This window comes from Epinephelus lanceolatus, chromosome 6, assembly GCF_041903045.1.
Source record: "Epinephelus lanceolatus isolate andai-2023 chromosome 6, ASM4190304v1, whole genome shotgun sequence".
NCBI lineage: Eukaryota > Metazoa > Chordata > Actinopteri > Perciformes > Serranidae > Epinephelus > Epinephelus lanceolatus.
The window spans coordinates 17,354,493-17,426,581 of NC_135739.1; the positions used below are offsets into that span (position 1 = coordinate 17,354,493).

Here is a 72,089-nt window from a genome sequence, read left to right on the forward strand (position 1 = left end):
TACATGCATTATCTTCTTTCAAAATGCACTTCTGTTTTCACAGGAAATTTACTGTTTATGTACAGTCTCTGTCAAAATAAATGCACTACGTCAGTACAACAACGTGAACTGACTTTTTTCCTACCTCCTCACAACTGATGCAAGTGGTTGGGTTTAGGCAACAAAAACATGTGGTCCGGTTTAGGAAAAAAGAACAGGGTTTTGGCTTTATAACCTTATGAACACCACTCTCCTGGGTGAAAGTCAGTGTTTATTGGACTCATCCACGCCCCCTTCCATCCACCCTACTCGGACTTTGCCGCCTTAACCTTCATTCTTGTCCTGCTGTGTTTCACCCTGATGCCGCCAAGCCCTGTTGAACTATAACAGCAACCAGCTGCGTATCATGCCAGCATTAAAGAACAGCTTTTTCGTCAGTGTCTGACACCACAAGTCCCTGCCAGCTTTCAGCAACCTTGGAGTAAGACCGGGTTGGCCCTCAAGAAGGCAAACCCATCTCCGTTAATCTTTCTTTTATCTTTTCATTTTGTGACATTGTCAGTAGCCATCTATTGCAAAATTATATTTTCATTTTACAAAAACGATAAATTAATTATTTTTAAAAAATTAATTTAATAAATGATAAAAAAGGAGTTACTCTCCAGCACTGATATTTCAATGAAGTGCCAGCCTATGTAACAAAAAAAAAAAAGCAACAGCGTGCTCTAATTTGTAGGAAGTGTTACCTCACTTCCGGCGCAGCTGCGGTTCTTTGCCGCACTCTTGCCGCGGCGTCGCCCAGAGCGCATTCCTGTTCCAGAGCGTCTCCAGCGGACACACAGGCTGCACATTCCTCTGTAGGCGCGGTGGACTTTCCCGAGCTGCAGGTTGTTTCGCGTGGGCTGGAAAAAGAGTAGTTTTACCTCCGTGTCAGTGGGCTAATGACGCTTCTACTGCTGCGCCTCAGCGACGGGAGCTGGTAGCTGGAGTGGACGGAGGGGACACGGTGGGACATGGACCGTGAGACGCAGTCAGAGTGTGTACCTGCGCGTTTTCAGAGAGTGTGACGGACTGATTTGGAGGTAAAGAGCGCTACTGCTTTGTGTCTAACTTCTAAACTTGATTTAAAACCAACCAGGTATCTCAGAGATGACTTGTGCTGACACCTGGCACAGCTCCTGTCACACTGTTGAACAGTGAAACACAATTTAAAGTTAATCTGTGACGTGTTTACACGGGCACTGATTACATTTTCACCGTCATTGTCAAAGTCAGATTTCCGGGGGGGGGGTGTGTTGGAATAAATCCTGACTGGTTGCCCAGAGTCAAACACTCAGGGACATCAGATGGACAGCTCGACAGTGTGTTTATTAGCCAGTCCTTACCTGCTCATTACAGACAGCTGATTATTCATTAACAGTCTCATTTCAGTGCTTTTGGCCATGGCGGGCTGCTGGCATTGGTGCCACCGCACGTGCATGTGCTGTCTGTCCGAGGAGGAAAAGAAGACCATTGCAGTGGACAAAGAGATCCAGAGGATCCTCAAGCAGCAGAAGAAGAAGGAGAGAAGGGAGATTAAAATCCTCCTGCTGGGTCAGTGACACACACACACAGCACCTCTGTTCATCCTCTACATTATAATAACAGTGTGAGGCCTGTGAGAGAAAATTAAAATCAGTGATGGCAAATTTATTAAGCAAATAAATTAAAAATCCACCTGACTCAGTCATCCAGGAGGACACTATAAAGGAACGCCCTGTATGCACATTAAAATCTGCCTGGCCTGTTTGGTAGCCCGCAGCCTTGTAGAGAAAACTATGTAAAGCATGTGTCACCATGTGAGTATGTGAAGTATGGTCCAGATTGGGATTGGTTGGACCTGAAAACCACAGAAACCTACAGGCCTACTCTACATCAGGTTGGATGACTTTTTTGATGACCTGAATGGCAGCAGAGGCTTAGCAGCTTTTGTTTTGGTGCTTTAAAGGAGTCAGATAAAGCCAGCTGACAGGTCCAGGGTGTTAATAGGTGGATTAAAGGGGACGTTGAGGCTGGGCGGTGCGGAGGAAATCAAATATTTCAATTTCTTTTTGTTGTTGCTAATTGTTGTATTGGGTTTGGCAGTTTTTACAGAACATAGCACAGGAACACTTAAGATCATAATTGTCATACGATGATACAGACATGCAAGCACTCTGCAGTTACACCTCCAAAACACTTGTCGGTGGCGGGTGTCTGTGAAGTGCTGTAAAGTTAAGTTGATTAAAAACACACATTAAACATGGCTTAGTAGAGACAATTTCAAACACAAGTACACAAATCGGTTTCACTGTAACTCACAGCATTCAAAGACAAACAACTGTATTATACTGAACACGTTTTCCAAACAAATATGACATGCTAACATTATTAGCACAAGCCTATGGCATTTTACATAGTATAAATTAGCCTAGCGACGAGCGAGAATTCCTCTACTCATATGAAGCCAGGATAAATCACACACAAGACTTGAAATGCTGTTTTTGTGAAGGTTTTACTGTCTTCACAATTTATTGTTTATCTGTGAAATTAAAGTAAATAAAAGTTTGTTTCCACTGAGCGAAATGGTTTCAGCTTACAGAAACAGACAGGAGGTCTGCATTGCCGCGATGTGTAGTTACATTTCTGGAGAGCTGCACGTCAGGCTACGGCTCAGGGTTTGGCGTAGGCTCTATCTCAACGCAGAAGTATAAAATTTGCCTTACAGTTGCACTTTGTGGTTCCTCTCGGCCATTTCAAAGCACGGCTGCAGGATTTCTCTACACAATCTTTGAAATGCCAATGTAAGGCTGTGTCATAGCTGGTCTTTGGAAACAACGCTTTTATTTACTTCAGTTTAGCAGATAAGAAACAATAAATTATGAAGACAATAAAGCCTCCACAAGATGGCATTTTAAGTCCTATGTGTGATTTCAGGATTTATCCTGGCTTCATATGAGGAGAAGGAAATCTCCGCTCATCGCTAGGCTAACTTATACAATGTCAAATGCCATGGGCTTGTGCTAAAAATGTTAGCATGTTACATTTGTTTGGAAAATGTGTTTAGTATAAGACAGTTGTTTTGTCAGTGAACCTTGTGAGTTGTAATGGAGCCAAGTAGCGTTACTTTTGTTAAATGTTGCTGTTGTCCCTGGTTTTATATGAGTAGAGAGAAGGTTCGCTAGCTGCTAGGCTAATTTATACAATGTAAAATGCCATATGCTTGTGCTAATAACGTTAGCATGTTGTATTTGTGGGGAAAATGTGTCCAGATAAAGACAAGTGCTTTGTCTGTGAATACTGTGAGTTACAGTGAAGATGATTTGTGTACTTGTGTTTGAAATTGTCTCTATTAAGCCATGTTTAATGTGTGTTTAATGTGTGTTTTGAATCAACTAAACTTTACAGAACTTCACAGAAACCCCGCCGCCAACCAGTGTTTTGGAGGTGTAGCTGCAGAGTGACACAGACACACCCCTGCACAAGTATAAATGCTCACAACAGTGTAGGCTATGGCGTAGGGTCTGACGCACAAGTATAAATCCCGCTTAAATCCTTCTGCAGAAGATTCCACATATAAGGAGCTGCATACAGAAATGCTCGCTTACCAAACTCCATACGTACCCTTTGTACAGATAGTGAAAACATGTTCATTATCAGACGTTAATAGACCAAAATATTAATTGATACATTGAAATACTAATTGGCAGAATAACTACTGAGGAAAATAAATGATAGTTGCAGCCTTCACTCAAAAAGATTATTCGTGGGGTTAGTGGATAATGCTTAAAATAAATAAGTCTTTCAGTATTAAAAAATTACGTTTGTTTCATTAATGTGTTTTCTTTGGTTGACAACTTATTTTAAGAAGCTGGTCAAAATCTGAAACATTTTTGACATTTTTGAGTAGGATAGAATTCAAATAAATAATTTGGGATATTTTAAATAAAACAGTTTGACCACTAAAGATCAACTTTTGGATAAATGTTAATTTGGTTCAACTTAATTATGTTTTTCAAGGTCAAAACAAATCATGTTGGTTGAACTAAACTAATTGAGGTTATCAGATAGTAAAAAACTTAAAACGATGCATGCAAATTTTTAACCTTAATTTTCTAAAGTTGAATCAGTGTGTTATTTCTTAGAGTGTAACTGAAACTTTTCTGCTAAATATGAACCTGCGATTTCATTTTAGTTTTTAATTTTAAGTCATCACATAATGCAATTTCTACTGATTTGCATCGGCTGATATTATGAAGTAAATATGTCCATGTGGTGTCATTTTTAATTTATATCCTAATTATCATCAAGGCATCTTCCCAGTATTGATATGGCACTAAAGTATTCAAACTCACTTGTTAAAAAGTTAGACTAATGCGTATAAAATTGAATAAAATGCTTTTTTTGGTGTTATAATGGAACAAAATCCCATATTTCTTTTTAAAAAGAACAGCGAGGCAGGGCTTCAACTTATGATTATTTTCATTATTGATTATTCTGCTGCTTATTTTTACTTTAAGTTGTTTATTTCAACCCGAAAGTCCAAAAATATTCAATTTACAATGAAATAAAACACAAAAAGTGGCACGTTTCCACATTTTAAAGCTGAAACTACTGAGTATTTGTCGTTTTTTTTACTAATAATTTTAAATAATTCAGATGTTTTGGTTTATTTTCTTTTGATTGACATTTTTTTTAACAGCACTTTAAACCACATCCTCCTGATATGACAAGTGTGCAGCTGCTTCCCTGCAGACTTTTATTGTTTTATTGTGAATGTGAGCGACCTCGCTTAAAATAAAGACCACCGTACCGTAAACCACATCGTAAAAACTCACAGCCAGTATTTCAAATGGTAAATACCTCGTGTTTAAGTGCGTCTTTTGTCCAGTGTGTTATCAGCAAACTAAGCGGATACCGAGGCGAGATGCATCAGGACCTCAGGGGTGTTTAACACCTCCGGTAAATTTCCTGGGGGAAACCCTGCAGTGATACAGAGAAACAGTAAACAATAATATTGAATTATTGCCCGCTCTTATTTCCTGTATCACTGTGTGGAGCGACAGAAAACAAATGTTTGTGTTCGGGAACAGGACTGTCAATAAAACGGTGTTGAAAGCATTTTCTATCAGCACAGGTTTGTTTGAGGATCATTCCTCGAAAGCAGTGTTGAGAAATCACAGGAAAGTGTGTGGCGGAATAATCAGTGTTTGAGTTCCTTCTTGCAGACAACTGATTGAGTAACACACACATCCAAAGAGCAGCAGACAGCGCTCTAAAACAGGAACTACATCATGACTCGAGGGGGTGTTGCTCTGCAGCCTGTCGACCTCTTCAAACGTGTGGAGACAAACGTGCAACTTGTTTTTCATTTTATCTCCAATCACTATTTGGCTTTAATCTGCAAGGCTGAAAATAAAGAGCGAAGAGAAAATGTGCATCTGTTAAAGTAACGTCCGGTCCATCAGCGTCACCTTGTCCCTCTGTTGTGGTTTCCTTGCTTTCCTTCAAGGACGGTAATGTTTTCATCCTTCAACTGTAGAAGCTAAGAATCTAAAACATTAGAGCTTTATTTTGTATTCTCAGAGCACATCAGTAGAAATAGACTTGCTTTGACATATCATTATGTAGTAAATGTTGACTGCACAGTGTAAGGGCTGCAGTATAATGACACTATTGGCATCAGGGGTGAATTATCACACAATGTGCCCTTAGGCCCAGACATGCAAAAGGCCCACCCCACTTCTCCTATAGAGGTGCTTTATAGTTGTTTCACTTCTCCTTGGTTTGCATCTCTTCGTAGTCGTAACGCATTGTGTCTCTTTAAGGTAATTCAGTGTCTTTTTTTGGTCATTTTGTGTCTCTTTGTAGTCATTTTGCATCTCTTTAAGATAATTCAGTGTCCTTTTTTTTTGGTCATTTTGTTTCTCTTTGACATCATTTTGTGTCTCTGAGGTCATTTTGCATTTCTTAGAGGTAGTTCAGTGTCCTTTTTGATCACTTCATGTCTCTTTGAGGTAATTTTGTGTCTTTTTGGTCATTTTGTTTCTCTTTGTTGTATTTTGCCTCCTTTTGTTGTTTTGTGTCTCTTCCCGGTAGGTGTTAATTTGATTGACATTTTGTAGGTGAGGGCCAAGGGGGCTCCAGGTCTGTGCCCGGTAGGCCTGTTCAGTAATCCTTCCATGACTGGCATTTAGGTTCGCTATAAGACTCGCTTTCTCTATGCAATTCTGTCTACCATTAGGTGTGATCTCCCAGATTAATTAAGCCTTGATTTATGACACAAAGAAAGTGCGTCAACTATTGTGCAATCAAAACTGTTTGGACTGTGGGAAGATGCTGGCACAACTGTCGCTGGGTGCAGAAAGCTCTGTGTAGATTCACAGCTAAAACTGTGGTTATACACAAAAACAGAAATGTACATACGCAGTCTTTTCGTCAGATCTATAAAGCGGAACCTGATTCTGTTTGATAAATCTCACTGATTGTGGAACTGGTTGCACGTGCACAAGTCTGATTTCCACATCCACGGTTTGCCATAAATGGATGTAAAGACGCCTGTAAAACATCGGTTATCGTATCGATACTTTTGCCCCCACACTCAGATCTGTCATCGAGAAATACAAATAAGAATGTGCATTTGCAGTGACTGTGTTGCATTGGCGAGGTTCAACGACAAAGCAGCTGTCATTACACACAGGACTGTGCCGATTTGTAACATCTGTATCACTAAGTCATCACGGGCCGTATTCACAAAGCTTCCTGGTGCTAAGAGTTGCTTCTGGTGACGAAAATTCAAAGAAAATTCTTAGAGTTGTGACGTTTTGTTTGAAATTTCCTCTTAAAGTTAAGACTGGAACCTTGTAAAGATAAAAGTAATTCACAGAACATCTTAGACCTTAAGAAAGCTCTTAAGGTGAAAAACTGTAAAGAGCAGAGAGGAGGACTTTTCAGAGGCTTAAGAGTTTGAGTTTGGAGATGAGAAAATGGTCGAAACAAAAAGGTAGTAGATATATTCTCCAAACACTGGATGACATCGAGGAAATGAAATGCAACAGATTAGATTGTGCAGGGATAATTTTTGCGGTCGATGTAATTTGGGATATGCACATTTTTCCCACCTAACGTTGTAACACCAGAAATAAAATCATCACAACACTAAGATATTTGAAAGACTGGAAAAATACAACAATGCAGCAGTGATGTGTTGAGTCTGTCTTAGTCTGAGTGGGCGGAAGTTCGCTGCATAGATCAGCCTCTCATTGGGCGGAACGAGCCACCCGCTGAAGTCCCGCCCTACCACCTCCAGTTGTCATAGTCGACAAACGTCCTTTACTAACTTTTGCGGTGTTTGATCTTGCGGGATGTAGCCATTTCTCTGCCATGGTTTGTGTCCTGTAGGCGATATTTTTGTGGCCGTGTTACACCAAAACCTGTTTCCCCCCGGCAATATTTTTGCAAGCGCACCATTGCTGTGGCACTGCCAAGAACGATTGTGATTGGTTGAAAGAAATACAAGCAGCCGGGGCGTTTTTTTCTCCAATCTTAAAGTGAGAGTCGGCGCAGCCAGACCTTTCTTTTCTTGAGAAAGGTCTGGTGAGCGAGACTAAGTCTGTCTCAACCTTCCATCAGCAGAGTGATCACACTAACAATGACAACACTTTCTCAGTCAGCAGTTATTTCATTTCCACTGGGTGTCCACATCTTGTAGGCTCACAAATGGGTGTGCCTGTGACAACCAATCACATCTGTTAAAAGAATGTGTCAAAGTTTCTGTCCCTTCGTTGCTCAGAGTTGCTCAGAACTTTTCTAAATTGCTCCTAAGCCTGGACTCTCTAAGAGTATTCTCAGAATGTTTGGGAATACGGCCCCACACGTTATAGAAAACATCATCCTGATAATATGTCAATCATCATCATTATTCAACGTCAGAAAGATGATTGATGATTGATTCATAGCACTCATGTAGACAGGGACTTTACAAAGTGTTGTACAACAAAAAAATAAATAGTCATTGACAGGGAGATAAATGTAAATAGAAAAAAGATTAACTTCTCTCATAAATAATTTCCTCCACCAAATTGCATTTTTTTCTATATCGTAGATTCGCAAATGTACACGGTATGATAACCATAAACTGTTATGTTACGATATACCTTGAAACTGGTGTATCGCTGCAACCCTATTGAGCATACACATCGTTTAAACATCTGGCCTCTTGAGTACACTCATAAAGACAAAGGTGGGGCACATTGAGTCAAGGGTGCTAACCTCTGCGCTACTCTGTTGATAGAATCACACTTTTAGTTATAACTGGTCATCGTTTCATCTCCCATTTGTTGCCTCAGGTACCGGGGAGAGCGGAAAAACCACCTTCATCCGACAGATGAGGATCATCCATGGACGAGGCTTCTCAGAGGAGGAGAGGAGGACCTTTGCCAAATGCATCTACCAGAACATTTTCTCAGCCATGAAGGCGATGACGGGAGCCATGACCACATTGAAAATCCCCTATTTCAACCCTGAGAATGAGGTAGACACACAACACAGACCCTTAACACACACAGATGTCAACACAGGTGTGTGAGCATCAGGGCATGTGCACTCACCTGAGCCATGAAACGATGCCCATATTAAACAAGGCATCAAACACAACGGCTTAGAAACACACACTCAGCATGTTGTCGTCTATAAATAGAAGCTGGCAGTTTCACCATAAACACACACAGCACCTGTCACATACGTGGTACAGAGCAAAACCTAATACACTGAGTCTCTCACTATCTTTCAGATCTACGCCAGATGGGTGCAGGACATAAACACGGTGCAGATCTCCCAGATGGATCGAGGCTACGCTGACGCAATCCGCCGACTCTGGGCAGATTCTGGAATTCGGGTCTGTTACAGCCGGCGCTGCGAGTACCAGCTGCTGGACTCCACAGAGTAGTGAGTAACTGTCTCACAGTGGGAGCCAGAGCTGTCTGCAGTGTACCACACCCTGAGTCATGACTAGTAGTCACAGAGTATCACATGAACAAACGCTGTCACAGCAAGCTGCCAAAATGATATCACAATATAGGAATCTGTGATACATGATGTTTTTCCAAGTCAGGAAATGAAATCAAGAAACACACCTCTAAAATATCAAGATAATCTAATACTGTATTTACTGCAAAGTTTACTTTAGAGAAATCTGAGACATTAGTCTTATTGTTTCAAAGGTGTATTATGTGATTATGACTACAGATGCAAACATTCATTTACGTCATGAATTAATCTCATAAATATTTTTTCCAGTCCAACGATTAATTGTTCAATTTATGAAATGTGCTAATCATATTTTCACGTTTTCCAAATGAGTTCACAAAAACAGGTGACCTATATAATGTGATTGATACACTGTAATGAAATTCATACATGGAAAAAATACTGTTTTCCCTGGGAAATATTCCCTTCAATAGACAAGTAATGTGTTTATGTAAACATACAAATGTGAATGTATGGTATTATGTAAATACTTGGTCAACAGTTATGGAGCGTCATCAGGTAATGAGGGGAAAAATTTAACCCCAAACTTGCTGCTACTTAACAAATGAAAAAATGAAAAAGCATACATCTTAATTATTGTATTGCCAGGAGATGTTTTGTTTTTGTCAGTGTTTTAGTCTAGTCCTGTTATTTTGTTAAGTGCTATATGTGAGTTGTTTTGTGCACTGTCACAAATGTAAAGTTGTTGTGGACCTCGATAAGAATAGCTGCTGAGATTCAGTAGCTAATGGGGAGCCTACTAAACTAAACTAAGCTAAGCTAAGCTAAACTAAACTATAGGAAGCTCAACTAAACTAAACTAAGCTAAACTAAAGTAAGCTAAGCTAAACTCAACTAAACTAGGCTAAGATAAGCTAAACTAAACTAAACTAAACTAAAGGAAGCTAAACTAAACTAAGCTAAGCTAAGCTAAAGTAAGCTAAGCTAAACTCAACTAAACTAGGCTAAGCCTAGCTAAACTAAACTAAAGTTAGCTAAACTAAGCTAAACTAAACTAAAGTAAGCTAAGCTAAACTCAACTAAAGTAAGCTAAACTAAAGTTAACTAAAGTAAGCTAAACCTAACTCAATTCAACTAAGCTAAACTAAACTAAACTAAACTAAAGGAAGCTAAAGGAACTGGGGAACATAGAACCTTTTTTGCAGGGTTAAATGGGGAACATAGAACCCGGGAAACATAGATACGTTCCCCTAAACGAAACTAAAGGAAGCTAAGCTAAACTCAACTACAGTAAGCTAAACTAAAGTTAACTCAACTAAGCTAAACTAAACTAAAGGAAGCTAAACTAAACTAAACTAAACTAAACTAAAGGAAGCTAAACTAAACTAAACTAAACTAAAGGAAACTAAACTAAACTAAAGGAGGCTAACTAAACTAAACTAAAGGAGGCTAAACTAAACTAAACTAAAGGAAGCTAAACTAAACTAAACTAAAGGAAACTAAACTAAACTAAAGGAGGCTAATTAAACTAAACTAAAGGAAGCTAAACTAAAATAAACTAAACTAAACTAAACTAAAGGAGACTGAACTAAAGGGGGCTAAAGTAAACTAAACTAAAGGAAGCTAAACTAAACTAAGCTAAACTAAAGGAAGCTAAACTAAACTAAACTAAAGGAGACTAAACTAAAGGGGGCTAAACTAAACTATACTAAACTATAGGGGGCTAAAGTAAACTAAAGGAAGCTAAACTAAACTAAACTAAACTAAAGGAAGCTAAACTAAACCAACAAAAACTTCTAATTCACGTTGACATAAGACAGAGAAAAGCAGCAAACTCACAGAATCTTGCTTCACATTTCATCAGTGCTGCCTAGTTTGACAGTTTGACCTCAGTTCACAAGCAGTGATTGACATGATCAACAGCTGAGAGAGACTTCTTGGCTCTGATTGGTTGTTTTCATTCACATGCAGTGAGACCATTAGAAGCGCTACAAGGCAATAGTGTAGGCAGAGAAATATAATTTTTTCACCGATTATTTGTCTAATTTAGCTCTATGTGGATACTGTGAGAGTTCAGAGAATATTAAGCTTTTTTGTTTCATAAAAGTTACCAACTGCACTTAGCAAGCATTTTTCCCTTGAAAAGACTTTTAAAAAACGAAACGGTCACCGGTGAAAAGAGGCTCAGAAATGGTTCAAAAGTAAAAGTTCTGTGACCGACTATTTGAAGACGTTGATCGAACGCTCACATTTAGACCATATTTCACCAGGATTTGCAATAGTGATATTTATCATCCTCTACAGTGTGTAAATACTAACCTATCATCATTTTGGAGCCTTACTCGGTAACCATAACCACATTTCTCAGTTAAAAGTCGATAGCTTTAAATACCATATATCTGTAAGCAAGGACACAGCTGCTGTAATAATGTCACAGGAGACTGTGTGGTGACAGATTGTTGTATTGTTTGTTTATGCCACATCTGACCTTTGTACCAAAACTCACAGAGGACACACAGCGGGGAAAAAAGGCTATTTAAATGAGATGTATTGAGCTTGTACTGTCGAATTTTTTTAATGGAAAGGGTAATGAGACCTGAGGAGGTTTCGTGTACTTATTGGTTCCCATTTTGTGTGTTTGATAAATCAGTTTTATTTTATTAATTTGTTTATTTTTTTGTTTGATCTCAAGAAGACACATTTTTCGGACATTATCTTAAAATAAGTGATACTTTTTTTTTTGATACTGCTTTGTTTTGTTTCAGCCCCACATATCTGTCATTGTGGTACCAAGTATAAGACTTTGTACTTTGTCCTGAGACCACTGGAGGGGGCTAGTTCTTTACAGACTGTAGTTAGTCCAGCTGTTTTTCAGCCACTCTGAAACCACCAGTTGATCAAAGAGTATTTAAAGAAGCACACTCACACATGAATCATCTTTCAAACTGATAAGAAAAACCTAAATCAGTCACAGAGTGTCACAGAGCTACTCCTACACTGTCCTTTTAATCAACATGAAAGGATTTAACACACAGTAGGTGTGAGCTTCATGCTCTAAAGTATCACAGAACAAAGGGCTCAGCCTGCCTCCGTTTTCTCTCCTTTCTATTGCTGTTATATCCCGTGTTTACCCGGCGGCTCAATCATCATGGTGTGTGCATGATAAGAGACAGGCAGTAGCTAATGACAGCTTGTATCAACAGCAGCCATAAAGCCTTGGTCTGTACACAGGGTGATATGAACTCACTCCGCTCCCTTCTTGTACTTTTAATCACTGTTTTTTTTTTTTTCATCATATATCTTGTGTCGCTTCAGTTTATTTTAGCTGTAGAGGCTGTAAACAGACGCAATATGTTTTACTAGACGTCTCCTGTTGTGCCACTCTTTCACTCACTTTCTTCTTCTCTCCTTCAGCTACATGAGTAACCTGGACCGCATCTCTGCCCCAGACTACATTCCCACAGAGCAGGACGTGTTGCGAGTTCGATTCCCCACCACGGGCATCCATGATTACTCCTTCACCATCAAGACCATCACGCTAAGGTGGCCAGTACTTAGATTACCAGCCTGTCTGAGAGTTTAAAATCTAATACCAACACTATTCACAGCACTGTGAGAAAAACTACCACTGACTCCTGCAGAAGCTTTTGGTGTTTGGCTCACATTTCTGACTGAGTCTGCACAAAGCTCCTGCCGGGAAGTGAGGTGTCGCTCTCTGGGTTTATTTTTAATGTGTTGGTATTGTTTCTTTCTGAAACCAGAGGGGATCTGACGACAGCTCAGCAGACAAAGATCAGAGTTTACTTTAGAGGAACACCTTGTTCCCAAATGAAATGACACCTGCTCTTAAATTATCAGGCATAATTCAGAATTAAACCAACCTGAACTGAAGAAAAGGTTTGTCTTGACTCTGAACCCCAGCAAAGAATATCCGTGTACATGCGGACTAGGCGATTACCTCATAGTTGTAGCTTTATTACCGTTCTGGATCACACAGCCTTTAAAATTGTTCCTCAAACAGTTTTTCTTGCCCTCTTTAACTCTTCCTCCCTCTGCTCTGGTACCTGACAGGATCGTGGATGTGGGTGGTCAGAAGTCGGAGCGTCGGAAGTGGATTCACTGTTTTGAAAACGTCACCTCCCTCATCTTCCTGGCCTCCCTCAGCGAGTACGACCAGGTCCTGGAGGAGAGAGAGACCATCGTAAGGGCACTGAGAAGTTTGTCTGTGTGTCTCACTCTTGGTCTATCACAGCAGAGGGTGGACAGCATAGTAGAAACAACCTCATCTATCTGAACTTAGATACTTGATTAATATTTTTAGTAATTTTCAAGCAAAAACTACCAAATATTCTCTGTTTTCAGTTTCTCCAAAGTTTGGGTTTGCTCCTTTTTCTTGTTTTACAGCATTGCAAAATGAATATCTTTTGAGTTTTGACTGTTGGTCAGACAAAAGAAGTAATTTGCAGACCTTAGACTCTGTGATGGACATTTTACACTATTTTACGATAATACAGACACTAAACAGTAACTGTAGCTGTCAGATAAACATAGTGGAGTAAAAAGTTAAATATTCATCTCTGGAATTTGGTGTAGTTTTACAAATAAATCATAAATACCAAAGTATAAAACAGATTGTAATTTGCAAATTGTCACTGCGCTCACTGCAGTCATTTCATCCGTCCACCAGCAGGTTTCACTCTTGCACAAGGCAACCTCCCCCCTCTGCCCCTTCCTTCTATCTCCCCCTTCTCCTCAGCCTCTCCAGCCCTCTGTCGCATTCTGTCCGTTCCTCCCTCCCATGCTGTCACTAAGCCGTTTATCTCTCTCTGCCACTTTTTAGTCAGCCAACACATTCATTAACCTCCACAGTGGCCCCGTGTGCTCCAGACCCCCCATAAACTCCCTCCCTCCTCTCTTTAAAGGCCCACTTCCCTCTCTGCTTCATCCTCAGCCACCCACGTCCACCTCGCCATCTCCGAAAACTGTTTTTCTGTCCTCAAGTCGTCTCAAAAACTTTTGGTTTAATCCTTTTATCTACAACCCCCCTGACTGCAGCCTCCAGCATGATATCTGTCTCTGTCTTCAGAACCGTATGCATGAGAGTCTGGCTCTGTTCTACACCACCATCCATTCTCCGTGGTTCTTCAACACCTCCATAATCCTCTTCCTCAACAAGACTGACATCCTGGCTGACAAAATCCAGACCTCTGACTTGCAGAAATATTTCCCCAGCTTCACAGGTGAGCTGTGGATGCATGTTTTTCATCTATAGTGAAGTTATATCATATACTGATCGCCATTACTTCCCCGACTGATATTTCTCAACAACAGCCTTGAAAGTTTGGGCAAGCATTCACAGTCCCCAGTGGATGAATCCGAGTGATTTCTTGATCCCTTAACTTTTCCTCTAGCGCTATCATGAGGTTGACATTTTGCTTTTTTTTTTTTTTTTTGAAATACCTCAACAACCATTGGTTCGATTGCCATGAAATTTAGTTTAAACACTGAAGATGAACTGCAACATCTTTGGTGATCCATTAAAGCATTTCCTAGTAGTATTATTGTTGGCGCCACTGTTGCAAAGATTGCTTTTGGAGCCTAGCAACTACCAACAGCGCAGCACACACTTTTGTTTTCCACATTTACTTTGGTTGTTCCACTGTCCACTATTTCCTCTGATACTCTTTGATAACAGGGGGTAACACCGATAGCTACCAGGGAAAACATAAGCGCTATCCTCTTCCTGTTTTGGTTGTACAATGGTTGATGCATGTATTTTGTGCTGTATATCGAGCCTTCATTGATTGTACTTGAGCAGAGAGAGAGCAGGGGACAACGATAGACAGACAGGGAGAGTAACGGAGCAATGGAGCAACAGAGTGGAAAACCAGGGTAGAGAGATGGAGTGTGTGAAAGAGAGAGACAGAGAGAGAAGGGGGGCCATATGGTGACTTGGTCGGCAGTGTTTGCTTCTGCCTCCCCTGCAGTGGGAGAGATGTGTGTAACAAGCAGCAGAGATCATCATCTGTGTGCTGCATCAGTATGGATGGCCAGGTGCACTTGAAGACAGAGGTGCACCAAGGGATTCCGGCCCATACTGCCAAACCTGTTGTGCACAAGACGCAAAGCTGACGATAGATTCATGACAGAACAGAAGGAAGAGAAGAGGAAGTGGTGCGAGCAAACATGTCAGCCTGAAGCTTGTCATGAAATGTTAAAAGACTAAAAACAATATTTTCTTTCACAGTAAAAAATTAATCAGAGTCGGGCCTAACACTGCTGTCGTGGTTCAGGCTTGGGTCAGGCAGTACCTGTGTTGATTCATGTAGGGTCGAGCCTGATTTTTTAGGCCAGATAAAAGCTCTAGCTTACAAGGAACCAATCTTAATGCTGATGGTGTCATTCTTCTGTAGCCATAACATTCGGCAATCAGTATATGCTTCATAATAATAAAAGAATGCAAAAAACTTGTCTGTTACCACTTTGGGTTTCCTCTTAGGCCTTGTTCAGACTCCCAGCCAAAATCCGATTTTTAGCCAATCTAGATTGGAACCAGATGGCTCTTATGAAGTCTGAACAGTCATAAATGACATGAAATCCGGTTTTTGCAAACCAGATCGAAACCACCTTTGGGAGGTAGTTTCAGATCGCATTTGGACAGATGTGTCTGAGTCTGAATAGCTCCTTATACGACATCACACAGTAAATGCTGGATGACGCCTCCGCTCCGACGTCATTGCCACAGCAACCTGTCAGATTGGTCAATAACGTGGCCCAGTCTGAACAGAGCCAAATCCGATTTGTCCACTTGCTAAAAACAGTGTGGACAGTCAGCAGTCAAAAATCGGATTTGAGAAGGAAACAGATTTGAATCAGATTCGCCTGCAGTCTGAACGCAGCCTTAGCTCCAAAGGCAGGTAAATTATCAGTCTGTCCAAAACTATTCATTAAGTTTCAGCCTCAGCATTTAGCTTAAGTACAGCCTCAGAGAACCTCCAGTGACACTGCAGACTCCTTGACATTTTATAGACTGAACAATCAATCTATTATGGCTGTACCCAACTAGGATTATATCAGTTGAATCAGATTCTGCCAGCTAATATGAATATTCGACCATTCTGGTTTCTTTTCCATAGTAAGTCTTAAAGTTTGAACCCGGCTCAGCGGGACGTTAAGCGTGACAGCAGCATTCACGTAACATCACTAGCAATGATTAGAAATGTTCATTTTCTGCTGACACTAGATACAATCAAAAGCCAGAGACTATATCGTATTAAGTTGCTGTGAGCTATAAATTCAAGTTAATGTTATCTCAGAGTCTTACAGTGGAAATTTTCTCCTCCTCTGTGCAGCTGCATCATGGCCGCAGCTGACTGTACCAAGGAGTAGCGTTAAAGTTAAGACAACACACTGACTAGCAAAAAATAAAAGACTGCTAGACTTAAAGCAATCTCAGTTGACTGAGGGGTCTGAGGATTCGAATCTCCAACTTTCAAGGGTGCAGTGTAAAACTAAAGGCGAAGGCTTTAACTCTGAACTTTCTGAGCTGTCCTAACATGAACAGTCTCTGCTATGTGTTCTTGATAATGTGATCTGTGTTGATGGTCCATTTGAGTGTGTTGCTGATGTGTATTCCAAGAAATGTGAATGACTCAGTGATGTTTATGGGTTCTCCATGGGGCTTTTGGGGAGGGGGTTGTGCCTGGAAACTATAATGAGTTTGTGTGTTTTAGATGTGTTGAGCTGGAGGTTGTTATCAAGGCAACAATCAGAATCAGAATCAGAACCAGAAATACTTTATTGATCCCCGAGGGGAAATTATTTATGTTACAGGTGCTCCTTGCAAGAGAGGAAAGATACGTGAAAATATAAGAAATTTAAACAATAGTATTAACAAATATATAGTTAAATAAACAGGAATTATTAACAAACATAAACGTAAATAAATATATATATATATACATATATATATTGTAAACTGAACAAGTGGCTGCTTGGGTGACCTGCTCCCACTCTTGGTCGTTGTTGTTGGGTTATAAGTCCCGTTATGGTTGTGTCATCTGCGTATTTAAGAATGGTAACTGAGCTGTGGTGTGATGTGACATGGTTTGTACAGAGGGAGAAGTGCCAGGTTTGGCTTTTAAAACCAAATCCAACACTTTGGTGAAGCTCAAAGTCGAAATTCAAACATTCAAACAAGAAATTACAGCAGTATGTGAGAGGGCGGAGCCTAGTCAGCGGCAGATTACATTGTGTGCATGTTTCTCATCACAGCCTGGCCAGAATCATGTGTGAGAGAGCTGCGATGTTGTTTTCCTCCTCCGGCCAGCCTTGCTTTGGGCCATTTCATTGCATCCTGCTGCACCCGCTGATGTTTCATCTCAAAAATAATAATCTGTAGGGTGATTTCAGCCTCAGTGCGTCCCTGACTCTGAACCCTCCATCGCTGTCCTGGTGTCAGCAAAACCAACAATCATTATATATTTTTAAGCTAACACACACACACACACACACACACACACACAGACACACACACACACACAGTTGCAAATGAGTCACTTCCAGGTACTTGGTGTGCTTAATGATGTGGCTGCAGCCTGTAACTCTGCTGGTGTGAGAGGCTGTAGAGCGCTGCCCTAAGAGTCCCCACCTCCCCCCAACACCCCATCACCTCCACCTCCACCTCTCTCCCTCTGTTACCCATGGCAACCACAGACTGTGCTTCCCACAAGCCATGCACCCCCCACAAACTCCCACTTATACGTGTATAAGGTGTGTGTGTGTGCAAAGATGGAATAAATGACTGCAAATGATTATTTGTGTGTGTGTGTGTGTGTGTGTGTGTGTGTGTGTATCTGCAGTACGCCCACTGCGTTTTACCATCAGCGTTAGCAGAGTAAAATAATGACTCATACAGGGTCAAGCCCCTTCATGTCAATTTAACCTTAACGACGACTCAGAGCAGCTCCTACCTCTGGCTGCTGTTTGCTGTCGTGTTCCTGTGCGGCCCTTCTTACTGCGGCTGCTGCAATCTACACTTGAAGGTTACTGTTGTCACGCAGCCCTGCTGTCCTACACAGTGTTGACACAGTGGTGAACTGGACCAGAGCGGAAATTACTATTCAATTAAATGATTAGTTTGTTGACACAAAACTAATGGATTCATTTTTCCAAGCTAAAATTGCAGTCAATCACTGCTTCCAGCTTTTTAATGTTTCATTTATGGCTGCAACCAACAATTATTTAAATTAATCTGTCTGTTTACTTGAGTAATTATCAATTAATCATAATCAATTATTCATTTTGTTTATTATAGAGCAGAAAATTACTAGAGTTTTTCCAGGAATCACAAATGCCTCCGATGCTACCTAAAATGCTGGATCAGGTATTTCCGAATACACAGTCTAGTCTTTCGAAGAATTAGAGGCTGTTTTGCTGTGTGCGTAACAGCACTAGTCCCAGAGGCCACGCTCAATGAAATAACTTGACATTCACTCCATTCTGTTTTCAGTAGATTGGTCCTGTTTGGGCAGCAACAGAACTTTTTATTTTTATTGATTTAACCAGGAAAGTCCCACTGAGATCAACAATCTCTTTTACAAGGGAGACCTGGCCAAGACAGCAGCACACCAAAAGGTACAGCCAAACAACCACACAATAAAGAACATAAAAGATAGACAGTGTTAAATGTTGACAATGACAATGTTAAAATTTTTGAGCACCTACACACAATGACAAGACCCAACCAACTCATTCATCCTTGTACTTATGAGAGCTTTAAAGTCAGGCAGAGAGACCAGTTCATGTAGTTTCATCTTTTTGAAGGTTATTTTAAGTGAGAGGAGCTGAGCACATGAAAGCTTTCTTTCCCAGCTCAGTCTGTGCACTAGGAACAGACAGCAAAACCAAATCTTGAGATCTCAGACTATAGCTACAGTCAGATCTCTGTTCAATCAAAGTATAAATGTACAAAGGGAGACCAAATACCAGTGACTGAGCGAGGGCTTTACAATGTCTAACAAATCTCAGCGCACTATGATATGCAGTATCTAACATGTGCAAACAGTGTGCAGGTGCATTCATGTACAACAAATCACCATGATCCAGAACCAGATAGAAACATAGCAGCAACCAGTCTTTTCCTAGCCTCAAAGTAGAAACAGGACTTGTTTCTGAAATAAAACCCAAACTTCAGCTTCAGCTTTTTAAGAAGGTTATCAACCTGAGGTGTAAAAGAAGGGGAGTCATCAAGCCAAATATCGAGATATTTATTAACAAGTGACAACGTCTAAATTCTTTCCCTGAGCAGTAAGAACATCAGGGGTGTTCACAGACTTCCTCCTAGCATTTTTGTCAGCATTTAAAATAGGGATGCACCGAATATTTGGTAACCGAATATATTCGGCCGAATATTGCAAAAAAACACACATTCGGTATTCGGTGGAATAAGTGAAAAGCAAGGCCGAATAATAGTGGCGTGTTTTGATAACGCAATCAAACAGCGTGCCGTGACAGGTGGAGTTAAATGTCAGCAGTGTGGCGATCCGTCCGTCACCGCACTCACATTTGCGACTAAAAATAGCTTTGGCGAATCCCACCGATTGTGGGTTGAACGGGGGTCACAGACACAGACAGTAATGTATTCCTGTCAAATACGGCGGCCATCAGCTTACCAGCGACGGAGAAGTCGCCTCCAATAATATCCTCTTCTTGGCGTGTGGACTGCCCAAAAGTACCTGAACACCTGAGCCAGCCAAACACAGGTATGTGATGTGTCAGAGGAGAAACGAGCCGTTCACATTTCTCTCTTTTAGTCTTTCAGTGGCAGGTAACGGCCACAAACCTCACCGCACTTTAGGGACTGTTCTTTACTTATGAAGGGACTTGTCAGGGGAGGAGGGTGGCTGGTTGATTCTTATTTTATTTATTTATTTTATTTCAATCCCCCCTATGTTAATCACTTATTGATGCTGTTTTTGAAGTATGAATAAGTCAATAAGTAATTTATTCCATTGAAATATCATTGATGTATTATAGAAAAGTGATTTATCTTTTTATAAATGACAAAAGGCACATCTGCCTCATTTTCGCTGTGGTATCGTGATACTACTTAGAACCATGATATTTTCATTGGTATCGTACAGTGGGTCCCAATACTGGTACCGTGACAACACTAATCTGGAGGGGGTTCATCTGCAAAAACTAATGAAAAACTAAACAACAATATTCGGTATTCGGTACTCGGTATTCGGCCAAGCGTTTAATATTATTCGGCTTCGGCTTCGGCCACAAATTTTCATTTCGGTGCATCCCTAATTTAAAGCCAGCTTTATTTGTGAAAGCTGAATCTTGATAACGTTAAAGACAGGCCACAGCATCTGTGATGGATGAGCTGGCACAATACATCACTGTGTCATCGGCATAAAAATGAAAATTGGTACCATCCACATTTCGACCAAGACTACCAACATAAATGGAAAATAACAGCAGACCGAACACAGAGCCCTGGGGTAGACCATTACAAATGTTGAGCCAGTTAGACATGAGCCCATTAAGTTGAACACACTGAGACCTATCTGAGAGGTAATTCACAAACCAGCCCACAACCTGGTCAGATATACCAAAACTGTTCAACCTCTGTTTTAAAATAATACTGTGATAATAATGAGTGGAACATCGTGAAATAATGTGAAGATTATCCTTTTTGCATTTGGATAGTATCGTAAGGCCATGAATATATGTATAATTTTTGTTATATATAACAGTTGTTGTTCCATTTGTACACATTTCATTTGGCTTCTTGACATGGAAATTAGTACGTAGTATACAACTCTTAATCGTTTTTGCTTCCTTTAACGCAATGGCATCAGATCAACACTCGGAATCAGCCAATATGCAAGTTCAGGTATTTGAATCTGTGTTGGGAAGAAAAAATATTGTATTGGAACAGCTGTTTCGATGTTTTATTCAACCCACCGTCCAAAACATAAAAAAAAATGTTCGGTTTACTATTGAATATCACAAAGAAAAGTGGCAAAGCCTGAAATATGAGATGCTGGAACCTGAGTATCCCTTTACCAATTTTGTCAAGTAATCGATTAACTGTCTTGTGCCCCCTTTTTTTTCTAAATTGTGCATTAAATATCTTTGGGTTGTGGGTTGGTCGAACAAAACAGCCTCTTGAAAGACGTCACTATACAAACTTTTGATGGCCATTTTGCACTTTTTTGACATTCCATATTTTAAATGATTAATTGAAAGAATAATGGAAACATGACACACAGGTGGGCAGACACTGTCGTTAACTTCTGTGACACTTTGTCACCTTAGCCACAGCTTCTCCCCATCTGTGTCAATGCAAATTAGTCAGCACTGTTTGAAAGAGACTGAGTAAGAAACAGATATAAAAAAAGAAGTAACTAATTACGGCTGTACCCGACTCAGAATTATATCAGTCAACTTCGACTTTTAGGGGGCAGCCCTATAACCAACATGACATTTTCACTGGCGTCCATGCTGCTTACAGTGTAATTACCCTGTTTCTGACATGTGCGTGGCATTGAACTTGACACACCAGTAAAAAGAAAAAACAGAAAGGCATACTCATCTACTGGCACGGGGAAAGGAGTCGATTGCCCAATTTTGAGCGAGGGTTCCCAAGTTTTTAAAAAATCTGCATATATGCTCTAACTCTGGTGGAAAAAGGGTTTAAAAAATAACATTTTCTGATGTAGTTGCTAGGCCTGCAACTAACAATTTTCATTATTAATTAATATACACATTACTGTCTCAAATAAACATTTGATCCATATAATGTCGAACAATTTGTGAAAAAAATGCAATCTCCTCAAGCACAAGTTGACACCTTTGAATAGCTTGTTTTAACTTTAAACATCGGAAAATTTAAACAGCCTTTTATTCATCACATAATAATACTAAAACCACTATGAACTGTCGTGGTGAAGAGGGAGCTGAGCCGGGAGGCAAAGCTTGCGATTTACTGGTCAATCTATGTCCCAACCCTCACCTATAGTCATGAATTCTGGGTAGTGATCAAAAGAATGAGATCGCGGACACAAGCGCCGAAATGAGTTTCCTCCGTGGGGTGGCTGGGCTCAGCTGAGAGATAGGGTAAGGAGCTCAGACATCCAGAAGGAGCTTCGGAGTAGAGCCGCTGCTTCTGCGTGTCGAAAGGGGTCAGTTGAGGTAGTTCAGTCATCTGATCAGGATGCCTCTTGGGTGCCTCCTGTTAGAGGTGTTCTGGGCATGTCTCACTGGTAGGGGGCCCCGGGGCAGACCCAGAACACGCTGGAGGGATTACATATCTCATCTGGCCTGGAAACGCCTTGGGATTACCCAGGAGGAGCTGGAAAGTGTTGATTGGGAGAGGGAGGACTGGGGTGCTTTGCTTGGCCTGCTACCCCAACGACTGCTGCCCCAGCGAACGAAAAGCAACAGGTTTTAAAAAAAAACATTACGAATAAACATTTTGGTGTATAAAACCAAGAAAATAAAAGACAGATTAAAGGAAAGTAGAACATAAGACAAAAGAAGCTTGGATAATTATGTATTTTTGCTTAAAAAAGTACAATTGATTACCAAAATAGATGCTGATTAACTGTCTGTCGGATGACTTATCAAGTGTTTCAGCTGCAGTCCCAACCTTGTCTCACCTCTCACCTTTTTGTTTTTCCCTCCCGTCCCTCTCACCTCTGTCAACAGGTAAGAGGCACGACCCAGAGGACGCCAAGATCTTCATCCGCAAGTTGTACGAGCAGCAGGCCGTCAACCGCGACAACAGAGACAGTTGGAAGACTCTCTACCCGCACTTCACCTGTGCCACAGACACTAACAACATCCGCAGGGTGTTCAGTGACATCAAGGACACGGTGCTGCTCAAGTCTCTCAGGGACTACGGAGTCATCTGAACTTTGACACATCGGTGAAACACAGTGACTCTGTCTGCGCTATGTACGTCTACTAATGAAGGCCAAAATGTTGCGTCTTTTTCTGTTTGTTATTTTTTTCCTAAAGCCTGGACAATCAGACCATCCTTCATGCTCCTGTCCACCCTCTTCCTCCTCTCCCTCATCAGGGTTTAATGAAGAAGCGTGGTGGAGAACAACAGGACAAGTCTGCAATTTTCTCTCACCTTTGCCACCATCACTAGCTCGCTCTCTTGTCCTCCTCCTCTCAAGTAGAAAACATGAAGACGTTTAGGGAGATTGGAGACAAAACAAGACTTGAATGACTTCAGTAATCACCCTCATGTCTCTCAGCCAGGAGCTTTTCCTCCTCATTTGGAGTGTTTTGGTCATGCAGTGACTGAATTGATCCATAATTGTAGCAGGAGCAGAGATGCTATGAAGTGCTGCACTGCCATTAACGGAGTAATGACTTTTCACAAGTGGCGATGGGGCCATGCTTGGGTACGCCACCCTGTCACTCTCATTTTAAATGCTTTATTTGAATCCTCCAAGTACATTCAGGTTCAATGCATACTGCTTCTATTATGCAACATAAACACATGAGTTACTATCTGCTGCATCTTTTACTGTCAGACATTGTGAATCGAGGGATTTTCTCTCTGTGATTAACGTCTTAACGGCTTCACAAACACTGGGCTCCTGTCAGAGGGCCAAAATCCCGATTGATTACAGTAATATCGCACACTGGCAATATTCCTATCTGCACTGTCTCCCTTAATTCTTATGTGCCTTTTGGAGTCCTCCTCAAAGTGCCATAACAATAGTGTGTGATGACATCCCTACACTCACCTCCAGTCAGTTGCTGTGTCTGTGTTGAATGGTTTATCGTGCAACTCCCTGTCACACGTGGATAAAATACACACTGTGGGGCGAGTTCACAAAGAATTGCACATCGCTTGCAACCACTCTCTGCCTCTTCTCAAGGTCTGAAACGATACTGCACGGATGACATTACAGTGCAAACACGCCCATAAAGTTCTGCAGCTGGGTGCAATTAGATTTTTTGTGTGTGACTGCAATTATCCATGTGGCAATGTATAAATATTGTCTTTGCACTGTGTTCAAAAAGAGAGGACCACAGCATGTGTGGATCTTTATTGGAAATTGCTTCAGTCAGTACCAGCAGGGAGTCACAAAAAAAACACAAAGACAGAATTACAGTAGATGTGATGTGGAGAAAAAAGTTCATATGGTTTGAAAATGTAGAAACCAAATTATCCTTCCAGCCTCTGATTTGCTCATAGATATTAAATGTTGTAAATCACAAACTCTGCCATTGTTAAACCTAATTTCTTCAGGGGTTTTTTAAATTTATTTTCCCATCAGACTAGTGAATTTGCTTTTCTTAGTCAATGGTTGGTTGATCCACCTGTTGTTTGCATTGATCCGTTTTTTGGTTGTTGTTGAAGACTCTCAATCCTGGTTTCTGTTACGTTTTATCAAAAGGTTGTGAGAAAACCTTTGATGGAAGTAAAGGGCAAAAGACGCAAAAAACAAACTCAGTGTGCAAAAGGCCTTAACAGTGGATCACTTGACTACTTATACAAGACAGGAGTTGCTTGTATTAACAACCCCACAAAGAATGATCAGCTAACTCTGCAGGTTCTCTTAACTCTACAGAACATTAACATCATTCAGCTCACAACTTTAGTGTTTCTGCTCACTCTCATCACCTTGTTTCCAGATGCAACAGGCAGCTGCTCTGAGCAGAAAAAGCTCTAATAAACCCCTGATTGCTTCCTGCTCAGCATAAAACAGCAGACACACACAGTTGGCAACTAGCTAGTGAACATAGTGGAGCATTTAGCAGCTAAACAGCCAGAGATTTCCCTCAGGAGTTGGTGGAGAACAAAAACACAGCTAAAGGGAGTGAATATTGGACTTCCATTCACCAGGTCACCAGAATCACAACTAAACAAGTTGTACAAGCTTGCATCAAAGTGCCTAAAAAACAGTTATAGCTGGAGTGCAGGACTTTTACATATAAATGAACGTCTCTTACATTTAAGCCCGTACTAAACAGAATCACACGATGCTGATTAGGCCTACCATAGCCAGGGAAAGCTCTCTGTATTTCACAGTTCACCAGAACTGTGGTGTCTGTGGAGACTTTCCTGCACTGGTGCACCAAAAGTGATGCATTTTACGTCAACCAGACAGAGTTAAAGGGGGCAGGAAGTGGGGAGAGATGGCAGCAGAAGATCTTGAGAAGTATCCAAGAAAAGTTCCTGAAGTGGATGCGCCAGATAAAAAAGAAGCTCTGCGTTTAGAGAAGGAATACATTTTAAAAAAGACTTGACGAGCAAGTTCCTGGGGGTGGGGGAGATGCAGTGGGCTCTCCTGTAGGCATACGTCAGTGTCAGAACAACAATAACAGGGAGGCAAAACCACAAGGTAGGAGAGGTGGTGGGGCCTTTTGCAGATCTTTGCCCAGGAGCCAGTTGTCTCGTAATCCACCCATGGTCAAAGGCACATGTTCGACAGTGTTCGTGTAATTACTCCCACTGCCAGAGGAGGGAGATAAAAGTTCTACACTCCAGCTTTAACTGCCTAAATATCTATTTTTCACTGTGTCAAAAAATAGTCGTTCACAGTCTCTGAACTCTTCCTGTTTTGTACTTCTTGACATTCACTTTCCACACCGCAACAAAGCCAACAGCTGATTCTTCAGCGCTCGGCGCAATTAATACACTACAATAAAATCAATAGCACAAATTTGAGCACAAATCACAGTTGGAGGCTGACAAGGTTTAAAAGGTCACGAGTGAGGGAACTGAGATGTGTTTGAGAAGGCAGCTCGACTCACTGCGAGTTCAAATCAGCGATGGTGGGGGAAGAAAAAAAAAATCCAACAGGATAAAGATTATTAATATAAAGTGGCAGTGTGAACTCTCTGTGCATCAGTTTTATATCAGTGTGTGGAGATGGGAATTTAATAATATTGATTACAGGTATGAGTTGGACCCCCCCTGTGTGCCTCATTGAGTGTTGAGTGGAAAATGACATTGAAATTCATTGAATGAAGTGACCGTGATGAGGCGAACATCAGCTCACTTAATGATGAAAATGTTTAATTGTACTGTACATTTACTGATGACTACTTCTGATTGAGTTTGAACTGCTGTATTTTTTAATTCTGTTTACCAACAGCACATAAACTGTGATTGTCTAGTGAGCTACTTTCCGGCGATGGGAGACCTCCTCTCATACGGTGACAGTGAATTGTTGTGTGTAGACTTGGGTGGAGGAAATGGGCAAATATTTTTTTTCTAGTTAATATTAAAAGCAAACTTTGGAATACACACACATACACACCCCTCCGCTTACTTTTGTTTGTGTTCCCTGGCAGATATGGACAGAGAGAGTTGGTGTGATGTGTTTTCTTTGTCACCAAGACAAACGTATGCTCACAGGCTACAATCACAATCACTCTGTGACTCACAGTTTGCAAATACAACACTGCAGAATTTGCATAGGAGTGACAATTTGGATTTTTTTCACACCGTTCTCATTTCCATAAACTAGTATGTGTGTTCCTGGGGTTGCACACTACGAGGATTCTCTTGTAAACACAGGTGTCACATTCGTTAAGGAGAAAACTTTCACTGTGTTCAGAGTCTGGAAATGTACATCTGACAGCTGAGGGCAGCTCAGGCTTCACACAGTGAGATGATAGTTGTTCAAACTGTTGTATTCCTCCATCCTGCTGGCAGCAAAGTAGTTCCTCATTAGCGTGAAGTGACAAATTGCTTCTCCGGTAAGAATTCAGAAACAGTTTACTTTGAGTGAGCATCCACTGACCACAAAAGTACACGCTGCATGACACATGTTTACATAACAAATATACAGATAGGCAGATAGTGACACGTCTTCCACTGTAAAACACACACGCGCACACACACACACACACACACACACACTCGGCTGGTAGTGGCTGTCAGAGCACAGCACCACAGGAGTGTGAGACTGTGAACCCGTGGACCTGGTGACTGTCAGTCTCTTCAAGATTACTTGACATTTTCAAGTGTGTGCTTGAGTGTGTGTGTGCGTCTGTGCTCATAAGGCCATATGTGTCAGTATGTCTGCAGCTGTGTGTGTGTGTGTGTGTGTGTGTGTGTGAACCTCTCAGACAGAGACGGGGCCACAGCTCAGCCTGCAGGGGAGCTGCCTTGTTACTCCTCAAGATCACTTTTTCCTTTTTTTTCTCCTCGGGCATCTAAAAATAAAGCAGGAAGAGACTGAAATCACTGTCACGATAAAAAACAATAATTCAAGTGAATACCCATCTTCTTTCCTGCAGAGGACACTAATGCTGCACTCACGGAGCGTTGCCACGGTGTCATGAGAGTTTAAATATGGACAATATCTGTATTTAGAATGAAGCAACTCACAGGAAACTGGTTAAATTACCCCTGATGCTCTGTCCACCTTCAGCCCGCATCACTGCAGTCAATTAACCATGAAAATGCCCAAACAAAAAACTGTATAAACACTGGCTACGGTTACATGATGGCTTCTCATTCAGAATGAAATAAATCTGAATGAAATCATTCGGAATTACAGTTTTTCCAGGTAGTTTACATGGGAAATATTCATTTCGAATGAGGGTTTACACGGGAGATCAGTTCAATCGCCTTTATTCAAGTCTGCGCAAGGTTTGGGGCAGGGAAGGTTTCTGATTGGATAGGGGGCGGGGCGGATGTTACGTGTTTACGTTTACCGGAAGAAAACACTGTAGTCCTCGCTCCGGATAACAAGACGCTTGACGACGCCGTTCTTAGTGCCTTTTTCGGGCGTGTTTTGCTTATATTCTTGAAGCAGCAGTACGACAACAACCTTGTTCTGCTAATGCTTCATCTGTTGAGGAGTAGAAGGGAGGTAGAAGACCGTGCTGTGGCGAATGGAAACCGGTGAGTGCAATGAGTCCGACTGCTCTATCTCAGCCCGTTGCTATGCAGCCCGTTGCTATGCTCGCTATATACGTCATTGTGCCAGAAGAGCAAGGAAACGAGCATGCGCAGAAAGACCGGAATGAACTTAAAGAGGAATGAGCGTATACATGCACACAAAATTCTTTCATTCGGAATGACAAACGGAATAAACCACCCCCTTTAATCGGATTTAACTTTCAATCGGAATGACCGTTTACATGACCACTTTTAATCGGACTGGCGTTTCATTCCGATTAAAAGTGGAATTAAACTGTCCATGTAAACGCATTGACTGTATATCGATAATACTTTCAAATTAAAATAAAATAATTCGAGTGAATAGGCCGACCAATCCTACATCTTACCGAGGAATCTAATGCTGCATTTACACACTGTTGGCACGATGGGAAAAACAGGAAAGCTCCTCATATTCTGATTTGTGTTCACCATATATCTATTAAAAGGAGTGGATACAGCGTTAGATTCGGGGCCCTATTCAGTCCAATGAAAGTTGCTCAGTGATGCACAAAGCCAAAAAGTTGATTTACCCTTTACCTCTGTATCGCCAGGCCCACAGAGCGAGTTTACTTGAGACTTTGAGCCGGAGAGCTTACTTGAATGGGGATAAAATGATTAAATTTTCTTCTAGACACTTGAAATGGATCAAATCCTGATAGTGAAAGGAGTCATTTCGTGGGGGTACTGATGCTCCAAAAAACAAATTTACTGATTTACTTTCACAATTAAAGTCTATGGGAAAAAGTATTTTGGGGTCATAAGGCATAACGTGACGCACCCAGACGTTGTAATTCCACATATGGCCACCATATAAAAACAACTTTTTTGGGGCTTGTGTTTAGGAATTATTCCAAGATGGCTACCTCCACTGCTGGCTTTGTTGGCACACCAAATAAGCATGCTAAATTGGGTTATTTGATTTGGTTGCATAATACCGTAAAACTTCAATTAGTAGCCCGTGTTATTATTCGCTTAAATCACTGAACTCAACAGACTTCTATGTAGGACAAAAAAAATCAGGCTTCAAATATGAATCATTCTTTTGATCTAGCTCCAACAGGCAGGGCATCAGGGATGGTTATGGCACCTGGCATACAAACACAACACCACTTGATCCTTTTAAAATAATATTCATAATTTGGATTAATTTTTAGATGGAAAAAAAATCTCTTTTGATCAGTGGACCCTAAGAACTAAAGGAATATGGAGAACTTACATGGTAATCAAGAAAAGGACATGACAGCATTTTGTCATGCAGGTAAATCCGAATGAACTACGGTATTCTCTGGTGCTCATGGTTTCAGAAAAATGAACCGAACAATTGAATTGTGGAGATTCTAACTGAGCTAACAATGTGTAGCATCTACATACTGACAGAAGTTCTAACATTTATATTTGTACGTGTGATCCAAGCAGCTAACTAACATTAACTCAAGTGGGTAGCCAACAATCCAGTTTCATACACCCAAAAACATCTATAAAATGAACCGCTTGGCAACCAGACCAGGCGTCTTAATTGAGACTAGGCTCTTAATTGAAGTTTTATGGTATTAGCAGTCCATTTACCATTGAGGTCAGATATATATATATATATATATATATATATATATAAATAAATAAAATGTATAACGCTTTATAAAATGAGTCATATCAGCGTAAATATAGGATTTTGTTTAAGTGTAGTAACTGTCAGTGATGGCGATGTGCCAAATGGGACATGTAGTACTCAGAAATTCCTGATATCTCTACCTCTGTATGACAAGGGTCCATAAACAATTTCACTACACAACAACATTATATATGGACAACTTCTATATTTAGAAGTAAAGCAACTTCTCAAACAGCAACTAGGTGTGATATTGCCGACACAGACTACACTAAATTCACTCTTTCAGGTAGTGAGAAATTTACTCCATGTGTCCCAAAAATCCCTGCTTGCAGTCTATTTAGATCAAGAGCAAAGGAGCCCCCTCATTCTGGATATTCACAAAATTAGCATGTGAACTTCCTGCCGGTTGATACCAAGGGCACTATGCGGCATGCAGCAGGGGGCCGCAGGTTGGAATCCGGCCTGCAGCTGCTGCGGCAAGGATACTTCCTTTGTACATGTGGCACCCACCCTAGTCCGAGTGGGCGGAGGTTCGCTGCATAGATCAGCCTCTCAGTAAGCGGAATGAGCCAACCCCTGAAGTCCCGCCCTACCACCTCCGGTTGTGTAGCAGTTTTCAAGTGCACCATTGCTGTGGCACTGCCAAGAACGATTGTGATTGGTTGAAAGAAATTTTAAAAAGCCGGGGCGTTTTTTTCTCCAATCTTAAAGTGAGAGTTGGCGCAGTCAGACCTTTCTTTTCTTGAGAAAGGTCTGGTGAGCGAGACTACACCCAACCCACTGAGCTACTGAGCACCCAATTATTGAGTTTTTTTAAAGGTACTTTTTGGCGCTTTGAGCACCACAAGCTGAGCGCCATCTAATTCAATTATATGTGAAAGAAGGCAGACATTGCTATGGACGATATCTACAGCCATAGAAAGAATTTTAGTTGTTATGTGGACATCTCCATTTTGGCCTATTCTTACCCGTATTTTTTTTATAATAAACAGAAAAATACAACTGTACACCAATCAAAGTTTCTGTCTTCCACCAGCTGAGACTGTCGTTAGCTTTAATTACCTTGTAAACTCATCATAAAACTTGTCATTCAAACTCGACAGAAACAAAATAAAACTCACCAAAACCATCTCAGTTGGTCTCGTAATGTCAGGGTCTGAGTCTCCCTTCTCTCCATTATTCTCACACTCTGTATGTTTGTATGTTTTATGTTTCTGTCTCTCGTGTGTGTGTTTGTTGTCTGGAGCTGGAGCTGGGCGTGGCGTCAAGGTCTCCTGCTGCCTCACAAGGCTGCACACCTGCTGCTCATCTGTAATCAAGCCTCCTACACTCTCTGTTGGATGGGAGCCTGGCTCAGTCTGTGTGGTATTCAGTTCAGGCCAACTTTTTTGACTCAGTTTCCTCCATATTCAGTTCTTTAGACCCCAGCCTCCTGTTACGATAGCAGTGGCTAGTTTTAAATCTTCCTAGGTGGTTAGCTGTGGATGCCAAATCCAAAAAAGTAAAAGTCTCACAATAAAATAGAGAATTTCAAAGTGCAAGGACAGATTTCTCTGCTCTCACTGCCAGCTCGGCAAAGTTAAAGTACCAAATAATCACATAGTGCCCTGCAGAGTGGCCACCTTGTGGTAAAACATGAATGAATGCTTATTTATAGGCTAATTTAGACATAATAGGCTATTTTACCTTCATTAAAGGCCTTATTTTTGGTCAAAAATGGCTCTTTTGATAGTAAAGGTTACCGACCCCTGACATAGCCACTGTCTCAGCTACCAGGTGAGCAGCTCTAGCCCCTTCGGAGGCAGCTACAGCGCATCATGTTTCAACAAACACGACATAAATGGCAACAAAACAAACATAAATAAAACAAATATGTGATGATTTAAAGGTAACATGCTTATTTGGAAATGTAACATTACTACTCCACTGATCGTTTGGTCGTTGCTGCAAAACCTTACTTCAATGAGTTTGTGACTTCCCACAAGTTGGTTCGTTTATACAGAAGTTAGTGCTCTACAACAGTTGCAATGGCAATAAAAAAAATAAAATAAAATGGCAAGCGCTCTGACCATCCACCTATTTTGATTTGAAAACACTGGAGCGTCTGTTCTGGTCATTTTCTTTCTATGTCTCCAAAACTCACACCAAAACAGTCTGCACTGATAAACGGCACTACAGGTAAGGGCAAAAACATGTCTTTTTGATTTTAGGGTGAACTGTTCCTTTAAATATCAGCCGCAGAGGTTTATAAAAAATACATGTTTGTTAGTTGTTGTTTTTTTAGATATTAAAGTGTAAAACAGGATCTATCAGCTGTCTCATAGTCACAAACTGAAACTCTAAGCGCAGTTCAAACCAGTCCAAGTACTGATCACAAAGCCAGACGTCCACTGCCTTAAATGCAGGCAATGGGAACATTTGTTTTGTCTCCTCCTGGAAGAAGCCACCATGACTGACTCGAATCCTCTGCAGGAGCACAAAGAATGGGTTCCAGTTTGGGGCAGACCCAATTTTGCATGGCTGACATTTAAAATGATTGATTCCTCCAGGACAGTGTGCGCCAGTCTCCTAAATATTGTCTGAGCTGGAGAAGATGAGGGGATCTGACAACAGGTGGGAAGCAGGGCCTCATGGCCTTTGCTGATAATGAGGGATTTGTTTATGTAAATCTCGAACGACATACTCACAAACTCCCTCAGAAACCTCTGCTGCCACTATTTCCCATCAACCCTGCTCATCTCCACTGAACCCCAGCTTACATTTCCTCAGCTTCCCTGGGTGCTGAGCAACGAGCGAGAAGTCCAGCAGCTTGTGTGATCTGTGCAGCGGCAGAGCTGAGATGTGCAGCGCAGGTTAGCCGGTGGGCTTTTTAAAACCTATTTTGCTGCCTGGTTTGTTGCTATGGACTGTCTGTTGCTGATAAGAGCTGGTCAAAGCTTTTCCATTTCTACCAATGCTCCTCAAAGCAGATACACGCCTGCTGTGCACTTATCAAACACATGCTCCACATAAACAGATACACACACAGATTCTACCGCAGCTGCAATCACAACAATAACCTGTCGAGATTAGTGTGTAAAAATAGCTGCAATAATGTAAACACCTGTAGAACACAACGACTCCCGATACAAAGCCCTGGCAGGAAGGTGAGACTGCTGATGTTCAGAGAGGTGCAGATTTAACTGTGTGGTGATTGTCCAAGCTGCTGTTTGTGATGTTGAATTGGATTGCATCACTGTATATTGTAAGATGCTGTTATTGTGTACCCACCCTGTACCTTTTCACTGTGGGAAGGGAGATGTGTTTTTCAACGGGTCTTTTCAAAGCCACCGCAGCATATGGGCACAGAGAAAAAAAGGTGCTTATCAGCAGAAGAAATGAATCAATTTGCCAGCGTGAATCACCTCTCTGTTTCCCAAAACAGCTTCAGCGTTTGCGGCGGCAGCTGGCCCCTTTGTAGCCTCGCTGTGTGCTGTTTCACACACACATTGCTCAACTCGGAGGGGGCAACGGTCTGAATGCTGCAAACTGATAAATCCTTCAAGATCCTGGTTTTACAGGAAGTCTCAGAGGGTCTGTCATTAGTAAAAAACATTTTTAAAAAAGCACCATTAAGAAGAGTTTTTGTTCAGTAATAAAATCTAAAGCACTGCTGCTGTTTGCCTCTGCTCATGTTCTATAACCATTATGTTTATTACCTTATTGTTTGTTGCTGTTGGAAATATCATGATGTTAATAATTCAGCCGCAGAAAATAATATGGTGATGAGCAACATGACGGCAATGATGATGATAATGGTGAAACAGACAAATAGATGACAAATCAGAAGATAATCTTTCTTGTCCTCTGCTCAGCGGCACCTGGCTCGGACTGCACCTTGTGTATTAATGGGTTTTTGAGGAACTGCTGTAGGGCTTTGGTTTATTAATGTGGAGGAGGGAGCAACACAAAATGTTCCCAATTAAAATGAAGATGAATTGGAGCAGCAGGTCCCCTGTTGTGGCTCTACTTTTGTGTGTGTCTCTAAATCTCTGCCATACAGACAGGTCATTAAGCACTAAAGGCTGCTCTGGTCCCGCAGCGGCAGTGCAGCCTGAAAACATCACATCCCTCTAGCTGTGTACTGTACACCAGAGCCACGAAGCTGTGCAGGGCGGAGGAGTTGGAGTTACTTAACATGCATAATTCAAGTGTCTTGTGCTACACTGTGAAAACTTGTGTTCCCTTAAGATTTCACAAACTGCTCTCTTATCAATTTGATTTTTATTTTGGCCAAAAGAGGAAGAATTTTAACTTATAGAGGAGTAAATAATATATGAAATGAAATTAACGTTAAAGACCATAAAATCCCAAAAGATCAAATCTCTGAGGTTGGTAAGTTTTACTGGAAAACCAAAAGTAATTTAGCATGAATTACAAGGAAAACAAAGACACTTAAACTGGCACATGACGTCCACTCATTCTTAATTACTTCCAAATTTTTGCTAAAAAGATACATTTCTAGTGTACAAGTGGTCATCTGAGCATGCAGGAATGTAATGTGTCTACAAGCAAGAAAACAATTACACATATCAGGCTTAAAGTTGATAATAAATGAAAAAGTTCTTTCCAGAAATTAGGTTTAGTATGTGAGACATTACGGGTGCTTTCACACCTGCCCTGTTTGGTTCGGTTCAATCGAACTCAAGTTTGTTTGCCCCTGAAGTGCGGTTTGTTTGGGCAGGTGTGAACACAGCAATCACACTCGGGTGCACACCAAAACAACCGGACTGAGACCTTCTTGAAGAGGTGGTCTCGGTCTGGTAACAAATGAACTCTAGTGCGGTTCATTTGTGGTGAGAACGTGTTCCGACCTTGATCTGAACCAACTGCAGTCACATGACACATTGTTTGGGTTAAACATGAGCATGTTACAGTCCTGGAGGATTATTAATGTGCGCCTCCTCCTGTACTGTCTTAATATGCACATTCAGCACATCCAATGCATCAAAACATTGTTTTCTAGTTGGAGCCGCGCCTCGTTTTCAAACTGTATGGTTTGACTAAAATGAACAATGACAGCAATATAGTCCACCATGAGCAGCGCTAAAATCAACCTGCATAGTTGTCCCTCCATTGTGACATTAGAAAGTGTCACATTTATCTTGCAGGTGTACTCTTCTTCAACATTTTATTTACTTCCTGGATTTTTCCCACTTGGAAATTCTGACCGATCAAGAGCAGCTTTCTCGGGCAGGCATTTTATCTGCTCCACTTGTAAATGCTGCTGTGAGAACACAAACCAATTCTAGGCAATTATACAGCTTTGTAACAAAATTAGTCCCTGATTCAGACCAAAGCAAGACAACTCTAGGTCTGAAAGCACCCTAAAATATGCAGAGGTTGCTCAACCTAAAAAACAGTCATTTGGAAGTAAATTTAACTTATATACCTTTCTAGACCTTTCTAGATATCATATATTGCTTTACAAAAAACAAAAGAAAGACATAACACAGACACAAAAAATGGGTTATTCAACCAGTAATAATAATAATACTACCCTTATTTTGCATCGCACTTTTCAAAACAAATTTACAAAGCAGAGATAAAAAGAAGCAACACAAATCACAGACCTAATTTGGACGATACAAAGTGAAAGTGTTTTGGTCCACACAAAATGTCCCAAATTAATCAAATGAACCCAAACAGATCTAATCTGACAATCTAACGCAGAAAGGCAGGTTCTTCACAGGATTTACAGGAAGTCACTGAGGTTGTTTTCATATATGAATTCCAGACATGTTCTGTACAGAGTTTCTCTTTCACACATGCTGCTACGTGTGGCCCTATGTGTTGTATTGAACACCATAGTGGGTGTGGCTGTTTTTTTTTTTTTCCCCAACTCTCTCTGTAGGAGCGCAGCACCTGAGAGTAACTGGGAGGAGAGAATAAAAGCGAGCTGAGGGGCAGACTGTGGGGAGACACACAGGGTTCATCCTAAGATCCATCCTTGACTCCTCAACTCCTCTATCCTTGATCACTTGACCTGGAAATCAATTGACACCCACGATCTTGAAGGATGTCTCAATTTGTCAAATGCTCTCAGAAGAGTTGAGGAGAGAGGAGGTGCAGCCTTTTACAGACTGACACACCCCCCAGACTGGATAACAGTTACTGACTGGCCAGCCCAACACTGCAGCTGATCAGACTGATCTGATGCATCCCAACATCACTGGAGTTTGATGACAGAGTTGATGACAGGGTTTAGTCCGTTTAATGTCTGATCCAACTGATCCGGACACGTGCATTCTCACATACAGCTCGTCAGGGTAGCGTCTTGATCATTTCAGGTTTGCAGTGCATGTGTGACAGGGGCTTGTGGTAGCGAGGTGAATTTAAACACAGAGGCTGATCCAAAGCTTCTTTACTTTCAGTCGACGTCGGAAGAGGACTATTTCCCTCTATTTCCCCTAAGGCTGGAAAGTCTGACGTGATAATCTGAGTTGGAAGTGATTTGATTGTCCTCACTCAGCCTTTAGTTGTGCCTTTCAGCTAAAACATGTCCGATGTATTTTCATATAATGAACAACCAAGTTTTGTTCTGCTGTTGTGATGTGTTTGTGCATCACAGGAGTCCTTTGTGCCTCTTTCTCTTGTCTTTGTCACTCTGCGTGGTGCCACTCTGATCACTTCATCTAATGGCGCACAAAGCTAAAGGAAAAGAGACACTGCCGATCATCTTCTCTTATCTCCCTTGGGGCTCAATGTTACAGCATAACACACACAAACACACACGCACAGTTATTCACAGAAATGTATCTTAAGTCTCCTTCACCTCCCCCTCCACCCACGCAAATACTTAACTGAAAAGTTTACAAAAAGTTCTTTTTTCCAGTTGCCCAGACACTCAGTGAGCTATACGCTGTTTACCCCATTATCGTCCCTGACCGCTGACACCAAATCAAATGGAAAAGTACACACACATATATTTGTAGCCGGGGGAGACGCTGCTGAGATATGAGATCCACATCAGGTCAGCGGCTTGGCCCTTCTAAATGGAGAATTGTCTTGGTGGCCCACTCTTCTCCCCTGAGGGAATACATCGTCTGGTCTGGTCTGGTTTAGAGCCGCAGTTCAGTCTGTAAAATACTTTAAAAGCTCTAGGTTATAGTAATCTGCAGGGAGTAACCCAGTTTGTCTAGAGCGATGGTAGGGAGAGAGTGTGTAGATGTGCATATAAGGGAGTATTTGTTAACAATAAAGGTTTTTACAAGATACAGAAGCTTAAAAGATTTAGAGGTCATTTTGTACCATAATTCACAGATGATAAAAAAAACAAAGGCGCTTTAGCTCAAATGTCTCCAAGGAGGCTTTCACATCAACGACCCAGGCCTAGATCTGAGTATACTTGACTCCGAACTCCTGTTGGACTACTATGTTACGCAACTAGGAGTTTTTAATCAGTTACGGAACAGTTTCAAATGACTACTGATGCCTCTACATCAAATGGCAGTGCAGCCGCCATGGACAGACCCAGATCCGGCTTCGCCACCACCTCTGACCTGCAGTTGGAGCTCCAGCAAGATGCAGAGAGCTCTGTGACTGACAGCAAGGACTCCTCCTCTGGCCAGCAGCAGAGCTTTGCTGCACAGCTCTGCTAGTCCCTGCAGATGGTGGTCTCCATGGCAGCAGTGTCCATCTGCGGTGCCCTTTTCTTCACAACAAAAATGTCACAAAAATGATGATGCAAGTGTACAGAACAATATTAGTAATGTGAAAGCTGAGCCGATTGTCATACCTTAGATTCAGGAAGAGCAATGTGGGTTCTGTGCTGGCCGTGGCACAGTGGACCAGCTCTTTACCCGTGCGGGGCTATGGGAGGGGGTACAGGAGTTAGCCATCCAGTCTACATGTGCTCTGTGGACTTGGAGAAGGCTTACAGCCGCAGGGACCCCATAATTTCATCTCTGCTTTTTGCAGATGATGTGGTTCTGTTGGCTTCATCACACCTGACCTCCAGCATGCACTGGGGCAGTTTGCAGCTGATTGTGAAGCAGTTGGGATGAGTCAGCACCTCCAAATATGAGGCCATGGTTCTCTGCTGGAAAGCAGTGGATTGCCCCCTCCAGGTTGGGAGAGAGTTACTGCCGCAAGTGAGGGAGTTCAAGTATCTCGGTGTCTTGTTCACGAGTGAGGGTAGAATGGAGCGTGAGATGGATCTGCAGTTTGGTGCAGTGTCTGCATTGATGGATCTTCGTGGTGAAGAGCGAGCTAAGCTGGAAGCCGAAGCTTTTGATTTCCTGGTCCATCTGCATCCCAGCCGTCACCTTTGGTCATGAGCTCTGGGTAGTGACTTAGAAGAGAGAATGAGATCGCGGATACAAGCGGCCAAAATGAGTTTCTTCTGTGGGGTGGCTGGGCTCAGCCTTAGAGATAGGGTAAGGAGCTCTGACATCTGGAGGAAGCTCAGAGTTGAGCCGCTGCTCCTTCGCATCGAAAGGAGTCAGCTGAGGTGGTGTGGGCATCTATTCAGGATGCCTCCTGGGCGCCTCCTGTTAGAGGTGTTCTGGGCACGTCCAACTAGTGGGAGGCCCCATGCTAGACCCAGAACAAGCTGGAGGGATTACATATCTCATCTGGCCTGGGAACGCCTCCGGATCCCCAAGGAGAAGCTGGAAAGCATCGCTGAGGAGAGGGACGTCTGGGGTGCTTTGCTTGGCCTACTGCCCCTGTGACCCGGCCCCAGATAATCAGATGATAATGGATAGATCGTAGATGGATGAAAGCTGAGCAGTTTGCAAATCAGTACCGTATATTTCTCTTTTAACATTACAAAAGAAAACGCTTCTATGCTGATGTCTTAGCAAATTTTGTGTGAGAAAAAAAAGTAAAAGCTGAGCTGCTGGTGGTAGAAGTCAGAATTAAACACACTTCATTCAAACTGGACAGAAATAAAATAAAACTCACCTGCTTTGGTCAAATTAAACCCTTTATTTACCAAGTTAGATGTGAAAATATAATGGCAGCACTACAGCTCCTGTTTCCCCCACTTTCTCTCTCGCTGCGGTTACAGGCTGGTTGTTTACAGTCCTGTAATGTTATCCCCACCACTTGCAGTCACCCTCTTTCTCAGCTCAGCTGCCTGTTTCCACTAATAGAGACTGACCTCTGGTGGCAGCTGCTGTGCACTACAATGCATCACCTCATTAATACAACGTCTCCGCATCAGTTTAATAAAAAAGAGGAGCATCTGTATTTTTGACAGTATTGAAAATCATATCTTCAAATACCCTGGTATACCATAATACTGTGATACTGCCCAAACCTACCAGACATGCTGACAATCGCAGCTTAGGTCAGCACAAACAAACACTGAAATGAGTTCTGCTTCTGGGCTTGTATCTCTGGTCCATGCACGCCACTTCATCATGTGGAGGAATCCAAAGATAGACAGGTCAGCTGTGCTTAGTTACAGTTGCTAAGCTATAATTACACAATCACTGTTTCAGGGAGGGGTTTAGATGGTCAATTAATGGTAATAAGTTATTAAATTGTCGGGGAATGTTCTGCAGTGAGCTCAGATTTCAGCTACTGACAACATACTTGGATTACTACTTTCAAGCAGCCTCTGCTAATTAATTATCATACCATACCATCATGATGTGAAATCAGTGCTTCAGTAGATGATCGGTGTGAGAGTGAAGTTGTCTGAAATAGTTGACAAAAAGATGCAATAACACAGGTGAAAAATGGTTAAAGAAAGGAAACACGGCAGTGGACAAGCTTCAGAGTACCAGAGCAAAGAACGTGTCTGCATGTCTTCTCACGTAATTTGCCTGCGTGATGTGCATGTGCGACTGACCGGCAAAGCTGTTTAAGGGGGAAGTGAAACCTCTCCACGTGTGAGTGCTGCACAGGCTTGTGAAATGTGATAGAAGTAATTATGGCACTCGGCGGTGCATGTAGAAAACGCAGATAACGATGGCTCTCTCGGAAAACTCTTCAGTGGTGGCTTTGCCCCTCTGTCCTGCACAATTACAGGCTGAGGAGAACGCCTGACACTTCTTCAGTGATCCACTTTAATGTACATAACTACTTCTGGCTTTTCAGATGTTGTACCTCCATATTTCATTTACATAAAGAGAACATATAATACATTTCAAGAGGGAAAGAAATCTTGTAAAGCCAGTTGCACCTTTTACTGTCACTGTATTGTTTTACTTTCAATACTTTCATAACATTGTCGCTTCTTAAACCTCTATTAATCTGTAATTTTCCAGATTTTGCATGCATGCAGACATGGCATCATATTTGTTGGTTGTAATTAGTACAATAAAGCCATGGCCACTGGGCTTTTGGCTGATTCTGTTATCCACCAGTTGGCTTAAATTCTTAAAAGCACCACTTTAATTTGATGTTTTTAATGCTAGAGTTTGGTCAAGTGGCCACACGATTCCAATTTCTTTCTATGTCAGCGGGAGACAGCTTATACAGACCACTTATTATTTTGTATTCTCCATGCAGTATGATAAGTAAGTAACTGGTTAAATTGCAGAGAATGAAACAAGGCAAAGACAGCAAAGTACGAACCTAGTGAATAAATCAGTTAGTCAGTTACTCATCCACTGTGTGTTATTTCTGTGATCCAGCCCCAGCGTGTGACTGCTTATTTAGCCTTGAAGCTGCAGGGAGTTTGCAGTAGTTCTGCGTTTACTTCCAGAGGGGAGAAATGAGAATTAGAGACAGATGGTGTGTTTGTGGTGGCTGAGGTTTCTACCAGCGTATTCTACCACCTGGGAGCCAGAAAGAGCCTGAGTGGCACAAAGTTTGGATCCCTGGGTAACAATTTTCCTGACTATCACATTATTGCACTGTGCCAAGGCACAGTTATGCAGAAGAAATTAAAGAAGATGATTCAAGTCACCAAAATGTCAAAAGTTTCTGGGGGTTTTAATGTTTAATGAAAATCAGCTGTACAGTGTTTTAGTGTTTTAAACAGTGTTCTTCCTGTCACTCAAGCAGCCCTTCCCATGTGTAACTTTAAAGGGCCAGTGTGTAATATTTGGCATGGTTTATTGTCAATCTGAATCTGAATCTGAATATTCTACCCATTAATATGTTTATACAAGTGTATAATTGCTATAAAATAAAATTGTTTGGTTTTCGTAGCCTTATAATTATGCTTCTATATATATATATATATATATATATATATATAGCAAGGGCCTTGCTTTAGAGAGGTCGCCATCTTGCGCTGCCATGTATGTAAGGCAGACCGAGTGGACAATCCAGCCAGCCAGAGAACGCGTTTCATGTGTATAAATGAACCAACAAAGACAGCGGAAGGAAGGAAGAAGGAGGAGGAAACAGCAGAGAGTGTTAGTAGTTCGTCGATAGAGAGTAGTGAAAAGTTTTTTTAGTTATAAAGTTTGCGAATGGACCACACTTACCACGCAACAGGAGAGAATGAACCCGAACCGTCATCTGGGAGGAAAAGAAGATGCAACTTCACTCCTTGTGATGCACTCTCTGCAGCGCTTTTCCTCCTGATGATATATCTCCCCAACAATGGCAGCAGTAGCACCGAATCCCATTCTGTGCATTCAGCCTCTCTTCTCGCCCGCTCAGCATCAAACACATGGAGTTTCTCATCTGTATGCTCCGGCTCAAACAGGTATGGCTCTGGATCTGTGTCCGCTACAAGAAACTCTTCAAAATCGCGTTCAAAGTCGTCCATTGCAGCTACTATAGTCCAGAGATATTGCTAGGCTAAATAAACAGCTGAGCACTGTTTACCGGCTACGCTGTCAGTCAGTGTGCGGGCTGGAGATTGAGCAGAGAGGGGAGGGGGGTCCCCACTTAGAATGGTAAACGAGTATGTGTGTAAAGTTATGAAGTGTGTGTGTTATGCTAGAAGAGTCAGAGTTTGGGATGGAGTCTTTTACACCCTGGAGTGTTACCGGAGTTTTTGGAGTACTCAAATAAACGGGCCTTTTTCCTGAATGCTACTCTGGTCTCCTGCTCCTGAGTGATTCATTACAATATCGTAACATGGCTTAGATTTCTAAATAAACATTCACCTCGTCGCTAGATAGACCTACTCCTGAAAAACTCGCGCGCAAGGCTTTTTGTCCCTACAAGGCCACCGTCATTTACCTGACGGGAGGGGTGAGCGAGTGAGCCCTGCAATCTAGAATTTGACCACTGATGTCACTGTTTTCAACCCATTTTACACACTGGCCCTTTAAGCCTTAATATCAATCAATCAATCAAACTTTATTTGTATAGCACTTTTCATACATTAAAAATGCAGCACAAAGTGCTTCACAGAATAAAAACAAACAAAAATAATACATACATATTGAAAACCCGCCCCTCCCACCCCCACATATAAACACACACACACACACACACACACACACAGTCAATATAGTCAATAACATGGCTGGGCACTGAGGAACCAGGTGAGGAAAGAACCACCTATGGGGAGCCATCCACACTGAGAGGCGCTACAGCCCACGGCCACAGGGAGCGCCGCCACAGAGACCACCCCGACCAGACAGACCTGGGTGGACTCCACACATGGTGTGGAGATTAGGAAAAATTAAAGAGTTAAAATTAAAATAATATTAATAATAATAATAAATAAATAAATTAATAAATTAAGATTTAGAAACTAAAATGCATAAAGATTTAAAAATAAATCATTTAAAAGCATTAGAAAGTAAAAAGAACATATAATAGAAGAATTAAAAGAGTAAAAGAAATCAGTTAAAAGCTAAATTAAAGAGGTGAGTCTTGAGCCTCTTTTTAAAAACATCAACAGTCTCTGCAGTCCTGATGCTCTCCGGCAGGCTGTTCCATAAGTGAGGGCCATAATGGCTGAATGCAGCCTCCCCGTGGGTTTTTGTTCTAACTCTTGGAACAATTAAAAGGCTGGTGCCGGAGGACCTCAGGATCCGCGAGGGTTGATATGATAAAAGCAGGTCAGATAAATAAGATGGCCCAAGGCCGTTAAGGCATTTAAAAACTAATAAAAGAACCTTAAAATCGATCCTGAAACACACGGGGAGCCAATGCAGCGATTGTAAAACTGGTGAAATGTGCTCCCGCCCTCTGGTCCTCATCAGCACTCGTGCGGCTGAGTTTTGGAGTAGTTGCAGGTTAGAGATGGTCTTTTTGGGAAGACCAGACAGCAGGGCATTACAGTAATCTAAACGACAAGAGATAAAAGCATGCATCAGCACCTCCGTGTTAGCCTTGTTACATTTTTGATGTGTGGGATATTCTTGCCTGTTTGACTGTTTTATTGTAGGTTTTGAGTTGTTTGCGTAATATTTCAAAATGAACTGTCAATTTGGTTTTTCTCCACCTCCTCTCTGCACTCCTGCATTTTCCCTTAATAAGATGTAAACGGGTGAGCTCTATCAAAATACACCCCCAAGATTTTGTCATTAAGGGAGAAATTAAATATAGACCAAAACAGTTTTTTTGTACCAGGCTGTAAATATGTTAATTCGTGCTGTAAATTTAAGCATTTTAACATGGGGGTCAATGGGGATATACTGGCTTCGGGAGCCAGCCTCAAGCAGACGTTCAAGAACTCCCATTTCTGGCACTTCCACATTGGCATCATTTTTCAGTCCCTGGAGGATGCTGCTTGGTGACAGGTGGGTGCCTCCCATTGATAAGTCGCTACCACAGCGACAACATTAGTTAGGTAACAAAGCCAGGGTGTATACTCAGATTCACAATAGTTCAGTGTGCTTTCAGTTCAAGAAAGTTAATCGTAACATTTTGGTCACCTAAAAAAGCCTTGTTCAGGGTTGACCCTCTGAGGAATCAGATATTCAGTTTTGCCAGTAGGTACATTTTGTTGTAACGGTTTTAAGCCTGTTTTTTGCTCGTGAAAATATGCATTATCACAGTTAACCAAACCTGTAAACACACCATACTAACTAAGCTAGCAGCTAGAGTTAAGGCATACCAAGCTGACAGTCGGCCGTTGGTCAGTGTTGGGTTGTCAGTGAGATCTGTCACCCTGGTCGCCCCGGTGTATCCTGCACTGTTGGACCCCTTGTTGGCTTTTTTCAGCCGATTCAGCATGTTGAATTGGTGTCAGTGATGGGAGTGCCTGTCGGTGAATAAAATCACTCTTATTGGGAGTTCAGCTCAGCATATGAGAAGAGAAACTAAAGTGAGAAAGGTAAACAAAAAGCTGAAGTCAAGAGGGAGTGAGAGCAGTTGAGCTCTTTAGCAGAAATGTCTTGAGATAGTTTGTGATGTCTTTCACTGGTGCACGGTAAATATGCTCTGTTGTTTCACCTGGGTTGTACTGTTAAGGTGCTAACTAGCTTCAAGATGGTCTTCTGGTTTCCCTTTATGAATGACAAATACATTCTACCTCCATCTGGTGGTATGGAGAGTTGTTTGAGCAGAATGCACATGCTACTTGGCCACAGTCTTTGTGGTGTGTTCATGTGCAACTTTTTGCCGAAACACAGGCAACACAACAGTCGGCTTTTGTTACCGTTCTAGTTCTTTGAAGTCAGTTAAATTTGTCTGGGCCTTTGGGGTTGTCTCCGCCCTCTCTCTCCAAATAACAAAGATGGAGATGGTGGCGATGGTCAAAATGCTGAACTCGAGACCTTAAAATGGGAGTCCACAAACCCAGTGGATGACTTCACGGTGGCTACATCTATTATTTCATACAATTTATGATCCAAAGCATTATTTTGGAATTCATTACAAACAAACACATTTGAAAAACTCATCTATGATGCTTTCTTTTTGTTTTTTAAACAAACAGATATCTGGAATGGGCTGACAAACAGTGTAGGCAGAGAGTTAGTATCCCTTTACAACACATATGGAAATGAAGTGACGGTTGTGTTTTATGTATTCAGTATGAAGATCTGTTTGTCCTCATGACATACAGAGTAAACAACCAGAAAGCATATGTCATATGAATCACACCTCTGTAGAAACGTGGTAGTACTGGAGATGACATCATCGTCAGTGTGTGTTCCCAGCCCAGAGGGCGGGCTCCTAATCTTAGCTGCATGTCAGCCTTCGGGATAATAAGTTGCACCCACACACGGCCTTTGTTCTTGTCCTTTGTCTTTGTCCACAGCCACTGGAAGTGGGGAAGGCGAATAATGGAGCTCTGGACTGGTGTGACTTCAGCAGTCAGAGCAGGAGTACAGCACGCTAAATGATGCGTCATTATAGCAATTCCATAATGGCGATCTAATTGGGCTCAGGCGGCGCAGCAGCAGCATTTCATGTCAATCATGTCTTTTTCTGGCTCTGTCTTTTTCTCAGGCTGCCCTTCCTGCCCTCCCACCACTGGTTCTTCTTCCAGTGTTTCTGCGCCTGTTCATCTCCCTCTGAGTTTTTATTCTTCCATCTGTCTTCTTTACCTTTTCCTTGTCCACTATCTCAGTCTTTCTGCCCTCATGAATGAGGAAGAGACAGATACAAGAAAGAACAACGAACATGTTTCTCAGTGCAGGACTTAGGGGAATCATTGAGCTTGTAATGACAGGAAAGGGTTAGTAAGACACTGGATATGTCTCCATGAGTCGAAGGCTAAGAGGTAACACTGAGTTACACAAAAGCCTCTTAGCACTGAAGCAAGCTTAGTTTCTCACTGTCTGTCAGTGAACAGAAGAGCATCTCTGATATTGTTATCATTTTTTCAAAACCAAGGACATGCATGTTTTATACACAGTATTGTGACTTTCAGATCCTAGTGTGGATCAAGCTAGAAAAACACTACAAACTATCTTTTACAAAATGCATTAGACCATTAATTGTTCACATTTAAACCGATACCTGTACCTGGAATTCAGTACCAGTACCCAACGGTACCTTTTTTGTACTAAAAACTGAAAGTAGATGCAGATATATATTTTTCCAGTTCAACCTAGTGTTTACCACGTATAGTCGGGGGGAAAAAAAGGCATGAAGTGTAAATTAACGCTTCAGGTTGTGGTGACACCTGCATAGCTTAAAATGAGAGAAGGGCTGCAATGATTTGTCAGTCAATTGTTAACCATTAAATGGGTCGTAGACTAATTTGATAACTGATTAACTGGTTTGAGTAATTAAACAAAATAGTCAAAATTCTCTGATTCCAGCTTCTTAAATATGAATATTTTCTGGTTTCTTCACCCTGTTATTAAAGTAACCTGAATATCTTTGAGTCGTAGGTAAGACATTTGAGGATGTCATTGTTTTTTATACATTTTATAGACCAAACAACCAATCAATTGATCAATTATCAGATTAATCAACAATGAAAATAATAATAATAGCTGCAGCCCTAAATAAGAGTGTATCTGATCCATGACACGCTTGAGTGGAAAAAAAACCTCATACACATATGATCTAGACATGAGGAAGTTTCCACCTGGCGCTGTTGTGCCACATTTTGGTTGGGACCCCAATTTGTTTCGTCCTCTGTTGTAAGGAGTGGCCCCAAACAGCTCTGGTGGCCGTATTGCTGCCTGAACGCAGCACTTTCTCTCACTCAGATGTGTCCTCAGATACCAAAATTTGGCACTAATTGATTTAACGTGAATCGACTGTAACAGGTGAGTGTAGGACGCAAAAGCAGAGTCAGGCAGAACAGTGTGCGATGAGCTTAAATGCACAAGTACAGGGTTAGCAGGCTGGGGAAGCAACTGAGAGAGTCAACGTCCAGGTTGAGAGCTTTCAGGAAAACTTAATTAGTCCACAGTTCTCGGCATGGAACACTGGAGCTGAAAATGTGTGGATAGGTGATAGGCTGGCAGGTAGGTGTGGCAACGAGGTGGGATGAGTGGAAAATTACTGAATGAGCTGAGAAGATGGCATGTACGGCAGATAAAAAGTGCCCACTGTGACACTGATACTCCATTAAATTCAATTCCGTCAATACCAAGTTTGGTACTTGCCCTATCCACCTTATTTTTCACGGAAACACGGAGGCAAAACAGAACGCAGCCAGCTTCCGTTTTTTTGTGCGACACTTCCGGTCCAGCATTCTTACCATTGTGTAAATGGGAATCGCCTTGTTGTTTACCTTGCATTTTTCACGTCACTGTATCATCGTTTAGACTAATCTGATGTTTGTAAAGTCTATAAACACAATGACTGAACAAACATTAGTATTTTCTCTGTTTGTAATTAATAACATGGTTATTGTAGATTAGCTGAGCTAACCGTTAGCTGTTAGCCGTTAGCCGTGTCTGTAATAACTCACTAAACTCACAAAGTGGCCCGTGAAAAAAATATTTTCTCCAGTGGATGTCTTAGTTACAACATGATTGAGCTAACTGGAGTAGTTTCATGTCGTATCCGACAACGGAAGGCTTTTAACAGATGACGTCCTGATGTTAGCTTTGCTGCTAGTGTTAACATTAGCTGTCCCTGTCAGCTGCAGCCACTGATGCTTTCTAGACATTGTGATTTCCCAAAACTGAATAAATACCACACATAGCAACACAAAACTGCTTTGCTAGCTCAGTCATGTTGTAACGGCTGGATGATGCGTACATGCTGATTCAGGTGCTATCAGAGCTGATCCGCGCATCACTATGGCTTAATGATCAACTCAGTCAATTAAACAACCCGTCCTGTGTTAGGAGTGTATGTCGCTGACAGAAAGAAAGAAAGAAAGAAAAGGGAAAAAAAAAGATAGAAAAGCAGCGTACACCTCACATATTTATTTCTCACAGTTGCGCACACGTTTGGCTGGCATGCAGAAGCACCGTCTGTGTGTCGAGGGTGCGAGCCGCAGCTTCAGCTGCTCAGGTAGAGAGGCTTAGCCTGGTGTATTTTTTCGCTGATTTGGTTCTGCAGGTTCTCTGCTGGTACACTGGAGACGGGGATCAAGCAGTTTGTCGCACTCGGGATAGATTGTGCTTTTTTGGTTCATAGTTTATGATTGATGTGCGATTTATTCGCGTTTAGAGGGAATAAATTTCCGTTATAACGGAAACATGGGCACAGTTATCTATACAAAATACCCAGACTAACTAACTAACTGACTGACTGACTAACATAAACAACTGAAAATTGAAAAAAAAATTAGCTTGCACCGTTAGCTCCGGTAAGGGAAAACATGAGGGAAAGCGGCTGACCGGAAGTCACGCACAAAAAAAACAGAAGTTGATCACTATTTACTTCCGTGTTTGAAAATAAGGTGGATAGACCATCCCTACTGGTAAACGCCCTTTTGCCTTTTCACCACCACAAAACTTAGATAACCCTGATGACATCATCAGAGTTATTCTTCTCAGACGCTGTTAAGTCCCTTCAGAGCAGCAGAAGACATTATACAACTGTTTTCACTGGTTGAGTGGGCCTCCTTCTGATGAGTAAAGTGAACTTCATGAGTATAATCAGTGGACCACTGCTTTTAAGTCTCTAATTAACTTAACCTGCATATCAGAGCACCCAAAGGAGACTCACACGAAGATGAGGAGGACAAGAAAGCCCCAGCCAGCATAGAAGAAGCCATAGATGAGGAGTACTAACATGAATATATAAGTCTCAATTAGGGGCAGCTGTGGCTCAGAGGAAGAGCAGGGCGTCCACTAATTGGAAGACTGGCAGATCTCCAGCTCCATCAGTCCGCATGTCAACGTATCCTTGGGCAAGATACTGAACCCCAAATTGCTCCTGATGGCTGTTCCATCAGTGTGTGAGAGCGTGTGGATGTTCACTGAGTAGCAGGTGGCACCATGTACAGTTGCCTCGGCCACCAGTGTGTGAATTGCACTTTGAGTAGTTGGAAGACTAGAAAGGCGTTATGCAAGTGCAGTTCATTTATCACTTAATAGATGCAAAAGTCCAATATCAGTTCTTCACTCTCAATCACTCTCTTAACTCAAACAATGTCCTGATGTGCTGCATTAAACAAAAACTGTTGATGTGTTGGTGGTACATCGTCACCAGGACTCTTGAATCTCTGCTATCTCTACATCCATGACCACAGCAATGACTTTATGGTGTCGCACTGAGCGTTCTGTAGTTGTTTATGATTTTATGTCCTTCAGCTCATGATGTCAAATAAACTAAACTAAAAAATAAACAAACTACCAAGAAGTATAACAAGAAAAGTCTGTCTCACAGCTCATCACACTGAAGGAAGGAAAATATAATTTCACCAGTTTCATCATTCCTTTTGTGTCTCAGAGAGCGTCTTGAAAACACAACACAGATGTTCACTGTAATTTAGGCAGACGTGGTGGCTATGCGCCATCATGTGTCTGCTCCCCACAGAACGCAGAGCAATTAAACTGGATATTCTGTCGGTGCAGTTTTCTGCAAGTATACATCAGCCTTTTCTTTGCCTGCTCAGCCATGGTGGTTATCAGTGTTTACGTTAATTACCCATTTCTTCTTCAGTTTAGTTTCAAAAACTCTGTAGCTGCTTAAACAATATAAAACATATTTCAGTGTATGCCAGCAGAGTTCTCCTAAGAAACAATCTACTGACACAGAACAAAAAACTTTCAGATAACAAAAGTTTAACATGTCTCTATATTTTATTAAAAGGTGTTCAGTCACTCAACAATAAGGTAAAATAAATTAACTCCGTGACTGACAGGCTCCCTGCAGTCCTTTGTCATTAATGGCTTCATTTCAAACATGCAGTGATGACACATGCTGAGACACGATGTGACAGGGATTTCATGTCGGTTTGAGGAGCTCAGGCTGACTGAGTGTCAGAGACAAATGTAAGAACAATTACAGCTGCAAGCAGCAGGGACCAGGCTCCAATACAGTAATTTAGTCATGAACAGAACAAACATCATCTTTAAGTTTTAGCCATTACACGACACCAGAACTTGGCCCCTCCACCCTACACAGCTTGTACATACACTGCAAGTTACTACTGTGGTATTGTTACATTTGTTGTGATAGAACAGCCGATACTTTCGCAAGCTAACTACGCAAACCAAAGTCACCACACCTGTCCAACAGAAAACAGGCCAGCTTCGCATAGCTCCTCATCCCTGTCCTCTCCTTCAGTGCTCGCCAGCAGTACCGAAAGTAACAGCCAACCCAGGAGTCACTCTCATAGCCTTGCCTTATTTGTTTGGGGTTTTTTTTTCAGGGCTGTCTGCAGTTTTTGTAGCTCCCTCTTGGATGTGTGCTGCTTACAGTCTGGCATCTGATAGCTACCTTTATATAAGGTCCCGATCTCCTTGCCACTGTTATTTGCTGGAGGCTACATGCCCAGAAACATACTGACTAAAGCAAAATAAGAGGAAAATACAGGCAGAGTGCAGGATCTTTGCAGGTCAATGCATTGCGACACACTTCTAGTGGGTCCTGAGTGATGATTAACCCTTTGAAACCTGAGCAAATTGGCTTGGTTTCTTTAAGAAACATGGGAGGAAGGCAATGAGCAACGGAAGAAGGCAATAAGCAAAGAAAGAAGAAATGACCCCAAAAATGAGCAAGAAGTCAGTAAAAGGAGAAAATTAAAAACAAGACATTTTGTAAAAAAAAAAAAAAAAAGGAAATAAGAAAAGATAGTTAACAACAAACAAACAAGGAAGAGAACTTAAAATTATTGAAAAAATATAATAATTCTGTAATATATAATAATGCTAATTATAACATTTCTCTAGCTTTTTTAAAAAAATAATTTTCTAGATCTCTTTATTATTTGCAATTTGTAGAACATTTCTTACAAAGGTGCTCATTGCCTCTTTTCCCCATGTTTTTGAAAGAAATTGCACAAATTTGCTCAGGGTTCAAAGGTTTAAATACTTCTGAAAGGCATCTGCAAGCAGCACAAGAAAAGCGATGTCACTCCAGGTTTCAAAGGGTTAAGAGTTGAAAATATTTCTAAATTATTTTGGAGTTTCATTATAAAACATTTTAAATTTCATGATCGTAAGCTGATGAAGTTAAAGTTCATGTCCCCTGTCTGTCTGTCAAATTAATTTCACACAGAACAATATACCACAGTATTACAGAGCCACCAGAGTAAAAAAAAAGTTTGTTTGTAAATTTCGTGTACAGTAGATGACAAGCTATGAAGTCATTTTGGGGAATTTCAGGAGAGATCCAGATATGGAGAGAAGTTTCTACAGTTGTATCAACAGTCAGACTTCTGAATGACTGATTATGCAGAGGTTTGATGTGACCAAGTTCTCATGTAGGCTCTTTCAAAGAACCAGTGAGGATGTATCCTGTCTTGCTCACCATAATAAAAAAAAAGATAAGAATTTCATGATCCCAGCTCTGCGGGGGAAACTGAAAACATTTGATTCACTGATTCTGTGGCTCTCTGCTCGGCGATACGGTGCACGGTGTCTGCTGAGGGTATAATTATAGAGATAGATGAATATACTGTAAGGGTGTAATTACCTTTAGAGAAGGTTCACTGAAACCGAGCCCCACAAAAGTGTGTGTGTGTATGTGGCTGAATTAAGAGGTTGTGACAGCGGGTCTGTAACCTGCGTGCATCAGAGTACGTGCAGCGCTTGGTGGCCTATTTACATATTGTACACTAATGGCTGTTTGATTAAACGAGGTGGATGAGCCTGACCTTTTATGTTTGTATGAGGGGTGTGATGAGGCTGCTGCCATACTGTGGAGAGGATGTGACACATGAATACTGATAGAATACTGATAGATTCAGACGATTCCATTTTCATCCGCTTATCTGGGACTGAGTCGCAGGGACAGCAGGCTGAGCAAAGCTCTTCCTGTGGGACCCCAAGGCGTTCCCAGGCCAGATGAGAGATGAAGCTGGTCCAGCGTGTTTGAGGGTCCGTATATATTTACATGTATCAACTCAAAGGAACCAAAACTGTGAAAATAATCCGTCTGCCCGTCACTTCATAATTAAAGTCCACCCGTGTTTTGCCAGTTAAATGTGAAGCTCCAGCAGTACAGAATAAAGTTCTAGCAAATGTTCAGTCACAAAGTCATGCTCAGGCTCTAAGTTTCTTTCTCACCCTGCCATTCACTCCTTGAGTCTGTCAATTGAGTCACAAGCTGTTTTCAGCTGATTCACAATCAACCAATAGCACACCCTCCCTGTCAGCCTATCATCTTACTGCTCCTCATTTTAAATATGGTTCTTTACTACAGTCGTGTGTGCCCTCCACCTCCCCATCACCACCTAGTCTTTACAGATTCATCAGCCTCATCTGCCTCAGCAGCCTCAGAGTCATCAGCCACCACCAGTGTCTGGACTCCATGGGGGGATTTATCCTGCTGCTGCTCAGACGTCCCTCGATCACAAAATATCTCCCTCTGGTGTCAAATCGCCAAAGACTTCCAGGGTTTCCTCCACGGCAAAATAAAAGCCGCCACGCCTTCAGAGTGATGATTTTTTTTTTCTTTTTCAGATGTTAAAACAATGTAAAGTATATTGTATGAATGGATATATATATATACATAAATATATATATGTATGTATATATATATATATATATATATATATATATTTGCACAAATATACTTACCATAACCAGAGTTTGAAATGATAATTTAAATATCATGAAATGTTATGTGACACTAAGCTGCAATTAACTTTATTTTCATCACCTGCCTGTCTGGCTGTACTGCGGCGCGCTCAAGGGTGGAGGGGAGGCAAAGAGACGACAGTCCGAAGTAGAGGGAGAGAAAAGAGTGAGAGAAAGGTAGCCTACCTAAGCAAGGTTAAGTTTGATGCATTTTTTGTTCAAGCCTGTGAAAACGACCCTAATGTTAACGTTAACGTTTCCGCTGTCTCTTCCTCTCACTTTCATCACGCTGTCATCATCTGAGCAAACAGCACTGAACTTTTCCATGCTCTCATAGCTCCTTAGCTCTGTTTTAAACTTAGTGAAACTTAACTTCTCATCACTTTGTGTAACATGGATGGAAAATGGTTTAAATGAGTCCGGCAGGTCCTTCAGGATCATTGCAGTTAACAAGCCATCACTTAAAGTTTCTCCTGCATTCCTCAGTGCTGTGATAGCAGTCTCTGCACGAATAACATAGTCTGTGACGCTCTCATTAACAGCTTTCTGAAGGGACGTCAGCTCCGTGTATAAGCTGTAGAGCTTAGATCGGGCCCAAAAAACCCAGCTTGACCCCACCTAAGCCCGTGCGTGTTCTGTCTGAGCCCGGCCCTTTAACTGTAATTACAAGCTCAAGCCTAGACTCACAAGTCAGTCTTTAGACGCTTTGCTTAACTAAAGACTGATGACTTTCTCCCTGATTTTGTGTTTAGATGGGCGGATACAATTTCAGAGTTTAAAAAAACTCCCTACGTTGCAGAACCAATAGTAAATCCGCAGGGTGGCCCTTCGGTGGCTCGCTGAACTCTTGTGCTCGTAAACATAGTCTGACTGCGGTAAAAGTTTTAAACAAAGTCGCTGTAAGTCCTTCATTTCCACAATCTTGTGGACTGAGCACACGTTTGATAAAACAGAGTTAAATCTCTCGGCATCCATTTTCAAGCTCTCTGTGTGTTTGTTTCCTTGCGGACGAGAAAAGGGGGAGCGCACATTTCTGGGAGGGCGTGTCCTTTTCAAAAATGCAAGAGGCGTTGCTTTGTTGCCGGCCGTTTTGTCCGGTGTGTTAAACGCACTTTAGAAAGGGGTGTCCCCAGGGAGGGTGTGTCCTTTTCAAAAATGCAAGAGGCGTTGCTTTGTTGCCGGCCGTTTTCTCCGGTTGTTAAACGCACTTTAGAAAGGAGTGTCCCCAGACTATCAGAAGGCGGAGATCTCTGATTGTCTGGTGGCGAGACTAGCCCGAGCCCGGTTTAAACCTGGCCATTTTTTTCTAAGGATACGAACGTGGACATTAAAGGCTTACTCTGGTCTTTCTTTCTATGGCAAGCCTTCATCATGTGCCTCTTAAGTGTCGAGGTGCCCGTCTTTTTGCTATCATATACCAGCATCGTGCTGCATAGGGTACATTCAACAAAGCCGACACACACGATGTCACCGTTAACAACTCACATGTGCGCGGCCAGTGGCACCGTCAAGGGGGGGCTGCATGACAGAGCTTTAGAGCTCTTTTTCTAAAAAATCAAGAAAAATAAAGTGCTCTCAGCCAGGCGGCAAACTGTGTCATTAGATTAGGCTACAGTTGTGCAGTGAATAAATAAATATTGTATTTATAAAGACATTCAGTTTGAAGTAGTCATAATTTCACATTTCAAATTTTTAAGGCAAGCCCACTTTGCTTTTGTAGGAGCAGAGAAGAAAAGTGACAACACCAAGTTCCTCTCTACTCACCAGCTAAAACCAGTACAATAAAAGCATTAAGATGATAAAGATAGAAAAGGATAGAGAGAAGAAGGAAGGAAGATTGTGAGATTTCCGATAAGTGAGGAGCAGATGGGGGTCGGGGTGGGTATTAAAATGCACTCTCGACCTTTCAAAGCAAGACATTATGGAGCACTTACCCGTACCAAACAACACTGTAATAACATTTTCCAGGCAGCTCTGGGTGACCTGAAGGGCCTGTGTATCTATCTGTATTTGTGTGTGAACTTGAGCATAAGGTGTAACTAACATCCGTGCCTCAGACATGTCTGTAGCACTTGCTAGCAATACTTTCAAACTCATCCTTATCTTGAAATCAGCATGTTTATTCATACAACGTCCAAATACATATGTACCTGAAATGTAACTGCACATTAACACATACGTTTCATCGCTCATCGCATCATTAGGCTCATAAAATGACTCACAACTGTCTCCACTTTCTCACCACCGTCTGATGCCTCCTCCGTGCTGTCAGCCCAAACTAACAATGGCACATTTTAATTAAGGACAGAGGGTAACCCGAGTCCTCGGTTCATAAATCATGACACAATGAATCCTTTTTATTTTACAACTGTTGAATAATGAGCTTCGGGTCATGCTTTCGCTGCCACTGAATATCCAGTGTTTGGGAGGGGGGGGGGGGTTCAGCTGCCATCTCGCCTGCAGTGCTGAATCTCTCGGCAGCAACGAGAGAAACCCCACAATAAAGCATTGGGCAAATTAACCCAGGTATATGGAGGCAGGAAACACTTCAGGGTGAAATGTAATCCCCAAAATCCATGAGCTACAGCAGAGGAACCTCTCTGCCTCACAGGGTCCAGATATCATTCTTCCTCTAACTTTGCCAGAGGCGGAGGACTTTCTGCGTTTACCTGGCAGCAGAGCATCAGATAGGCTCCTCTGTTTCCTGTCCTGCTCTCTATCAGTGCAATAACAAAACTCTGCGGGCCAATTACAGCAGCTTTCATGGCTGTGATTGGATCAGTGAGCTTTGATGTGACAAGAAAAAGCACATGGCAATGTCAGTATTGTATTACTGTTATACTGTGGCACAGTTATATGATTAGTGTATCGTAAACTCTCATTATACGTTACAAACTGTTTTGTTACTTTAATTCCAAAATGTTCATGCTTTGTTCTCTCTTAAAAACAATTACCTCCCTGTCCCCGGGGGACGAGATTTACAGAGTCTTTTTCTGTTGATGATAATGGGGAGTTTGCAATTTTAGCACGACAGCTGATTCCATCACTGGATGAGCTTACTGTCGTCAAATCACTGAAATCGCTGCAGCTGTCGGGGTTGGAGAAGTTGTGGATTCATTGAAATTAGTAGAGAGAAATTCCCAAACGCAAGGAGGCTTTTACGATTTATCTCAACAGTGTTTTCCTTATACGAGTCATCACTCTCACACATAAATGTCACTAAAGCTAGCAATCGCTCCTCGCCTGCTGACCAGCATCTCCACCCAAACAAAGTGTTTATTTTTTTCATTAGGATCCAAGATGGGAAATCGTTTTGTTTACAAGTGGTTTGTTTTATCATAATTATGTTTAATGTGACTTTTATTTTGCAATAAGCAGCATCGAGTGTTTATGTGTATACACTGATTAGCAGCTCTTCATGAAACAGGTGCTGGAAGCTCAGTGGTGACTACTAGAGCGTTCAGGTGTAATTTGATTGAGAAGTAATCACTCTGTGGCATGTTTCTTTAAAGATCCTGAAAAAAATTAAGTGCTACGAGAAACAGCTACTACAGCTTCTGTAAGAACAGATAATGACGCAGATGGGATGGATTAGTCAGTCAGTACTAAGGGATGGGAACTGATAAGATTTTATTGAATGACATTATCAGTTCCACTTATTGGTCTGATTCTTTATCGATTCCCTTACTGATTCCAGATCAATTCTCTGTGTGGGGGGAAAAGAAGGCAAAGACAGGTTTTCAGCGTCAGCGCAACTGCTTTATTATCTCTGAGTCTGAACAAAGTGCAGCTGAAATGGGACAGTATTTGTACAGTTTGTTCTCATTTAGGTTAGAAAAGAAATCTGCTGAGCCTCCCTGCAAGGTGCTAATGTTTTAACACAGAATATTTAACCTCAGTAATGGACCTGCTGCTTGGTGCTGGCACTTAAGCATAGACTGTCAAATACATGGTAATCCTGGTATTTAAGCCCATGTAGGTAGAAAGATGTTTCAGCATATTGCTGGTGTTTCCACCTTTACTTGATTGGCATTGATAAAAGGAACTGATGAGCTTGGACAAATACCATTCCGATGGATTGGACAATTTGGAACCGGTTCTCAATTGGTAGTGGTTCTTGATTCCCATCCCTAGTCAGTACTGACTGATTTGTGCAAAAAACTTCAAAATAAATCAAACTTTCTGTCAAGAACAGCAGCGTCATGACAGTTTATAATTCACCAACGTAGCCCATAAAATGTGTCATATGATAGTCTACAAATTAGCGCCCAACGAATGACATTACATCCTTAATGTAAAGTTACAGAGATTAGATTGTAAGCAGTTAAGTTACTGTGGTTAGGTTTAGGAAAAGAGACACAGTGAGGAGGTACCTTAAAATGATTCACACAGTCTCAAACACCAGTCTCCTGGGGAAAGTTCTGGGGGAAATTGCTGTGTTTTGTGATCCATCAATCACCCCATAATGCCTCCTGCCTGGACCGCTTGAGACTGGTTGTGACAAGTCCAGTTACTGTGGTTAGGTGTAGGAAAAGTAAAATGGTGAGGATGGTGGTGGTGAGTTTCTTGAACACGTTTCAGTTCTCAAGAGGCTTCTTCAGTTTAACTGAAACTTCTTCGAGACACTCAAGCAAGTCCAGTTGCCTGTGATAAAGCACTGATGGTGAGGATGTAGCTTAAAATGACTCAAATGGCCCCAAACATCAGTCTCCTGATGTGAGTTTCAGGGGAAAGTCCTGTGTTTTGTGATCCATCCATAGCCCCAAAATGCCTCCTCCCTAGACCACTCAGGACCACTTCCCTCTTTACTCCCACCAGAGCATTGGTCACATGATTGCAGCCTTCCACAATACTTGGGTTATGAATGAATGGATGAATTATTGGCTTGTCATTATGTGGGACATATACAAATTCTTTTCATAGAATCACGTACAAACAGTGCATGACAATAGCCTGAATTCACATGTCAAAGTTCATCAAAGGTGATTTTATCACACAAATTTGTGTGTGAGTTCACTGATTGACAAACTGATTAAAACATTTTGCTTTTTAAATCCAAGTTTGAAATGCTGTCGAAAAAAACTCTTGAATGCTTTCAAGCGGAGAATAAAATTAGGGATCTAAGCTGTGTTTTTTACACTAGACTATTTCCAGGAGCAGTGACTTCCTCTGTTCCTGTACGTTAGCGAGAAATAGTCTGGTACAAACTAAAAAAACAAAATATGACATGTTGATTGGAGATCTTTGGAGGAACTGGTAGGTGGATTTCATTGGACACAGTCAGGCTAGCTGCTCCCCCATTTCCAGTCTTTGTGCTAAGCTACGCTAACAGGCTGAAGTACCTCACACGTAGTTTGTTTTCCTAGGATGGCGAAGGCATGGCTCACCCTACTCTCCTTCTGTTTGGCTAGTAGTCATTGCCTTTTTTGGCTGGATTGGTTAGGTTTAGGCATGAGGCATGAGATTGGTTAGGGTTAGTGTAAGAATGTCAGGGTAAGTCAATCGGAGGCAGAGTAAGGCAGAGTAGGGCAGGTCTTGCCTTCGCCATCCTAAGAAAAAAAACTCTCGTACCTCCCATGTATCGATCTTCTGATCTAACCTTTGATAGGAAAGCTAATAAGCATATTTCCCAAAATGTAGAGCTATTGTTTTGAGGCATAGTTTTGGATTTCATATTTGTAAACCAACATTTTAATGCAGCGATAAAACAGAATTTGGTTTCACTCTGGTAACAAGTAACACCAGGGCCAGTATCATCAATGTCAAGCATGTAATGAGCCACTTTAACACATTTTCATTACCTCCAAATTATCTGCAAAACACTCTTTACAACTCTCAGTTAAGTATTTAATCACATGTATGCTAAAACAATTTTGATTTAAAAAATATGTGGCTTTGGAGCTTGTATAATATTTTTCACCCAAACTACTGAAAAACCCTTTTATGGTTCAGTTTTTAATGATGAATATTAAATTCTGAAAGGTTACTCTTGTGTCATTATTCTTTTTTAAATAATCTCTCTGAAAACTGACACTTTCCTGGTCTAGTCCTCACAGTCTGCTGCTGCTGCTCCAAACCAGAATGACATTAGGCTTTTAGAGATAACAAGGTTTCCCTTCTTCTCTCCTTCATCATCGGAGGTGTAATTAGACAGGTAATGGAGAGGGGAGCAGCTCCGGGCCCATCGTTCTTAATCAAAAGAGTCATAACAATGCAAATACTGACCCTTTGTTGACTCAGATGCCTAAAGGACTGATATCATTTTAACTTTTAAAGCAGGGGAGAGACACCAGAGCCTGGCAGAGCCAGTGAATTCAGATGATGATACGCACTTCTTAATTCACAAGAGGAGGAGGAACGTTATGAGTCGCCCCGGATGAATAAAACAGGTAATAAAATTGGGAATGAGGGAGTGATGAAGCTTTTGGTCTCCCTCCCGCCCACCTCTTTCAAAGCCCATCCACCCACTCCTCTTCCCTCTCACGAAATGGCACCAACTGTCTGCCTTTTCTCCGTCTAGTCCAGTGTCTCTCGGTCTTGCGCTTTCATTTTCCTTCACCTCATCTCTCTTTCCACCTCTGTGCTCCACCCTCCCCCACCTGTGTCTGTCAGTCTCACTCCCTCTCCCTCTTATCAGTCAGGCGGTGAAGCATGAGGGAAACTATCTGCGGCGAAGACGACAGCAGGGGAGCGCAGGGCCGTGAAATGCAGGGAACGAGACTTAAGAGACTACAGAGTGACTGCATTAAGGGCTTTAGAGTGTAATAAAAGAGAATATTTAGACTTAAGGTCTTAGGATGGATGACGCTGAGCACGAGCTGAGAGCACTACAGGAGAAACAGTAAAGCCCCTTGTTTCCATATTGAGGTTAAAACTCAATTTCAAAAGCTGATGACAGAGGATAAAGAAGCCAGTGTGAATTCATAAATAAAATCAGGCTCAATTGAAAGAGATCATGTCATCCTTACTGCGATATTGTATAAAGGCTGGACCTACTGTGTCCAATAAAGGCATATGTGCGTGGGTGTCAGAGTCAGTGCACTTTGCATAATTAAGCAACAATGTGTTCATGTGCAGGAAAGACATTAAAAAGATATTAATTAAACCTTTACAATCAGTGCAAATGAACAATCAACACAGTTCATAAAATGTGGCAGTTTGGAGGACACGCTAAATACACACACAGCCAGGAGACTCCACTCCACTGTAAAAAATTAATTCAACAGATTACAGCTAAAATGTTAAAATAAGAGAGGAAAGCACTAATGAATGTTATGGAAACAAAGTCACCATGATGCAGGTAGCTGCTCTGGTAATTTTTTGTATATTAACACATTTATTTAAACTACAAATAGCAAGTTTTGCAGTGGAAGCCAATTTATCTTGTGGAGAGTTAACCCCAGGAGCACTTTTAATTTATTTGGACATTCAGATTTAAGAAATGCTGAATGAGAGACTGCACTGAGTTACAGAAGTTCGTGGATCAGTCAGTCCAGAGGTGATGCAGGATCACTCCTTATTTTCAAAGGCACCCGAAGTTGTGGAAGGAGTTCATTTGGGTGTCCGAGGCTATGGGAGTAAAAAAGTTTGATTTGGTTGGTTGTTGCAGTTGGTAACAAAACATTGCACCATAGCTGCTGAATGAATCCAAAGACCCAAACAATTAAAGTGAACTGATTTTAAGAGACAGTTCACCCCCAAGTCAAAGTTGTGGAAGGAGTTCTTTTGGGTGTCCGAGGCTATGGGAGTAAAGAAGTTTGATTTGGTTTATTTTCTGTGGAGTCAAAGTCAGATGACTGGCCATTAGAGCACTTCTAATACTTCAATGGGCATGAAACTCTGCTGCTTGAATCAGCAGCACAAAAAAAGTAACTCCACTATAAAATATATTACCTAAAGGTATAAGTCTGTGTATATAACGTCTAATAAACATCCAATCAGAGCTTAAAATTCACTTCATGTGTTGCTTTAGCTATTTTTGTTTCTATATCTGAAATCTGACAATATATTCAGCAGCTTCACCAAAATCAAACATACATATTTTCCCTCTTGCCTGTAGTGCTGTTTATCAATCTAGATTGTTTTATTATGAGTTGCTGAGTGCTGGAGATATTGGCTGTAGAGACGTCTGCCTTCTCTCAAGTATAATGGAAGTAAATCAAATAAAATCAGATATTATATACTTGCACCAAAACATAACAAAAGTTATTTTAAGACACTATTAATGTTGAGCAGGTTTAGACCCTTTTCTTTAATTTACACAGACCCAACAATCACCATGAGCAAGCATTTATGACAGCGGTGAGGAAAACTTGAACTGATTGGCACTCAGCTTGTGGTACTGCCGAGCTACAGCCGCCAGCCGAATCACCACAGACGGAAGCTTGCATTTACTGCTAACTCACCTAGCACCACTGAGCTAGCTGACGTTACAGCTCAGCCGAGGAGGGTGCCTTTAATGTTTACATATCATGTGGTAAGGAGCATGAGTCTTTTGTCCATGAGTAGATGTATGCTTTTTTCTGCACAGTCATGCTGTTGACAGGTGTTGTTTGGTAGAAAGGAAACAGTTCCTTCAATTTACAGCGCACAACAAGGCCTGTGGATTTTTTTTTTCTATAGTTTTGAGTTGACATATGACAGAAGACAGCACACTGACATATTATATATAGTGTACATACTGTTAAACAACAATACAACAATGACACGATACACTAATACTGAATCAAACAAAACATAGCAGATGTCGAGGGTCATTTATGAACGATTTTCCCTAGATAAGTTTATAAAATTCAGAGTCCATCATCTCCATGGCCATACTTACAAAGAGCTTAAGCTTAAGCTATATATATATAAGCTATATAGCTATATATATATATATACATATATATATATGGCCTCTTGGACCATTTATATCATAACTGATTACTGCTTTAGCATTAAAATAGCGTATATCATATTAAAATAGCCTATATATTATTATTATTATTATTATTATTATTATTACTGTCCCCTTACTGTACACTGTCCCCTTTTTTTGGTAGATTGGCTTATGGGGTGATTTTGAAGGAGTAATTAAGTTAATCTTCTCATAAGTGGATGTAATATGTAGAGATGCCATCTAGGCTGTTTTTCTTCGTTTTGTTTTTTTTAAAGTCTATATTTTGCTTTACAAAAACGTGAAAAAGCAGCTGTGACCAAGCTATCACGAGGTGAGTAGCATTGTAAGCATAATTAATAGCGATATACTTCAATTTGTCTGTGTGTTTTTGTATGCAAGCGGGTCTGCTGCGGTCTCCAAAATGGCGGCGGTAGGACGAAACCATGGGCGAGTCTGTTGCTATGGGGCGTTCTATTGAGCTTCGCCTCTTGGTATCCATGCTCTTTGGTGTTATTCACAGAAACTACATCAGCACAAGACTATTTTTAAATGAATACCCTATAAAATATAGCAAAAATACACTGATTTATAACAAAAACAGTCAAAAGAAAAGGTGAGACTTGAGTCTGAAATATACATCACAATGCATGATGTCCACTACATTGGACACATGTTTAATCATATTTTACTACTTATTTGAAATAAAAATTTCAAAAATAAAAAAATGATATTATTACTGAGATTTTACTGTATATCATCATGTTGTTTTTTTTTTACCTCTAGGGTTCTTCTGGAATTGAAGGACTAAGAGGATATTCAAGCAGTGGTCAACAAGTGTGGCTGTGTGTCGGCCATCTTGGATTCAGAGGAAATTCACTTGCAGTTACAACAACTGACCACTGAATAAACCCCAATGGAGTGGTGCAGTAGGGAGCACTCTAGTGGCTGATACGCAGTTCCACCATAGAAACCATTGCATTGACTTGAATAACTGTCCACTGCAGTGACCACTAAGTGCCAGGGGGTTATCAAGTTCTCTGTTGAGCCCTGTGGACATATTCTTTGAGATGAGTGACCTTAAGATTGATCTTTAGTGTAGGTATGACAAAAAATCAGCGTCTGGACTATTTTGAGTAAGTGGGTCATGAACTCTGGAAAGAGACATTGCTGTTGAGTTTTTCATGTGTATAATTTGGCACTTTGAGCCACAAGTGCCATCTAGTTCCATTACACTGGAGAGAAGGCAGACATCTCTATGGCTAATATCTTCAGCACTTGACAACTCACACCATAACGGTCTAGATTGGTAAACAGCACTACAGGTAGGAGGAAAAATAAGCGTGTTTGATTTTGGTGAAGCTGCTGTATATACTGTCAGATTTCCACAAAGAATAGCTTTAGTGACACATGAAGTGAATCTTAAGCTCAGACTGGATGTTTCTTATATATATATTATACTGGAGTTACTTATCCCTTGCGCTGCTGATTGAAGCAGCAGAGTTTCACATCCATTCAAGTGTTAGAAGTGCTCTAATGGCCAGTTGTCTGACACTGACTCCACAGAAAATAAACCAAATCAAACTTACTCCCATAGCCTCGGACACCAAAAAGAACTCCTTCCACAACTTTGATTTGGGGGTGAACTGTCCCTTTGAATCAGTTCACTTTAACTGTTTGGGTCTTTGGATTCATTCAGCAGCTATGGTGCAATGTTTTGTTACCAACTGCAACAACCAAGAGTTCTGAGTTTTCTCCAGCTGTGGTTTGTGTCTCTGACTGGTTATTTTCCATAGCAACAGACGCTGATGCTTATAAGTACTGCAGATATTGGCCATGGTTTACATAAATCTATGTTATACTGATGAATATAGAAGAGACTACTGTGTTTCTGGGTAGGTGAACGTTAGGAATTTGATTAACCTTGCAACACTGTTTACATCCAAAGCACTGGAGTAGAGAATGGATGGTCTACATTGTTCTGAACTAAGAGTCTAACAGTTTGATAATATTATTCAGGATAATTATGAACTACAACATGAATGCAGCCAATTTAATGATGGCAAAGTTGTTTTAACACGAGCAGCAGTAGGCCACACCGTCTTTGTCCACCCGTGGGTTCTTTCTTTCCATCAACTAATTATTATTGGTTTGAGGCTCATATTTTATTAAACAGATTTGACTGTGCTAAATTGTACTGTCATTATGTTAAGCTATAATCTTAATGCTGTGTTCCCACGGCAACAGTCAACAGTGAGCTAATGAGAGTATGATGTCAACACAATGCAGATACCCTACAGCCATGACACAGTGAGGGGATGGGGGGTATCTGTGTATGTGTCAGCAGACTAGAGGTGAAATTAAAGAGGGGATTTGGAGAAGAGATGGAGCAAAAAGAGGAGGATGAGGTTGAGAAAGCAGGGAGATAATGTTCCCTGTGGGGAAGAGAGGAGGGGTGAGGAGGACTAGTGAGAGAGACGGGTATTAGATTCTAATGAAAAATCTGCCTGCAGGTATTCATCATATCTGCAGGCAGATCATTTCACAAGCGACAGTGGAACACTGATGTATTCAGGGTGATGGTTTTTTACACAGGAGCTACCTGTTGCTGTTTTAAAGCACATTATTGTCTTACTGACTTGAAGGGAAATTCCAGCGTATTTCCAGGTGGGTCTTATTCACAATTTTGTTTGACTGAAATTCACCCCTTGTTCAACCAATCTAATGTTCCATCAGGTAAAAAACATCTGCATGTTATCAGCCACAGTTCACTGAGTGCACTCTACCTGACAGTGTTGTGTGTTCATCAAAGCATTTTTGTTTTCTGAGGACGGCATATTTTTTTAATTATTTGCAGTGCTGCGTATTTACACCATGCTACAAATGGCAGCAGCAAGATGAAGCGCTGCCGTCTACTCCAGAGTTTAGCTTTTGGCCGGTATCACGTGTAGTTTTCTGGTGTATATACATATCAACGGCCTAGATGTCTGGTGGGATATTTGCCAAAATAAATAAATTCATTAAAAGCATATTAAAAAGCCTTATTTTGTTTGACCTTTAACATGTGTCACCAAGACAGCTCTAATATAAACTTACATTATGCAGCCTGCAATGTCAGATATTAATTACCACTTATCCACTACTTATCCACCAAATGTACAAAGTGCCTTCCTGCTTCTTCAGATCATACGCCACATCCACAGTGGTCAGGGCGTCCCTGGTCTAGTTAGGTGATGGCATCACGGATCACATTCACCAGGAAGCCCTCCAATACACTGCAGGTCTCCTGGTAGAGGAGACCGGAGATACATTTCACTCCACCATGGTGGGCCAGATGGTGGATAGTGAGCTTGGTGGTTCACCAATCCGGCCCCGAGCTCTACTAAGTGCGGCTGGCTCTCTGATCTGCAGCAATAGTTTCACGTCTGGTCTATTTTCTCCACGAGCCACAAGCAAATCTGTCAGGAAAACAGACTGATAATCTATCATGCACTGTATAAAGGCTATATCAGATATGACACAAATGATCTCATTATGATAAATGATAAAATATGCACCCCATGCTTCCACAAATTTGTCAGTTGTGTCTAAACAGAGTGGTCTCACACAAACACACACACAGAAACATAAGCAGACCGACACAGAGCTCTACATGTGGTTTGAACAGAGCGGAGGAGCAGAATCGACCAGCGCAGAGAAATGCACTTTCCAGGCGACTGCTGACAGGCAGCTGCGAAACAATTGATGCATCAGGGTGGCGATGACCCTTGGTGCACTGAGTCCTTTTCCTCTTTTGCCTCTGCCACTAAACCAATAATAAGTCACTGTTAAATAGGTCACTACTTCATTTAGCTAATTTCATGTTATATATTTTAAAGTATTTCAACGGCAATATTGGCCATAAAAAAAGACTAGCATAAACTCTGGTCTATTCTATGCTGAGCACTGCATGTTTGTCATTTCTAGTGGTCGCAGAGAGTTGAAAAGTAGAATGCTGTAAGTCACTGTCACTTTTTATTCAGTCATCCGATAACAGTGGAGGTGGGTGGAATGACGACCATAAAGACCAACTGTCACCAACAACAATGGAGGAGAAAAAAATAATACGCCGGCCACATGTACCAGCGGGGTCCTTCCTCTCTCCCTAGATGCTTCAGCCTTCCCTTCATCGCTATTCATGAGCAAGTAGTCTACCTTATGCGGACATTTTTAGTTCTGTGGATTTTCTATATCAAAGCAATCAGATGCAATACAAGCATCTCAGCTGATAAAATACCTGGGCATTCAAAGTGCTCCCAGCTGCGTGTTTTCACTTGGGAGTGCTTTGATGGACACACAACCTTATAAAAGAAATATCAGTGATTGTGACTTAGACCCTGGAGACCCATGTTAGAGACCAACATACAACTACACCGGTTGTGGTGTTTTATGCCACTCAAAGCTGGGTGTTTTTTAGGGATACCTGCAATCTTTTCCTAACCATAACCAAGTAGTTTTGTTGCTTTGACACAATTGCTGACCATTTCTGTGTCAAGTTACAATGCAAAAGGCTGCCCCTGCATCATTTTGTTTTATTTGTTTAAGTTGAATATCTATATTGGTTGTGTAGCACAGAGCTAGCTTGATTGGACGTATCATTTTGATGAGTGAACTGACTTATTTCTCTCTCATCCCCAAAATGGTTTTGTTGAGGTCATGCCAGGTGGTTGAATACCTCTTGACCTTAGAGTTAGGTCCTATTGTTAAAGGGAACGGTAGCCCCAATTCCCATTAGATCCTTTGTTCCCTGCTACATAACTGAGATCATGCTGGTTCACTCCCAGTTAATGTCTACATGGGCTGTTTTTAAAGCCACTGACAAGACACACAGGTTAGATTTCACCCTGGGGTCACTTAAACTGATTCAACCACAAAGGCTGAGACACGCTGTGAGCCTGAAATGAAGTACCAAACCAAAGAATATGTTCTTTTCCTAACTCTGAAGAAAAGGCCACAAGGTCAAATTGGATAAACTTGAGAAGAGGGCAACTATCGAGACAGTCTGTCAAGACTTTATGATAGGATGGCAAACACATTCACCACAAGTTAAGGCATCTCTACTCACTGAAATTCAATGTTTGAATGGAGAATCAGCTTACAGCTGGTTGTACCTGTCTGTGCAGCCCGGGTTTGGCTTTAGAATCTTACCAGAAGCGAACACCAGCCTCCCGGTTGAAAGTTGCCGGTTGCTGGACCCATCCACCACCCCTTGCGCCTACCCTTCTCTGGCTTACGCCTTAAAGGGCCAGTGTGTAATACTTGGCATGGTTTATTGTCAATCTGAATCTGAATCTGAATATTCTACCCATTAATATGTTTATATAAGTGTATAATCACTATAAAATAAAATTCGTTTGGTTTTCGTAGCCTTATAATTATGCTTTTATATATATATATATATATATATAGCAAGGGCCTTGCTTTAGAGAGGTCGCCATCTTGCGCCGCCATGTATGTACGGCAGACCGAGCGGACAATCCAGCCAGAGAACGCGTTTCGCGTGTATAAATGAACCAACGAAGACAGTGGAAGGAAGGAAGAAGGAGGAGGAAACAGCAGAGAGTGTTAGTAGTTCGTCGATAGAGAGCAGTGAAAAGTTTTTTTAGTTATAAAGTTTGCGAATGGACTACACTTACCACTCAACAGGAGAGAATGAACCCGAACCGTCATCTGCGAGGAAAAGAAGACGCAACTTCACTCCTTGTGATGCACTCTCTGCGGCACTTTCCCTCCTGATGATATATCTCCCCAACGATGGTAGCACCGAATCCCATTCTGTGCATTCAGCCTCTCTTCTTTCATCTGTATGCTCCGGCTCAAACAGGTATGGCTCTGGGTCTGTGTCCGCTACAAGAAACTCTTCAAAATCGCGTTCAAAGTCGTCCATTGCAGCTACTATAGTCCGGAGATATTGCTAGGCTAAATAAACAGCTGAGCTCTGTTTACCGGCTACGCTGTCAGTCAGTGTGCGGGCTGGAGATTGGTGGAGCAGAGAGGGGAGGGGGGTCCCCACTTAGAATGGTAAACGAGTATGTGTGTAAAGTTATGAAGTGTGTCTGTTACGCTAGAAGAGTCAGAGTTTGGGACAGAGTCTTTTACCCCCTGGAGTGTTACCGGAGTTTTTGGAGTGCTCAAATAAACTGGCCTTTTTCCCGAACGCTCCTCTGGTCTCCTGCTCGTGAGGGATTCATTACAATATCGTAACATGGCTTAGATTTCTAAATAAACATTCACCTCGTCGCTAGATAGACCTACTCCTGAAAAACTCGTGCACAAGGCTTTTTGTCCCTAGGAGGCCACCGTCATTTACCCGACGGGAGGGGTGAGCAAGTGAGCCCTGCAATCTAGAATTTGACCACTGATGTCACTGTTTTCAACCCATTTTACACACTGGCCCTTTAACTTTCATTGTTGTCCAGCCGCGTTTCCCCTGTAACATGAAAGGAAGGCTTTTTTTCGTTGGTGTCTGATTCCACAAGTCACTGACCAAGAGCCAGATTTCGATGCCTCCGGACTGAAACCGGATTGGTTTTAAACTGAGTTTGTTTGCAAAATGAGAAGTACTGCAGCACAAGATGTGAATCAATGCCTTTAAAAAAGACAAAGGGATATAAGACCCAAAACTAGACTAGAATTACCGCCTCAGGCTTGTATGCCTCCACGCACCATTCAAGTTTCACTTCTAGTTTACATCCATGTCTGTGAAAACATGAATGCTTCACACACATCTTCCCCCTGGCACAGACAATCTATACAGTCACCACAGTTTCAAAGTCGGCACCCAAGATTTGTGTCACCAATTCAGTATCTGATGTCTCCCCTTCTGTTCCTGAGTTGTGACGTCAAGTAAGGACCAGAAAAGTGTTTTTGCAGAACACTATGATGTCACAATGAAGCTGAACTTTGACCTTTTGGATATAAAATGTCATCACTTCATTATTTTATTATATTATTCATTTGTGTAAAAGCGTGTCATAATTAAATATGAATTCTTGAGTTACGGCCAAAAATATGTTTTGTGAGGTCATATTGACCATGACCTTTTGACCACCAAATTTTAATCAATTCAACCTTGAGTCCAAGTGAACGTTTGTGCCAAAGTTGAAGAAATTCTGCTAGACATTTTTGAGACATCACATTCATGAGAATGAGACAGAAGCAAGGTCACATTGACCTTGACCTTTGTCCACCAAAATCAGTTCATTAAGTCCAAGTTAATGTTTGTGCCACATTTAAAGAAATACCCTCAAGGCATTTTTTAGATATTGCGTTCAAGAGAATGAGATAGATGCAAGGTCACATTGACCTTGACCTTTGTCCACCAAAATCTAATCAGTTCATCTCTGAGTCCAAGTGAACATTTCTGTCAAATTAAAAAAAAGGAATAAAAAAAACACTCCCTTGGAGTGTTCTTTAGATATTCTGTTCACAAAAATGAGACAGACGAGGCCACAGTGACCTTGACCTTCGACCAGTGACAACCAAAATCTAATCAGTTTGTTATTGATTCCAAGAGAACATGGTGCCAAGTGAGATATTGCATTCACAGGAATGGGATGTATGCATACAGATGGACAGCGCCAAAACAATGCCTCCTGACGAGTCTATCGACGGCGTGGAGGCATGAAAAGTGAGTATGATTTGTTGACAATACTGCGTTGTTGTGAGGAAACATAATTAGTAAGTGAGGTTGTTGTGTGGAGATCAGGAGGGTGATCTAAAATGGATTGATACATCTGTTATTTTTAAGTATTAGTAATTAAAACTCACTCATTCATCTTGGTGCAAGATTCTTCGCCGATGTTTTATGTTCTGCATGTCAGCTCACACAGGCCTATTATTTGTCCTTTGTCCTGAGAGTTGTTGCTTTGGCACTTGAGCTGCAGTTATTACGTCAAACATGCCATGAAGGTCACAAATATATTGAGTAAGACCTTTATGCTTCAGCTGACCGCAGAGTGCCTCTCACAGACAATAAGCAGAGTCTGAAGTATGTCGTGTACTCTCTTTTACTCTGTGTATTTATATCTGAGAGCAGGATGTTTTTCTGTTTGAAAATAACCTGCATCCACCTCTCTGTTGGCCTAAAGACAGAACAGAATCAGCCAGACAAAATAATTTACAATCCAGTCCTACAAGTGTGATGTCTGTAAAATATTTGTACTTCTGTTCTTAATTAAAAAACAAATTCAGCAGCAGATGGGCAGTCAGCAACGGCAAACAAGTCCCAAAAGGATGCAGGCAGCCATTTTCAAACCAAATACAGGCAGAAATCATCATTAAAGGTCATTACCAGACAGACTAATGCAGGGCGGCAACACTATGGCTAAGTAGTGAAGGACGAATTATGGCAGATGTGAACTGCTCTTGGACGTTTATTTAGTGAATACCAGGTGGCTGGTTGTGGAAATGAGAGACAGGTGTGCAGGCAGGTGATGATCAGGGGTAGTTTAATTAGGCAGACAGTAGGAACGGACAATATGAGGAAAACAACACTGAATATCACTGTAATGATATTACTTGCAATAAATGGATATTTAAGTGTACTAGTTCTGCCTTTGTGCTGCTTGTATAAGTATACTGCTAAAATACAATGAATTGTTCAATTTTGAAAAAATAAAAGGAAATTATTTCCAACATTATTTTGAATTTAACACAAAATGCACAGAGGAAAAAAAAAAGACAGGTCATTTTAAGATGCAGTTTTCTATTAAGAAGTTTTCTATTTCTATTAATACTCTCTGTCAACTAACAAAAAAAAATATCCCTGAATGCAATATCTGTCTTTGGCAGAGTTGAACCTGGGCCGCTGCAGCAACAGCCTTGTACATGGGGCGCCTGCTCTACCACTAAGCCACCGACGCCCCAGAGTTTTTAATTTAAACTAAAATAACTGTAAACTAAATTGAAAATACATTGAGATTTATATTTAAGTGTAATTAAATATATATATATCAAATTTCAATTCAGTTACATTAAGAGCAGATAAGATTATTTCAAATTTAAACAGAATTCAATTATATTGGATTTAATCTACTTTAAAAATGAAAATGAACAAGAAGAGAAGAAATTAGAAATTAATTCAAATGTCTAACAGTCACAAATTGTATATACCGTAAAACTTCAATTTAAAGCTTAAATTGAAGTTTTACGGTATGCTTACAACCGCTAAACTGAACATTTAATGATCTGTCAAAGAAATGTGGATCTGCAGCGCATATTTGTGGTTTGAGGGATAATTCTCACTTGCTGAGTCATGTTGTGCAAACTGTCATCTCCAGTGTTATTGGATTGTTTCGATTTGTTGGTGAGCTGATAAGATTTTGTTTTATTATCTTACCCGCACTTGTCTTGACACTTTATGGAAATCATATATATCTGAAAAAAAGTATCTGAAATGTCAAACAACTGAAAACCACAAGTAATACTATCAAGAAAGTCATTTTCCCTCTATCCCCAAAAGATCAATAGTGAAGTAGCCTGAGAAAAGGCACAAGCTTTCTTGATATAATAGCACAGGTAAGTAATGCTTTAAGCCTAAATATCATCACATCCTCAGTTTGGCATTTTACAACACATAAGAGCAAACACTGGTGAATCAAATGACACAAAAAATCAATTAGGCTTCATGGAAATTTAAGACGGCAGTAAAAATTGAACGCTTGTTGATCCAGCAGGGTTTTATCTGAAGCGCTGAGACATAATTTTCTAATATACTCTTCATATGATACTGAAGACTTCAATTAGCTCTGCAAGGGTGCCACAAAGTGTGACCTTTTAAGAGTTATTACTGCACACCATGAAAAGACATCTGAAAGGCTGCCTCCAAAAAGAGAAATTTGAGATGAAAAACCAAAATGAAGTGTGGCTCATTATCCACGTTACTCAGCTGCAGTTTTGTTGGCTCATCTTTATCAATGGTGCTTGTAATTGTAAAAGGTACTGCACATTAATACTTGTTTGTACAGTATTCATCGCCTTTAAACGGTGAATTCTAAAAAAAGAGCTGCAGCATAAAGTGAGGCTTAAGTGTTGGTGCTAAAGCAAAGTAAAAGCGACAGACTTATTAAGCCAGGTTGCAAAGGAAATCTATACTCCCTTGTCTGTCTGCTTTTTAGAGCACATGGCCCCTTAGCTCTGCAGAGAAAAAGCAAACCAAATCTGCAACTAATCCCCTCACCACTCCCCTAAATCTGCAGCCAGAGACCATGTGATCAAATGACTCTGGAGAGAGGAGGAGGAGGAGGAGGAGGAGGAGGACAAAGAAAAGAAGAAAAAGATGAAGGTGATTGAAAAAGAACAGCAGATGAATAACAGACAAATAGAAGACAAATCAAGAGATGCAACAGGTGAAGATATAACAACACAGTGGAAATATTGGTGTAAAGTTTTAAACTGTACATGTAGGTCTTATAGGATTAGTTTGACATTTTGGGAAATATGCCTATTTGCTTTCTGGGAGACAGTTAGATAGGTACAGCCAGCAGCAAGTTAGCTTAGCTTAGCTTAGCACAAACACTGGGAACAGGAAGCAACAGCTAATCTAGTTCAACCAGCACCTCTAAGCTTACTAATTAAAGAGTAACTAACCCCCAGAATTTTGGCTTAAAGGGAAATTTCGGTTTATTTCAACCTGTCTCCTATCGTCCTAAATTTGTTTCATAAAATAATAGTTAACATGTTAGCCGTTAGCCTAGATACAGCCGGGGCGCATAGTAGCGTCAGACCTGTTAAAAGTAAGTGAACGGGCATACTTCAAGTGCAAAGTTAGTCCACTAAACAAGCTTTTTTTCCACAAAGACCGCCTCATATCGTTAGGATAAATGTCAGAGAACATATAGAAAACGACATGTAAACGTGTTGTCTTACCTTACCGGTGTGCTGCCATGTTTGTTTACCATTTAGCTCTGCTTTCCAAAGTGCGGCCGAAATATATCTTGCGAGCTCTAGATAAAGCCCAGCTGGATACTACTCCAGGTGGAGGTGTCTCATCCTCGGTCACATCCAGACCTTGAAAATAAGGCTGCAACCGGTCCCATTCCTTGCAACAGATGCATTCCTCTTCTGTGGGCACTGGGGCACAGCATTCACAGGTACACCACCAATCTCCAGAGCTACGCAGCCTTGCAGCAGCCATTCCTCCTCTCTTGTACTCTACCTGTTGTGCCTCTCTCTCTCTCT

The 72,089-nt window shown here is 41.3% G+C and overlaps 1 protein-coding gene across 2 annotated transcripts; it reads left to right on the forward strand.

Annotated features, from left to right (window-relative positions):
- The first annotated feature begins 725 nt into the window (after window positions 1–725).
- On the forward strand, window positions 726–26,281 carry gna15.1 (guanine nucleotide binding protein (G protein), alpha 15 (Gq class), tandem duplicate 1). 2 transcript variants are annotated; one of them, XM_033622074.2, is made up of 8 exons: window positions 726–1,061; window positions 1,400–1,572; window positions 8,346–8,530; window positions 8,789–8,943; window positions 12,400–12,528; window positions 13,057–13,186; window positions 14,072–14,225; window positions 22,708–26,281. In XM_033622074.2, exons 2-8 carry the CDS (start codon window positions 1,422–1,424, stop codon window positions 22,911–22,913), a joined length of 1,110 nt encoding a protein of 369 aa, XP_033477965.1. In that variant the 5' UTR covers window positions 726–1,061; window positions 1,400–1,421; the 3' UTR covers window positions 22,914–26,281. The 2 variants fall into 2 exon arrangements, with proteins under 2 accessions (XP_033477965.1, XP_033477964.1); XM_033622073.2 differs by having other exon boundaries at window positions 1,411–1,572.
- The last annotated feature ends 45,808 nt before the right edge of the window (window positions 26,282–72,089 follow it).

Bases quoted from the DNA above. Each gene is read 5' to 3' on its own strand.
- gna15.1 (XM_033622074.2), top strand. From the start codon at position 1,422: ATGGCGGGCTGCTGGCATTGGTGCCACCGCACGTGCATGTGCTGTCTG. The intron at 13,187-14,071 runs GTAAGGGCACTG...CTCTGTCTTCAG, and splicing joins TGGAGGAGAGAGAGACCATC to AACCGTATGCATGAGAGTCT. The intron at 14,226-22,707 runs GTGAGCTGTGGA...CTCTGTCAACAG, and splicing joins ATATTTCCCCAGCTTCACAG to GTAAGAGGCACGACCCAGAG.